Source organism: Camellia sinensis, chromosome 10, assembly GCF_055761805.1.
Source record: "Camellia sinensis isolate YWXY chromosome 10, ASM5576180v1, whole genome shotgun sequence".
Taxonomy (NCBI): domain Eukaryota; kingdom Viridiplantae; phylum Streptophyta; class Magnoliopsida; order Ericales; family Theaceae; genus Camellia; species Camellia sinensis.
Genome location: NC_138970.1, coordinates 174,178,424 through 174,250,512, shown reverse-complemented (window position 1 = coordinate 174,250,512; position 72,089 = coordinate 174,178,424). Strand labels below are relative to the sequence as shown.

The window sequence follows — 72,089 nt, the reverse complement described above, 5'->3', positions numbered from 1 at the left end:
AAGGCAATCCGGCGGAGCTAATCCAAGCACAGGCCTCTAAAGCTCCTGTTTATCAAACCGAAGCTTTGTTTGAATTTGAGGTTGACCCAATTGCACTTAAGGTCAATAAACTGGAGAAATTATTCAAACGAGCACAATGAGTGAACTCTATCCCAGATTTAGAGGATAGGTATACTGAATCTGCAGTTACCTTACCAGAGCGGTATAAAATGCCGCATATCGAATGCTTCGATGGCTCTGGAGACCTAATGGTGCACCTCTGCCTGTTTTCTGATATCCCGAGGCCAATGGGTTTGACCCTAGCCTAGAAGTTGTCTCTCTTTGGCCGAACCATGTCTGGGATAGTCGCAATCTGGTATGCAAAATTGGAGGACTCTGTGAAACAGAACTAGGAAGAGATGGCTAAGGCCTTTATTGCTCAATACTCCTATAACACACAGATTGAGGTCACAACTCATGATCTCGAAGCCACTCGCCAAGAGCCAAAGAAGGATTTTGTAGAGTTCGTGACGAGATGGAGAGCGAAGGCCTCGATGATGACTATAAGGCCTTTCAAAAAAGATCAGATCAGGATGATTGTTCAGAATCTGCATGGCAAGTTGCTATAGAAGACGATCGTTCTACCTCTGTTTGCCTTTCTAGAGCTTCATGAAATGCGGGTTTAAATCGAGGATACCATTAGACAAGGGATCTTTGTGGAAGATAATGAGCCTTTGAAGAAGAATGTTGTTCGCAGTTTTAATGCTACTACTAATGGTAGCACAACTGTGGAATGCTCAGAAGTAAACACTGTCACCACTCATCTCAATGGCCAAAAACCAACCACTTCAACTCGGTCCCAAGCTCGAAATTTCCATCCTCTTTACATGAGTCTCTCTCAAGCTATGAAAATGCTACAAGAAAAGGGGTACCTGCAGACACCCAATTTTTGACCGTCCTCAAGACTTGGTGTAGACACCCCATTTTTGACCGACCTTAAGACTCAGACGTCACCAGTTGAGCGCTCGGTGATACTACATATTATGCTCGTTTAGAAGTCTCAGAGTCGCGGCCGTGAGCCCTGCCTCCGGATTTCCGAACCCTCTTCTGCGCCTTGTCTCGGTTTGCGAACCAGACTCGGTTTTCTCTGTTTCTTTTCCTGAGGGGAGGAAGAGGTCCCGTAGACCACCTCTCGGTGGCCGTGGGCTACATTTTGCGGCTATAGGCCATTTTTCCCATTTCGGAGCCCGATTCCCAGTTTTCGGAGCCGTCAGGCCGTGTGCCTCGGTTCGGGACCGCCTAACCATCTCCATTTGTTCTGATTTTTGGCATACATCTTATTTGCTCCCTTTTGAGGGACACTGAGGTCGGAGAGACCCACTTCGTGGTCAAATACCACTTTCGGTGCTTAACAGGCAGTTTTCGGGGCCCCGAACTGCGCGTTTTGGCCGCCGAGCATTCGTTTTGCATCGGTTTTCGTTTATTTTTGGCAGGTACCTCTGTTTTATCACCAGGAAGGTCCCTGGAGGGTGGGAGGCCAGCAATTATCTTAGCAACCAGTTATATTTCATTTTCGCCCTCCGGCGCCCGTTTTTCTCACTTCCGAGCCAATGTTGAACATCTTGGGGCCACTTTCTTCAACCTCAAACCACATATTTGTGTTGTACACACATGGGAGGATCCTAATATCATATGGCCGGCCAGAAATTCCATTTGACCCTTTTGAACCCCTCTTAAAAATGGCTTATTCTCTCTCCTGTTTTACAGTTTCCAAATTCGAACCACAGGGTTGTGATGAGGGGACCTTGGAGGACACCTTTTTGTGGTGGCCGGCCAGAAAATCAACTTGACCTTTTTGACCCCTAGCCGACCGGCTAGGGGGGGTGGCCGGCCAGCCACCTGCAACTCCAAAAAGTGGCCGGCCATAATCTTTGCACTGTGCACTTTACAGCTGTATAGCTGTTTCTCCCAGAAAATATCTTGATCCGGGGGATATTTTTTGGGGGAAAACTTGCCTCCTTTTCCCCCACCTTTTCCCCACCTTTACTCCCTCTTTTTGGTCTATATAACCAGCAGGCAGCATTGGTCTTAGGGGTTAGAAAAAATTACCTTCAAGCTTGCATGCAAAAATCTCCCTCCATCTATCCCTTTCAAGCAAAAAACTTCCTAAGTTCTACCACCATTTCTTCTACACCACCAACCCCCACCCTTCCATCCTACATTCCAGAAGTTTGAAGGTGTTCTTTAAGGTCTAAGGGTGCTGCAAACTCAAGCCAAGAAGCATCCAAGACTTGTCTTCAAAGGTAAGTCCTATTTCCCCTCTTTTGAGCTTAATTTTGCAACATTTCTTAGCCATACATGCTTATTGTTTTGAGCTCCGGCCAAAGATGAAAGTGGCCTTCTTTTGAGCTATTTTTCACTTTTGTTTGAGGGACTTTTGTCATTTGAGGACCCTATCTTGCACTTGCTTCATTACCCCTCTTGAATGTCATCTTCTTGCATGATATTTTTAGCCTATATGTGATCTGTTTTGGAGCATGATGTAAACTATAAATAAGCTTATTTTGAGCCCCTCTTCAACATTGAAGAAGGGCTCATCACTTTTTGGGACCTCCATGTGCCACTTCATGTTATATCCCTCTTTGGTCCCCTTTTCTTGCATGTCTTGGCAGCCTATTATGCTTCGGTTTTTGGTCATTTTACAGCACTGAAAATAGTCTTATTTTGGCCCATTCTTCATGTTTTATTAAGGGTCTTTGGCTGTTTGATGGATTTTTTGTATACTTTGTGCTTTGGCCATCTTTTGGCCCATTTCTTGCATGAGAGTTTAGCTATACTTGTACTGGTTTTTGTGGTTTTCCATAAACTGTAAAAGATCATATTTTTGGCCCCTATTCAATACTATAGAAGGCCCCTAATCTGTTTGGGGTCAGCAGCTGTGAGTTGCTTTATTATCTCATATTTAGGGCCATTTTTGCATGCTATTTTTGCCCTATTTGTGTTTGCTGTTTGACCATGATTTGAACTGTAAAAATGCTAATTTTGGGGCTGCCTTGCTACTTTCTATTCATTTCATGTCCATATTGTGCATGTTTGGTATAGCTATAGGCCATTTCGGGTGCCAAAATTCGTGTTTCGGGACTATTCCATGCATCGGGTGCACTTTCGCCTCATTTCGGGGCTGTTTTCCCCCACATTTCAGTTCTGAAATTCCATTAGCATGTTTGCATATCATTTTAGCCATATTGCGTTGCATATGCCATTGCCTCGATTTGCGTGCCCGTGTGCACGCATTTCGAGGCACTTCATTTTCATCCATCGGCCTCTTATGTGAATGTGGCTGAGGCTCTCTCATGTTAGTGTAAGCCCATATCATATTTTCATGTCATTTGCATTGCATATGCCATTGCCTCGATTTGCGTGCCCGTGTGCACGCATTTCGAGGCACTTCATTTTCATCCATCGGCCTCTTATGTGAGTGTGGTTGAGGCTCTCTCATGTTAGTGTAAGCCCATATCATATTTCCATGTCATTTGCGTTGCGTATGTCATTTTCTCAGTTTGCGTGCCTGTGTGCATGCATTTCGAGGCATCTCATTTTTACAACATAGTGCATAGTAGGTTGTATCTTAGATCGCATTCAGTCATTTTCCTCGGTTTGCGTGCCCGTGTGCACGCATTTCGAGACATCTCATTTCCATAACATTGTGTATGTTAGGATTGTATCTTAGTTGCATTTCATGCGTATCATGCATATTGCATCGTGTTCGGGGTAGGAGTTAGCCCGGGCACGAGAAACGAGGTGCGTTTCGTACTCCGAATGACGGAACGTGTCTCAATTCCCAGTCACCGACACTCCGGATTATCCATGATGGAGTTAGGTTCTTGTTGTGTTTACACGTGCATTCATTCTATATTAAGTTGCACATTTCGACTCCTCTGCCATCATGCATCGATATGCGTGATTGGTGGCACGAGGATCGAGGCATGCATATATCTGTGAAAATACATTGCCATGCCCCTTTCCTGCTCTCTGTTGCAGCAAAATGAAGAATCAACAACTTTTTGGAGTTTGGCGCGCATTTTGAGAAAAGGTGTAAACAGAGGCTAATTGGGGCATCCCAGTAGATTTCTGCGCAAGGCAGCCCAGACATGCATCATTCATCAGGAGCAAGGCAGTCCCTGGCTTGCACGCCAGTTTTACAGTTTTCTTAGTTAATTTGATTAATTAATTAGGAATTTGTATATTATTCGGACTGTAATATTTGGACTGTAATATTCTTTTATTCGGGACTGTATATTTATTCGGACCCTCTGCGCGAGGGCAATGTTGTAATAAGTGTGCGTGTGTGTGTTGTATGTCTTCCAACCCCATGTCTTTCTCCCTTTTATTTATCCGCTTATGATGGTTAGATTAGGGCATATTTCAATTAGCATACAGTATGATAGCATGTTTGCATTCATTCATCTGTTTTACATGCACCGGGCTCGGCGCATCATACTAACTGCATTGTATTTTCAATTCCAAGATTGAATACATGTTAGCTGTAGCATCCCATATGCCATGTTTAGAATAGCCGAGCCTGCTATAGTTTGCATTTTTGCCTGTGTTGCATTAGGCATCTCTGTATACTTAAGGATCATGCATGATTTCTAATATAGTTTATGTTTTGGCTTGGAGTACTCGGTAAGTTTTATGCTTTAGCATCCTTGCATGCGTGTGAGTGACTGCCATGAATAGCATGTTTACCATGAGGCTATTTGCTTATGTGATATATCTGCCTGAATGCTTGTGGGTGAAGGTTGGGTTACTTAAATTGGAATAAATCATCAAATGTTTTAAGCCCACTAGATAGTGGCAAAACCATCTTTTCTAAACCCGTCTGTGGGTGGCAAAATCTGCATTTTAAGCCTACTTGCGAGTAGCAAACCATCTTTCAAAAATAAACATGAAATGTTTTGTTACAATTTAGGCGACCCGGTCTATACTTATATGCTGTGTGCATCACATAGTAACCTAGGCTAATAACCGGAATAAGGATACACAAAGTTTTTAAAAAATAGATATCATGGTTAGTAGAGGCCGATCTTTGATCGGGCGAGCGGGGGTGCTCACGAAGTGACCTTCCCCAATCGTACCCAAGTTCCCGAGCTGAGGCAACTTTGGTGATGACGGACACGTGGCCTTAGGCAACGAGTCAGGGTTTCCTAAATTTTCCAAAATAAAATATTTAGGTGGCGACTCTGTATCTGGCAAAGCAGTCCATGTTTGGCACTTCTTTCAAAATCTGTTTTCTCAAAACGATTTGCCGGATTTGTACTCTTTGGTTCAGATTTAGAACCGTGACAATTTGAGAGTCCTGAGCTGTAGTGACCCCAAATGAACAGAACGGGAGCTCGTTCCTCCCGGGGCGTTCGGGGACGTCTACACTTGGACGTCATCGTTTGAACACTCGATGATTATCAGTGCTTGTGTTCTTTTTGAGTTCCTGGAGGTCTCAGCCGCGCACCTTGCCTTAAGATCTCTCAACTTGTCTGTTTTGTAACCAAGCACTTGTGTTTTTGCTTCTGAGGGAAGAGGGTGGCTTGTTGGCCATTACCTGAACCCATCGGCTAAGGCATGAAGCCATCGGCCCTATTTTCTTGCCGTCGGCCAAAAGTGTTGGCCAATCGGCACTCTTTTTAGTCGATCGGTCCTTGTGTTGGTTGATCGGCCATATTTTCTGGCTGAACCCTGTTCATCTGCTTTTTGCTGATATTTTATGTCAGCTCAATTCCCCCCTCCATACATGTGTATGGAGGGATTTGTCCCTTGCCTTAGCTTGCTTAGGAAGCTTAGAATTTGGACTTCTATAAGAAGGGAGCCCCTCCTCCCTTCTCAGAGGTTCTAAAAATTTAGGGTTAGAGAGTTGTATCTATCTATCTCTATATCTCCCTCTCTTCACATGTCTGTGTGTGTGTTTGTGTCTTTAAGGTTGTTTTGTTCATACTTTTACACTAGAGCACCTAGTAGAACACCATCCTTGGTTGTTGAGGTCCTAAGTAGTTGGTGTTAGGGTTCTTGAGGTGATTTTGATCAGAGAAACCTGCTGGTGTTGTGTTCTTGGAGGTGTTCTTCAAGGGTGAGCAAACTTGCTTTTAATACCCCATTCTTGCTTAAGCTTTTAGCCTTTCTTGCTTATTGTTTTAAGCTTAGCTATTAATTGATAAAAATTCTGTTTTTACTTGCTTTAGACCTTTGTTTAAGGTCTTTTCTTGGTTTGGGGTTGTTTACCCCCTCCAAGGCCTTGTTAGGCCTTGTTTTAGGCCATCCCTTTTGGCCTTTGTTCTTAGCTTTGCATGACCTTTCTAGCACTAAAATCCAGAGGATTTTCAGTGATGGAAAGGTGGTTTTGAGGTCTTAAATAAGAGAGGGTCATCCCATCTCCTTGTCATATTGAATACTTGCATAAATGGCTTATGTTGGTGGCTTGTATGCTTAGCTTGTTTTAGCTTCATTTCAGTGTGTATTAGGCTTTGTGTTGCCATAATATACCTCTGTTTCAAGTTGGTTTGATGGCCTCTTACATGCTTCATATACTTGTCATGCAATCCTCTTGTTTGCCTCAACATGCATCATGTTGTAACATGTCATTTTAGCATGATTTTGGCTCAACTCCATGAAGCTTTTAGCCTTGTTTTACCATGCTAGAGCTCTATTTTGCCTTGTCTTGGTCATGCTTGCATTGTTTTGTATAGCTACCATGCAATCTAGCTTGTTAGCTTTGAGTGTCCAAGTCACTAGCATGCTTTACTTGGGTCATTTAAGTGATTTGGCATCACTTGTTATGTTATTTCAGTCCATATAGTATTCTCATACACTTGCACTTATCACTCCTTTAATGCTTTAAAGAGTTGATGTCTTATGCCTCATGAATGGACCATTGTGTATGCCCCCATATTTAGTCCTCTAGGATGCCATTTCAATGTGTTTTTGGCCTTGTTCTAACATGCCATAACTCTGATTTTGGTTGCTTAAATCATACCATGTTCGGTTTTGATAGGTGTAGTGTAACACCCCTTTTGTAGCCTTGCATGCTCCTTGTTTTGAGCCCACCTTCCTAGCATGTTTTGGCCTTGGCCATTGCATGTTTTAGGCTCATTTTGACATGATTTAGGACTATTTTTGGTTATACTTGCCATATGCTCTTTGTTTTGTGTAGCTTTGGTTGAAGTCCCTTTACTAGTCTTAGGCTTCAAGCCTTATGCATGCTATGATTATGATTATATGTGTGATTTGGCATCATTTCTAACATCATTTCAGAGCATGTAGTGTTGTCACACTTGCATACTTTTCACTCTTTTAAGTATGCTTAAGAGTTGTGTCTTTATGCCTAGGTAATAGGCCAATTAGTATGCATGTTTGTATATGCTTTTGTCCCTCATTTCTTAGCATTTTGGCCACTGATTTGGGCATGTTTGAGAGTAACCCATTTTGCTTTAAGTCCATCTTACCATGTTGTTGCATGCTTGTTTCATTTTTGCATGTTGTTGCATGCTTTCCTTGCACGTTGTTGCATACTTGGCCTATTGCATGTTGTTACATGCTTGAGTTATATTGCATTTGGCATGCCTTTTGTTAAGTTGCTTTGCATGTTTGCATGCTAGTCCCATTGCATGTTGTTGCGTGCTTATCATTGTTATTGTTGTTGCATGCCTATTACATTGCAATGCTTGCATGATTATGTTACTTTGTTAAGTTCATCGTGTATGTATTACATTGGTCTAAATATACTTGTCCCTTTACATGTTGACACATGTTTGCCTCACATGTTGTTGCATGTTTGTCATTGGCATTGTTGTCACATGCCTTGCATGTTTACTTGTTTAGGTTGTATGCCTGTCGCACATTGCTTGCTTGCATGCCTAGGTTGCATAGCATTATGCATGCATCCCTTGCCTCTTGATCAAGCATGATAGAGGTTGGGGCCCCTTATGTGTTGTGTGCATTTCATTTGATATAAATTGCACACTTGGCACTTTTGGCCATCATGCATTGAAATGCGTGATTGGTGGCCCGAGGGTTGAGAACTACACACCTTTGAGCCTTAAACATGATAAGGGGTGTAGTTGTGCAGACATTGTCTTGTAAATGTATTGCCATGCTCTGTTTGTCCTCTACTGCAGCAACAGGAGCTTTTCACAGGAAGAAATGGTCGATCGACCATATTTAGTGCCGATCGGCAAAAAACACTTGGCCGAGAGCCTCATGTTTGGTCGGTGACTTGTTTTCCATGGCCGATGGCCCTATCTTTTGGTCGATGACCTCCCGCAGTGTACACAAGGTGGTTCTAAAGTGTCACAGAAGTTGGCACAATTTTCAGAGGAACAGAGCAGTGCAAACAGAGGCAACATGAAGCATGGCAAGGGATTTCCGAGCAAAGCCGACCGAGCATGCATTCGTCCCTCTTCCCGAGGCTGTTTTACTATTTTTTATAGCCTAATTAATTTGCTTAATTAGTTAAGTGTTGTGTATTAATTAATTAGCTTGCTAGTTAGTTAATTAGATAATTTGTATTATTCTTTCGGTCCCTCTGTCGAGAGGGCTAATTTTGTAATAAGTGTGCGTGTGTGTGATGCATGTCTTCCAACCCCCACTTCTTTCTTCCTTTTACTTACCTGCTTACGATGGTTAGTTTTAGGGCATGTTTCAATTAGCATACCTTATGCTATGCATGTTTGCATCATTCACCTGTATTGCATGCACCGGGCTCGGTGCATCATACTAACTGCATTGTATTTCAATTCCAATTTGAATACATGTATCAAGTATTGCATCTCACATGATATCTTAGAATAGTCGAGCCTATTTCTAGTTTCATTTTTGCATGCGATGCATTAGCCATTTTAACATGAACTAGGATCATGCATGATTTCTAACTAGTTTCTTGTTTTGGCTCGGAGTACACTGTAAGTGTTACGCTTTAGCATCTCGCATGTGTGTGAATGTTAACATGACAGCATGCTTGCCATGAGGCTAATTGCTTATATGATATAACTGCCTGAATGCCTGTGAGTGAAGGTTGGATTACTTGAATTGGAACAATTCATCAAATCCGCATTTTAGCCTACTTGCGGGTAGCAAACTTCAAATCATTTTTCAAACAAATGGATATGCGATGCTTTGTTCCAAATTAGGTGATCTAGTCTATACTTGTGTGTTGTGCGCATCACATAGTAATTCTAGCTAATAACCGGAATAAGAACGCATGTGTTTTCAAAAACAAGATATCATGCTTAGTACAGGCCGATCTTTGATTGGGTGAGCGGGGGTGCTCATAGATGACCTTCCCCTCTCGTACCCAAGTTCCTGAGCCGAGGCAACTTTGGTGATGACGGACACGTGGCCTTAGGCATGAGTCAGGGTTTCCTAAATTCCCTCAAAATAAAATATTTAGGTGGGGACTCTGTATCTGGCAAAGTAGTCCATGTTTGGCACTTCTTTACAAAAATCAGTTTTCCAAAACGATTTGCCGGATTTGGACTCTTGGTGATTTATCAATCTCACATCGCACATTGTGAGATCAGATTAAGAACCGTGACATTTGAGTCCGAACTGTAGCATGAAGCCCAAGGGCGCGTCTACAGTACCTAGAACTCCTAGAACCCTGCCCTCTTCCAAACCCTCTTCCACCAAGATATGACCTAGCTAAATATTGTGCCTATCATCAATAGCATGGTCATGATACAAACCGTTGCATCCACCTCTATCATAAGATTCAGGATCTTATTGACGAAGAGATGATAGCTCCACCAAAAGGACCTTAGGCCACCCCTAACTTACTACCTACACATCTCAATCTAATCCATACACAGCCATCCACCTACAACCCTAGCATATACATCACCCCGACCCATTTACCCAAGCCTGAGGTGTTCATTCCAGAAAGCACGGACTTGTGCATGATGGATGCACTTGAACCCCAATCATCTCAAACCCATGAACCCACTATTTCTAAGCTGATGAGCATGATTGAAGATCTTCAGAGAACAGTGACAGATTTAGCCTTTGGGGTTTTGGCTCCATCATCGACCACATCACATGCCAGATATTTTACGCCAAAAGGCTCTCCAATCTTGGGGCAAGCTACAATTGAAAATATCCAACCCAAAGCTATCTCAGGTCTGGGTAATGACATGTCGACAATAATGAGGCTCCGCTCTGATATAGCGACCCAATCCCTTGGCAAAGTGGAGACAAGTGGTAAGAACAAGGTCGGGGAAAGTATCGATCCTTACGAACATCTTCAATGGGCTATTGAGGCTTTCATGGTCGAAGGGCTGAACAAACAGCAAGTGCTTGTAGCTGTTGCAAAGACTGTGGATGGCACTTTTGCCACTCAGGTTTAGGGCATTTCGAATCAAGGGGCAAGCCATGAAAAAGGTTGTTGTACTAGAAACATCCCTTTCAGCTCCAATCCTACACTTGGAAGAGATCATTAAACCCAGTCAGCACCTGTCAACCCCTCTGTCATTCCCTCCAGGATTGGTAACCGCACCTATAATCCCCTCTACATGACCTTGTCCAAAGCTCTCCAAATCCTTATAGGACAAGTCCATCTTAAATCCCTTGAGCCTCAGCCACTCTCGGATTCCCTTCTAGCCAGGTATAATGCTGCCAAGTACTATGTCTTCCATCAACAAACCGGCCATGACACTGACGGTTGTTATCGTCTTCGCCATGAAGTTCAAGATTTGATTGACAACGAGGTCATCGTCGCACCAGGTCCTGCAAAGTCTATCGGTACCGAATCAATGAACTGGGGAGATAATGTGACTATGTGATCGAGGGATGAACCACTTGCTGATGGCGTTCATTTTACTTCAGATATGGTGGATGGCACGCACTATTTTGAGCAATTTGAAAATGTTGTTTATTGTACTTTCTGACTTGGGTATTGAGTCAGTTTTGTTGTGTTGTATTGAGTCTGTCTTGTTGTATGAGTCAATCCTGTTGTGTTAAAGTTGGGTGATTTCGAGGGTGTTACCTCGGACATCACTATCTTGTTTTGTGTTTGTCTTATACACTCTTTCTTTTGCGTCTGTTTCTGCCATTGAGCCAGTTACGCCAGAAGATCTGAATGAAACGGCAGAGATTTTCACCTACTTTTCTGTGCCTTGAAATCATTACATTGACCTAAGTTTTTCAAAACTATTCTAACACTATGATGAAAACAAAGAGGAAGGAATTCCTCGGAATTTGCAAAAATTTGATCAACTGAGAGAAAGAAGGCATGCTAAGCCCTTAATGAATGAGATCATGTTTGTTAACGTGAGTACTAAGAAGGGTCATGGCTTGATCCAGATTGGTTTCACATTGTCTTCAGAGGAGCCTAAGCGACTAGTCGCTTTATTAAAAGATTTCAAAAAATGTTTTACGTGGTCCTACGAAGACATGCGTGGAATTGATCTTGAGATTATGTAGCATAGGATCTCTCTCAGCCTCAAGACTCGACCCCTTTGCTTTTAAACCTTGAACCTTGACTCAGAATGTTCAAATGATCAATCACAATATAAGGCTTGTATGTCCGGATCAGAAACAACCCTTGAACTAGGGGAAAGAAGGTCAGATGTCATCAAAAGAAGCTTGCAAAGTTAGATCAGAAGTAGCCCTTGAACTAGGGGCAAAAATGTCAGATGTGCTCAAAGATTCAAAAGATGGGTCATTTCGCAAACCAAGATTGGAAAGAAAGCCAAATCCCAAAATGGAGAAAAGAAAAGTTTTACTAAATTCAGACCCGATTGGATAGGCTCCTATATCATCGGTGAACAGTAGCTATTCTCTTGGATTCAGATGGCTTCGAGATCTCAAAATCGATCAACATGGACAAGTTAAACTTTTCTAACCTTGATAAGCTCGTTGGGCGAAAACCCGGAAGGGTGACCTAGGCAAAAGTTAGAGCAAGAAAAAAAGAAAGAAAAGAAAAGAACAAAAATGAAAAAAAAAAGAAAAAAGAAAAAAAAAGAAGAAAAGAAAAGAAAATGAAGAAAAATGAAAAGAGAAAAATAGCTCACAAGGTTGAAAACTTGAAAGGGCAGCCTTGGCAAAAGTTAGAGCGCAAAAGGAGAGTGTCAACACCTGAGTGAACCTCAACCCGGAACTATGTATGGCCTGATTCCCATATTTGGGATATGTAGGCAACTTCATCCTGAAGTTCGGCCCCAACCATTTTCAACCTGCTTGTCTCATCCTTGTTGATTGGCTTGCCTTTGTTCAAACTCGGCTATTTTATCCATGTGCAAATTGGCTCATCTTCGTGCTCATCTTCATTCAAAATTGATTGTCCTACTCTGTTAGAAGATCCAACTGCAAGACAAATCAAGTGCAGATCTGAGGTGGTGCATCTCATGAGTTATTCCACGTCGGTTGAGCGGTGGCCATTAGCAAAAATAGTTTTTGAGGATTTTTAATGAGGTTGACTAATTCTCTCAAAAATTATTCCATTTTTCCAAAACTGGACCATATCTTGGACCCGAAAAGGAAAATTTTCAGTGCTCGTGACTTGACTTACATGATTTCAAAGCAGAAAGTCGAATAAGCATGTTAATCAAACTCTCATGTTGGTCAAAATTGTTTTAACAGAAAGCCAAAAAACAAAAAATGGTCAAAATAATGAACTAGGGGCACAATCGAGTCAGGGTTTCTGTCTTTTCTCCATCATCAATGTACTTGCCCGAAAGGGCATAGTTGAAGTTAGCAGGAGGGGGTCAAGCGTTTTCTCATCCTCCGAACAGTGAGGTATCAAGCCAAGTGCGAAGCACGAACTGGAAATGGAGCAGGGTATTCGACCCCCTTATCTAGACAGGTTTGATAACACCCAAATTGGTGTCTGACCCAGAATGGGGACGTAGAAAACGCAATGTATGAGACCAATCAATTGTATACCTGGCCGGTGAGACATATTGTAGTTCATCTCAATCAAGTTAAGCCAAAGGCATCGTCAACCGATGTCAGTTGTAGATTTGCTACGCATCTGGTTGCACCATAACCCCTCTGTGGAAGAGCTTACTAGTTGTGAGAGAAATAAGGAGAATCTAGTAGAATACTAGGGGCAAGAGCCCACAACTTCCTGTTTATCCATCAACTACCCATGAGAGGGATAAAAATAAGAGAGATTAAAGAATAGAGAGATGTGCGCTGAGATAAAAAGTGGGAAAAGGGCTTTTCAGATAAAAAGAGATTGAGTGCCAGAGTAATATGAGAATCTCAAATAAGAAAGAGTGGGAAACAATATCCGGAGAAGCTGTGGGCTCCCCGTGAACTGAGAGGTCTCTCGCCATTGTATCACATCCAAGTGTTGTGTTTGTTGTTTTTGTTTGTCTCGATTATTGTTTTGAGTTGTTGTGAGTGTAAAGATTTGTGTTTAAGTTGTTTTGCTTTGTTTTCCTCTGTTGAATCGTTTGACTATATTCATTCGTAGGCTCAATACTCGATTAAGAACTCATTTCTCAATTTCAATTTCAAAAAATAAATCATTTTGTGTTCAGAGTGCTGTGCCATTCTCCACATTTGTACAAAACAAGATTCTTTCTTTCATAAACCGCAGGGTTCTACCCAGGTCATTGTGAGAACAATAGAACAAGGACCTATCTGAAGCTATATAGGTTCCAGACTGCAAAGTAAAAGAAAAGAGGAAAAATTTGGAGCATCTTAGTGTATTTCAACTTTAGAAAATTTCGAGATTGCATTCCAAATGTACCTCCTCAGGCCTTTTCAATGCTCTGAAGTATGAGTGTACCTCTACCTCAAGCTCAAGCTTAAGCTCAAACCTGCTTCAAGCCAGAATGGCGATTAGAAGTCCTCTCCTTGAGTACCATTGCCTGCTAGAGGCATCTTGGCTGTGTTTGCAATGAGTTCCTAGGAGACCAATTACGACAGTGGAAACTACAGTTTGAATGGCGATGCCTAGAAGCCTTGAGTACCATTCATTGCCAGAGGCATCTTGGCTATGTTTACAATGAGTTCCTAGGAGACCAACTGCGACGGTGGAAACTAGAGTTCGAATGGCGATGCCTAGAAGCCCTGAGTATTATTATCTGCCAGAGGCATCTTGGCTATGCTTGCAATGAGTTCTTAGGAGACCAACTGCGATGGTGGAAACTAGAGTTCGAATGGCGATGCCTAGAACACAAAGGTTTAAAATTTTTGAGACTAAAGTCTGGTTTAAATACCCAGGGGTGTATTCTCCGCTTGAAATCTGTATGGCAGCCCCATAGATTGAGATAGCATATGTGCACCTCAATTCTGGATACTGAACTAACCTAGTCTGTCACCTCATTGGAGAATAGGGAAAGTTGTGAATATGATCAGGAAAACAAGTGGCATCCGTGGCTTCTACATGCAGAGGTTACCCCTTGTCAGCATTTGTGAAAACGAAACTTACATCTTTTGTGAAGTCACTTGCATCTTTTGTGAAAAAACTTACATTATTTCTAAAAAGTTACACCTTTTGTGAAATAATATCTTTCATAAAATTTACACCTTTTGCTAATATTTACACATTTTCTGAAAACTTACACCTGTTTGTGGAAATACTTACACATTTTCTAAAAAATTACTCCTTTTGTGAAATAATTTTTTTCATAAAATTTACACCTTTTATTGAAACTTATACCTTTTGTGAAAACGAAGCTTACACCTTTTGTGAAATAATTTACATTTTTTGTGAAACAAGTTACACATTTTTTGAAAAATTATACCTTTTGTAAAAAAATTTCTTTCATAAAATTTAAACATTTTGTTAAAACTTACACATTTTCTGAAAACTTACACCTTTTCGTGAAAATAGTTACACCTTTTGTGAAATATATATATATATATAAATTTTCTAAAATTTACACCTTTTGTTAGAACTTACACCTTTTGTGAAGTTACTTACATCTTTTGTGAAAAACTTACACCATTTTTGAAAAGTTACACCTTTTGTGAAATAATTTCTTTCATAAAATTTACACATTTTGTTAAAACTTACACATTTTCTAAAAGCTTACACCTTTCGTGAAAATACTTAAACCATTTTTGAAAAGTTACACCTTTTGTGAAATAATTTCTTTCATAAAATTTACACTTTTTGGTAAAACTTACACCTTTCTGAAAACTTACACATTTTCGTGGAAATACTTACACATTTTTTGAAAAGTTATTCCTTTTGTGAAATAATTTTTTTTCACAAAATTTAAACCTTTTATTAGAACTTACACTTTTTCTGAAAACGAAACTTCCATCTTTTGTAAAATAATTTACATCTTTTGTGAAACAAGTTATATCTTTTCTGAAAAGTTACACCTTATGTGAAAATTTTTCTTTCATAAAATTTGCACCTTTTGTTAAAACTTACACCTTTTAGTAAAATTACTTACACCTTTTGTCAAAAGTTATACATTTTTTAAAATATATATATATTTTTCTAAAATTTACACTTTTTGTTAGAACTTACACATTTTGTGAAAATGAAACTTATACCCTTTGTGAAGTTATTTATATCTGTTGTGAAAAAACTTACACTATTTCTGAAAAGTTACACCTTTTGTGAAATAATTTCTTTCATAAAATTTACACCTTTTGCTAAAACTTATACATTTTCTGAAAATTTACACATTTTCGTGGAAATACTTACACCTTTTCTGAAAAGTTATTCCTTTTGTGAAATAATTTTTTTCATAAAATTTACACATTTTATTGGAACTTACACCTTTGTGAAAACGAAACTTACATCTTTTGTCAAATAACTTACATATTTTGTGAAATAAGTTACACATTTTCTGAAAAATTTTGTTTCATAAATTTACACATTTTTTTAAAACTTACACTTTTTCTGAAAACTTATACATTTTCGTGAAAATACTTACACCTTTTGTTAAAAGTTACACCTTTTGTGAAATTTTTTTCCCATAAAATTTACACATTTTCTTGGAACTTACACCTTTTGTTGTAAGTTTCAGAAAATGTGTAAGTTTTAACAAAATGTGTAAATTTTATAAAAGAAATTATTTCAAAAAAAGTGTAACTTTTCAGAAATGGTGTATGTTTTTTCACAAAAGGTGTAAGTAACTTCAAAAAAGGTGTAAGTTTTATTTTCACAAAAGGTGTAAGTTCCAACAAAAGGTGTAAATTTTATAGAAAATAGTATTTCACAAAAGGAGTCACTTTTGAGAAAATGTGTAAGTATTTTCACGAAAAGGTGTAGGTTTTAAGAAAAGGTGTAAGTTTTAACAAAAAGTGCAAATTTTATAAAAGAAATTATTTCACAAAATGTATAACTTTTCAAGAAATGTGTATGTTTTTTCACAAAAGGTGTAAGTGACTTCACAAAACGTGTAAGTTTTGTTTTTACAAAAGGTGTAAGTTCCAACAAAAAGTGTAAATTTTATGGAAAAAATTATTTCACAAAAGGAATAACTTTTGAGAAAAGGTGTAAGTATTTGCACGAAAAGGTGTAAGTTTTAAGCAAAGGTGTAAGTTTTAACAAAATGTGTAAATTTTGTGAAAGAAATTATTTCACAAAAGGTGTATGTTTTTTCAAAAAAGGTGTAAGTGACTTCACAAAACGTGTAAGTCTTGTTTTCACAAAAGGTATAAGTTCCAACAAAAGATGTAAATTTTATGAAAAAAATATTTCACAAAAGAAGTAACTTTTGAGAAAATGTGTAAGTATTTTCACGAAAAGGTATAAGTTTTATGAAAGAAATTATTTCACAAAAGGTGTAACTTTTTAGAAAAAGGTGTAGGTTTTTCACAAAAGATGTAAGTGACTTCACAAAACGTGTAAGTCTTGTTTTCACAAAAGGTGTAAGTTCCAACAAACGGTGTAAATTTTGTGAAAAAAAATTATTTCACAAAAAAAGTAACTTTTGAGAAAAAGTGTAAGTATTTCCACAAAAATGTTTAAGTTTTAAGAAAAGGTGTAAATTTTATGAAAGAAATTATTTCACAAAAGGTGTAACTTTTCAGAAAAGGTGTAAGTGACTTCACAAAACGTGTAAGTCATGTTTTCACAAAAGGTGTAAATTTTATGAAAAAAAAATTATTTCACAAAAGGAGTAACTTTTGAGAAAAGGTGTACGTATTTCCACGAAAAGGTGTAAGTTTTCAGAAAAGGTGTAAGTTTTCAGAAAATGTGTAAATTTTATAAAAGAAATTGTTTCACAAAAGGTGTAATTTTTCAGAAAAGGTGTAACTAATTTCACAAAACATGTAAGTCTTGTTTTCAAAAAAGGTGTAAGTTTCAACAAAAGGTGTAAATTTTATGAAAAAAATTATTTCACAAAAGGAGTAACTTTTGAGAAAATGTGTAAATTTGATAAAAGAAATTATTTCACAAAATGTGTAACTTTTCAGAAAAAGGTGTATGTTTTTTCAGAAAAGGTGTAAGTGACTTCACAAAATGTGTAAGTCTTGTTTTCACAAAAGGTGTAAGTTCTAACAAAAAGTGTAAATTTCATGAAAAAGATTATTTTATAAAGGGTGTAACTTTTTACAAAAGGTGTAAGTAATTTCACAAAATGGTGTAAGGTGTCACAAAAGGTATAATTTTTTCAAAAAAGGCATAAGTGTTCACAATAGGTGTAAGTTCCCTTGGTCCATCTCTGTTTGTCCATCTTGAAGCCTCTTTCTCTATTTGTTTGTCTATCTCTCACTCTATCTCTCCCTTCCTTTATTTCCCCGTAGCTCTAGGGCTTTACAGAGAAAAATATTTAAGGGCAAAAATCATATTGAAAGAACAAGCTGATTTATTTATGTTTTGCGAACAAAAATCATTCACAAACATTGATTCACAAGTGCATTCATTAATTCATTTTTTAAGAAAAAATTTGTCACTAGAGCACAACTGCAAGAGTTAAACGGGCACCACCGTGAGGTTTAGCACCACCATCGCTTTGTCTCCTTCGGTAGGTATGTCTTCTATTTCGCGCTCTTTTTTTTTTCTGTCTTTGTGTCTCTCTGTCTCCCTATTTGTCTTCTTTCATTCACATATACCTTCACACCCAACCCCAAATCGGCCCAATAGGAACTGTTCTCTACTTCATTTTTGTATTTTCTCCTATTCGAATAGGAATTCTTCCCTCTGCTACCCCAAATCGACCCAATAGGAACTGTTTTGTACGTATTTTCTCCCTTTCGAATAGGAACTCTTCCCTCTGCTACCAGTGCTGCAACTTGAACATAAGTTTCATAGTAGTCAGCAACAAGCATCACTGTGTCCTGCATTTACATGGCCAACTGTTGTTAGGTTATATATAACAAAAAAAAAAAAAAAAAATATTTGTGTAATCTTGGTACGAGAAAAACAATTCTTTTTTTAGAGTACTCAAAAAAAAAAAAAAAAAAACCACAAAAAACAAACAATGAGTAATCTTGATTCAGCAATGGCTAGCACACTCGGTTGAATTCTGTTTTCAATTTTGTAGTACTCAGTGACTTTATGTTGTTGGAACTTATGTTTAGAAACAATTGTTTCTTTTAGTGCTGAAGTTCATGCATAGTTGACGGTATTGAACTTAAAACATAGGAAACCCAATTGAAAGAGTTGAAATGATTATGATTTTCAAATTTTCCCCACACGCTTTTACTAATCCAAAGAGGAGTCGACCAACTTTGGAGTGTTAAAACAATCGATGGACGAATCTCTTATCTTAGAACTGGAATCACCGGTGATTACAAATAATTCTTTTCCTAGAGTCAAACCCTTTACTTTCATGGCTAGCCTTTCCAAGAACTTAAGTGGCTGGAGATAATGGCTGAAAACCAATACCTTCTCACCACCTGATTCGCTCCAGCCTAACAGATTAACGAAGAACTTTGCCTTCAGTCCTTCTCTAATAACCAACTTCTCTAAGATGTGGTTCATTCAGGCATTGCCATGCCCCTCTCTTTCCTTGGTTGACGTGTCTGTAGGTGAACTCTTTAGGAGAGATCTCAACTGTGCGTACATATAAAGTGTTCTCCCATCCCAGCTGATTTTGAACTTCTTAACTAAGTTCTTCAATTCTTCAACTTCACAGTTATGTGTAGGGCTGAGGTGAAGAAATACAGTAAAGTCAACAGGCCCAGGCAACTCATGAAGAAAATCTCATTTGTAAAAATGGAGAACCTTGCCTGTCATTGCACGCAACTCTTGAATGACAGCTACCTTTCTCTTGAAATTATCGTCTTTCTGTTGAATAACAATTACATTTCAAGAGAAAGGTAACTGTTATTCCGGAGTTGCGGGCTGTTTGGACTTTCTTGAGCGAGTTCAGGACATCTGTATTTTCATTTCTGGGAGTATGACCTTCATCCAGAATGAGAATGGATGGGTAAATTAGCAGTATTTGTTGGCAGGCATCGGCAGTCTTGTTTGTTTCATTGTCACATACAATTGAAGAAATTTGCTTGCATGCCAGGAGAAGTATTCTTCTCTGATCTACCCACTCTTTGAGCACCTGAAGGTCCTGTGCTTGATTATCCGCTTTTACAGAGTGGAAGTCATATAGCGGATTGTCCTCAACTTGCCATGTAAAGAACTCTTTCTTTCATGTAGCTAGAATGCCTCTTTGCAACACCACCAGTGGTCTAGCATGGGGATACTTGGCCAGAAAACTCTGCATAAAAGTAATTATCATGAAAGTTTTTCCAGAGCCTAGAGTGTGGGCTAGGATGCAGCCACTTGGATTCTCTACAACCAAGTTATTCAGTAGGAAATTAAAGCCCTCAACTTAATGGGGTTTCATCTGCTTTTTTTGCCTGGGATGAGCACCAATTTCAGTGATAGTAGAATCCTGTCTAGATAGTTTAACCCCGTCATGAAATATTTCAGTTGCTTCTTTGTCTTTTGTAGTTCAGCCTTCATAAAAGTATGTGCGTGTAGTCCTTGTGCCCTAAATCAAAAAGAAAATGGAGCATCTTAGTCAAACAAATAAAAAAAGTTACAAAGAAAATTGAGAAAGTGAAGAAAATATCTGACATGAACATTAACCCTTTTAAAGCCGTTGGAAATGGTGGTGTTGCTAGTTGAAGGTGTAAGTAATTTGACAAGGACGGATAAGTTTTGACAATAAGGGGTAAGGTTTCACAGAAGATGTAAGTTTTCATAAAAGGTTCCTCTTCAATTTTTGGGAAACTATGCATTTATTGCTTGCACAAATAATTATTTCAATTGTAAGGTGTTTGAACTAAATGCAAAATTTTGATGTATGTCCTTTCTTTTGACCGTTTCAGAATCTATATATGTGTTGGGACATTATGCGTTTTATTGTCTGTGTTTTGGCAAAATTTTCAGGTTAACAACAACATGTTGAAGCCGTTTCTTTGTGTTCTTGTAAATATTGATTGGAATACTTTGCAAGAATTGTCATCATTGCATTTGACGGATATTGATCACATTGCACCAACAATGTTAGTTTTCTCCTTGAAGACTTGCTACCGGTTGATTTTGTACATATGTTTGTTAACAAATGAAATCCATCACCAAGGAATACCCTGAATTTTTTTAAGGATAAATTGTTACAGTAGCCCCCATACTTTTGTGTTTGTGTCATTTATTTTGCACAAATTTTGAATGGCCTCGCTTTGCATCGTCAATTGTAAACTTTTCTTTCAATTACATCCATTTGATTACAACTCTTTACCATTTTTTATCAAAAAATATGCATATATGTGGCATGTGTCATTTTTTTTTAGTGAACTTATAACTTTGCTGAACTTAGTTAATCTCGATCAATTGACATTACAATATTTGTTGTGAAAATCACAAACGACATTAGCAATTTGACCAAAATTGTCCACGAAATTTAAAATGAAGTGTTAGAATTAAGGGAGTTTAAAGTGCATCGAATCAAATGAGACAACGGAGAAAATGTGTACACCACCCCTATAATTTTTCCTTCAATCTAATTTGTATGATTTTCTCTTTTTTAAAGGGGAAGGAAAAGATTGAAGACAATTGGCGAACAACATATCCAAATGTCTGACACTATCGATGGCTCTTCTCGAAAGCGGCCAGTTGCACCATTCATTTGTTATGGGTACTACTTGTTCATTTTCACAATCCAGAATTACATTTTTTATAGTCCAAGTATGCGCCTTGTCGAAGTTCAGTTTGTAATGTTTGAAATTGGTTTGGTTCCACATGTGTAAAAATGTTTAAATGGTGTCAATTTAGTCTCGGATGTACGAAGGGTGTTTTACACAGATTTCGGGGCCAGATTGACATAAATACTTACATATATTTATATATATATATATATATATTCATATTTAAGATTTAGTGATGATAAGCTTGATGGTGCTTGCATGCAGCTAGCAACAATTGAAAGAAATGCAAGGGGCAGACAACACTTGACCAAAAATGGTGAGTGTAGAAATTTGTATTCTCTATAATACGCTATGATGGAAACACATGATTGGGTTGCTATCCACACGTTGTATTGAATGGTCGTACTGGGCTTTTGATTCTTTCATGTTTGTTGGATTGTAGCATGTAATAATGTCAACTTCCTACTGTTTTTGTAAATTTTGAGTCTTTCTAAAATTCCATCTACGTTTTGTCTATGATTTTTTCTTGCAATTGTTATTTATATTTGCAATCTTATTTAATTACCAACAATGCACACGGATTGCATTTGGAAAAAGTTGTAGTTATAGTTGTTTCAGACTTATAGTTGTTACTTGTCTTGTATGTGTGTCACTTTTGTGCTTAAAGAGTAGAAAAGAGTTTGGGGAAAGGTGGAAGACACTCCCCTCTGATGAGAAGAAGTGGTTTGAGGACATGGCTAAGGCTAGCGCCGAGGAACATGCCAAAGTAGTTCCATGTGCACTGAAATCTGAAAAGGTAATTACGTACTTCATGTTTTCATAGATGCCTTTGGCTAGGTCCAGCTTTGCTGACATTGTTGGTTGTATTTTTTTATTAATTTAAGCATAAAAAATGTGCAGACTAAAAGGCAACTCCGCATATCATTGAAGTCAATTGTTGAGCTAGTTAACCGGTTTGACAAAGCACAAAAGTAGGCAGTCATTGATATTGGGTTTGGTGGCCTCCTAGGGATGAAGTGTACACGTATAGATCAGGACTTCTGCATATGGTTGTAGACACCCCATTTTTGACCGTCCTCAAGACTTGGACGTCACTGTTTGAACACTCGGTGATTATCCTTGTTTGTGTTCGTTTGGAGTTCCCGGAAGCCTCGGCTCGCGCGCCTTGTCTCAGGATCTCCGAACTCGACCGCTTAGTGTCTGGTTTTGCACCAAACACTTGCATCTTGCCCTTGAGAGGCAAGGTGGGGCTTGTAGACCATCCCCACCCATCACCGGCAGTGGCTAGATGCCACCGGCTGGTTTTTGCTGCCACCGGCAATATAGTTTGCCGGCCGGCACTATTTGTTGCCGGTCAGCACTATTTTGTGCCGGTCGGCACTTTGTTTGGCCAAGATGGCATTTTTTGCCGGCCGATTGCTGTTCATCTGCTTTTGCAGATATTTTTGGACAGCTGTATTGCTTTTGCTCCCCTCCATACACGTGTATGGAGGGATCTCCCTCTTGCAAAGCTTGTCTTGTAAGCTTTACAAGAGGCATATAGGGAGAAGCTCTCTCTAAGGCAAAGAGAGGAGCCTTTAGACATTTTTGAGGAGAGAAGACAGAGGAGAGCTCTGGTTTTTCCTAGGGTTAGGGTTAGATACACTCACCTATCTCTCTTTTCCTCTCATTTTGTACACTAGGTGTTTTGTGTCTCACTATTGCACACAAACACCTAGTGTTTCACCTTCCTCTTGGAGCTGAGGTTCTAAAGAGTGTGTTTTGAAGTTTTGGTCTTGGATTCAAGCTCAAGGAGGCCATTGGAGCATCTTTGTTGAAGAAGGCATCAAGGGTGAGAAACTAGTCCATTTTTCCCCCTTTTTTGCATCAATTTTCTACTAGTCTTAGAGCTGTTTTTGTGATTATTGTATAACATAAAAAAGTTCTATTTTTAAGCCCTCTTTATTGTTTATTAAGAGTGTTTTGTTGTTTGAGGGTTGTTGACCACCCTTAGGCCTCAAAAGGCCTCATTTTGAGCCATTTTGTGCTAGCTCCGGGATTTTGGTGTTGAGGTCTCTTCACCACTGAAATCTTGAGGGATTTCAGTGGTGAAGATGATGCTTTGAAGTCCCAAGAAGGAGAGGGCCACCCCCTCTCCTTGTTGTCCTTGAAAAGGGCATATTTTGGCCTCTTAAGGAAGCCTATGCTTGAGTGTGTGTTGAGCATGTTTGGTTTGTTTTTCATGCTTATATATCTATAATATAACATGATTTCAAGTTGGTTTTGGAGCTTCATGCATGTTTAGCATAGTTGCCATGTAATGCCTTATTTGTGCCTTAACATGTTCTAGGTTGTTAGCCTTGTTGGAGCATGTTTTAGGCTTGCATTTGTGAAGATTTTGTGCATATCTTGCCATGTTTTAGCTCTGTCCATAGTCATTTGGGTTGATTTTGGCATGCTTGATATAGCTCCTTTGTATTTGGGCTTGTTGGCCTTGAGTATGTGCATGTGTAGCATGCCATCTTTGCATTGTTTTGGTGATTTGGGATCATTCTACATGCCATTTCAGTCCCATTTCCATGCTTGTTTGATTGCCTCGCATGCCTCTTTAATGCTTTGAAAGCATGTGTTGCAATGCTCCATGTTTTGGTCATGGTGTATGCCTTTGTATTTGGGCCACTTAGATGCCATCTAAGGAGTCCTTTGGCCTTGTTTTAACATGCTAAAAATCTGTTTTTAGTTGTTTAATGCACGCCATGTTTGGTCATGATAAGTGTAGTTCAATGCCTTATTGATTTGCCTTGAACACTTGGACTTTTTGTTGCATGCTTGACTTGATTTATAACTTGATTTGGCATCATTTTATAACATGATTTTAGGGCTCATGTTGCATGCTAATTTGTCCATGTTTCCTTCTTTCAAGTGTGCTTGAATGTTGTTTGATTTATGCTTAAGTGTTGGTCCTTATGTGCATATGTGTGTGCATGCCATTTAGCCCTCACTTTTTAGCACTTTGGCCACTGTTTTAGGCCTATTTTAGAGCTGCCTAATTCATGTATAAATCCATCTTGCCACCCATTTGCATTGCCATATGCATGCTTGTATGCTTGCATGAGTTAATTGCCATGCCATGTTGCATTCCTAGCTTGTATGCCTAGGTTGCATTGCATTTTGCATGCATGCCTTGTTCCTTGAATTGGTGATAGGAATTGGGCCTAATTTGTTTGATTGGTTTGCATTGCATTTGAAACCAAAGTTGCATACTTGGTTATTTGGGCCATCATGCATGGAAATGCGTGATTGGTGGTCCGAGAACCGAGGCACATGTCCCTTCGAGTCATTACAATGATAAGAGACATGGTTGGTGCATACATGCCTTGAAATATGCTGCCATGCCTTGTTTTGCCCTCTGTTGCTGTGAGTTGCAGGTTCTGCAGGAATACTCTGCCGACCGGCAGTGTAATGTGCCGACCGGCACCATTTTCTCTGCCGACAGGTTCAATTTTGTGCCGATGGCCATACAACACTGCCGGTGGAAATTTCATCTAGCCGGTGATGATCCCCTCTGTCCAAGGATGTAGTCCTGAGGTTTTGACAACCTCCAGAGGAGGAAAGGGAGGAAAACAGAGGCAGCTTGTGCATGGCGGCGCGCTTCTCGAGACGTTTTACTGTTTTCCTAAATTAGTTAATTTGTTAATTAATTAATTTGTAATATTTAATTAGCTTGCGTAGTTAATTAATTTGTAATATTTATTTGGTCCCTCCGAGCGAGGGCAAATCTGTAATAAGTGTGTGTGGGTGGTGTGTATGTCTTCCAACCTCACTTCTTTCTTCCCTTTTACTTACCCGCTTTAATGGTTAGTATTAGGGCACGTTTAATTTAGCATACCTTATGCTATGCATGTGTGCATCCATGCATTTGTATTACATGCATTAGGCTCGGTACATCACGCTAATTGCATCAGTACTTCAATTCCGAATTGAATATGTGTTAATTGTGCATTTTCACATAACATGTTTAGGATAGCCGAGCCTATTCTAGTAACATTTTGTATGCGATGCATTAGGCACTTCACATGGACTTGGATCATGCATGTTTGCTAACAAGTTCTTTGTTTTGGCACGGAGTACTATGTAAGTATTTCCGCTTTAGCATATCGCATGAGTGTGAATGTTACCATGACAGCATGCTTAACATGTGGCTAGATGCTTATGTGTTATAACTGCTTGAATGCCTGTGGGTGAAGGTTGGATTGCTTGAGTTGGAAAAACTCGTTGAAATCCGTATTTTAGCCTACTTGCGAGTAGCAAATTCCAAAGCATTTTCAAACCAAACGGATATGCAATGTTTATTTCCAAATTAGGCAATCTAGTCTATACTTGTTTGCCGCGCGCATAACATAGTAATTCTAGGCTAACAATTGGTTTAAGAACACATAAAGTTTTCAAAAACGGATATCACGGTTAGTAGAGGCCGGTCTTCGGACCGGGCGAAAGGGGGTGCTCATAGCTGACCTTCCCCGATCGTACCCAAGCTCCCGAGCCGAGACAACTCCGGTGATGACGGACATGTGGCCTTCGGCACCGAGTCAGGGTTTCCTAAATTCCCCCATTTTAAAATATTTAGGTGGCGACTCTGTATCTGGCAAAGCAGTCCATGTTTGGCACTACTTTTTTCAATAAAATCTGTTTTCTCAAACGATTTGCCAGATTTGGACTCTTTGGTTCAGATTAAGAACCGTGACACAAAAATCGGGAGTCCGAACTGTAGCATGAGGTCCCACGCGGGCGCTGTTACAATGGTTGGTATAGAACTTCGATCCTGACAGTAGTTCATTGAATGTTCATGGTCGTCAGCTCACCTGTAAGGCAGTTAATGTTTTATTGGGAATACGGTGTGATGGTGATGACGTGCAATTGGCTGGTTTATTAGAAGCATATCCCAATATCTACGAAGAGGCTGGAGTTGTTAAGGGAGTCATTCCTTTGAACAAGTTGAGGCTTTACCTAACCAAGACTGATGGTGCGGAGGATGAGTTTTGGAGAAAATTTGCGCTGTACGTATTGGGGGACCATGTTGTGTCCTACCACAATGACCGCCTTGAGTCCATCATTCATTTATGCTGTGAAGGACGTCAATGGTATGCGAGCTTGTAATTGGGCAAAGTTGACACTGCAATTCCTTTAGAACGGTGTTCATAAGTATAAGACCAAAGGTCATCGCGCTGCAATTAGATGTGTTTTCCTGCTAATGGTATACCAATAACTCGATTGTTTTTTCCATTCCCTCGTTCATATGTTTCATGCATTGTTCTGTCATGGTTCAACAAATTGGGTTTCATTAGGAAATAAATGTTACTCGGTGTGTCAGTACGACAAATTACACTCTTCCTGACCAAGTATGCTAGTCGTAGAAAGAGTTTTTTTGCAATCACCGTCATGAATTTAAGAATAAAGAGTATAGGGAAAAAAAAATCCCCGACCTCAATGGAGAAACCAATTTTACTACGTTGTGAAGAGGGGAACATAATTGATTGATCTTCATCCATTTTGAATATTCAATCAGACACAGAACTGATACAGGAAACTTTATACACATTTGTAGGTAGAGTTGAAGAAGAATATACAGAAGAAACCATGATAAGACCATTACCAAAGCAAACGTATTCATTATGGGAAAGATCTTTGGGGTTTCAGCCATTCATATACACAAACATGTACATAATTTTTTTTTTGTTTCATCAATAAAGTCCTTGTTTTGCTGTACAATTCCCCCCCCCCCAAAAAAAAAACATTGCATCATATGTGCCTATAAAGTTCACAGCATCGTAAACAAAATCGATATTCTATGTATGTTCAACTGCAAAATTGACAAGAATCAATGTCATTGGTACTAAATATAGTTGATTTTTGTGGGAAGAAAAAATTAATTATGTTGTGCCTCTTATTGTCCACAGCTATTGTACATCAATTGTGGTTGCCTGAGCTCCACAAGTACGTCGGCTACAACGTGGTCCATGCCTTGGCTTTATGATTGGGGTGATGCCCAGATATGGGAGACGCTGCGACGTATCAGAATGAAGCAAAATTTCCCAACATATGCAGTAAGCACTCCAACTAGTATGCACATTTGACACCATTGACCCACTTGTCTTGAACATACAATGTTAGACTTCATTTATGAGTTTCTATGATTAGGTGGAGTTTGATTGCACTGACGACGAAAGTGACGCCGATGATGATGAAATGGATGCACACCATGTCGATAACCAATAAAAAGCACAGTACGATAAAATTCGTATGACCAAAGTACAGTCGGACATTCGTGAACTGAAAGAAATGATGAAGCAAGTTCTTTAGAACCAAATAGATTAAATGGAGATGTTACGACATTTCCGAGGCAAGCAAGTTGTTGACAATGAGAAGGTAATCTATCCAATCATTATGCAAATCTGACATAGTTGAGCCACATCATTTGAAGATGATTTATAAGACTAAGTTCACGTATGTGTTTGTATGATTAGGAGGAAGGCAATGATGTGTGTATCATTAACCTCTCCTCCAATGTTGCTGAACTGAAGGAAATACTAAAGCAACTGCTTCAACATTTCAGTTTGGGCTGTAACCAACTGTTGACAGAACAAACCATTTTAGCTGAACTGAAGCAAATGCTACAGCACGACATGGAAGGTATATTCTCTAGACCACAACTAGCAGGCATGGACAAATATGGTGTGGACCTTTCTGTTGGAGTGGAGGTGCATGACGATGCTGTGGTCAAACCAACTGACGAAGTTAACCCAATGGAGTGTAATATTCCAAATGTACAAGAGGTGGATCACCAAGAACAGAATGTCAAGGGAACCTTGGCAAGGGATAAAAGTGATTTCCATAATGGACATAAGCTAAACATCGAAAAAGGTGGGGACAACCAGAAGAAGAGAGGCCTTCACTTGGGGGAAAGATATGAAACTAAAGATAAATACACTCTTGAGCTTCAGTTAGTGGGCGTGAAGAAAGTGGCATGCGATATGCATACTTCTCCTACTAAGATTGGCCAACCATTGGGAGCAACTGGAATCGTTAGAGGAAGAGAGAGAGAAAAAGGAAAAGGAAAAATGTGCGGAAGAGGAGTTCAAGCCATGAGGTCGGGGATATGCATTTGTGCATTGATGGCAAAACAAATAGTTGACTTGTAGAAGAAAAATTGTGAATTCACGACATTAATTCACCTTTGGATGTTGATGGTCTGAATAAGGCGAATAAGGTACAAATACTGCCTTTAATTCCCCACAAGTTCTGAATAACCAATTCATTCCCACATCAATAATGTGAATCACTAATTTTACAATGATTTGTGCCGTATTGTACTAGTTGTCAAACAATTGCATGTTTGCACTTATGACTGCTGGCATATGTTTTTACACATTTCTAACAAACTCCGCACCAAACTTCAGAAGTTGGAAAAACTTTGAGGTTCAGAGGTTATACATCATTTCACATTCTTTCTTATGATTAACAACCTTGTTGTGTACACTTCAATTCTTTTTTTTTTTTTTTTTTTTTTTTTTTTTTTTTTTTAATGAAATGTGTTCTGTTACTTGATTGTTTTTTTTTGTAGTACTCATTGAGGATGTTGGACAGCGAAGGGTTCTTATCGGCTTAGGAACAAAAACTTGTCGACTATGTATTTGACGATAGCAAAAATGAAATGTATTGTTTCATTTAGTACTTGCAAATTTTAAATGACAGTCCATTGTGAAATAACTATCGTTCTAAGGATCATTATTGCTTGTAGGGACATTGTTGTTTCCATGAATCTTCATGGAAGGGCATTGTAGACACTCCATTTTTGGCCATCCTCAAGACTTAGACGTCATCGCTTGTGCACTCGATGATTATGATTGCATGCGCTCGTTTTAGTGCTCAAAGTCCTTGGTGGAATGCCCTGTCTTTAAGCCTTAAAACCCTATCCATTCTATGCCTTGTTTTGGACCAAAACCTTAGTGTTTCAAACCCAAAACCTTAGTGCTTCAAACCTCAAGACCCTGGGACCTGCAGGCCTCCTCTGGTGGGCTGCCGGCCACCAATTGTGCCTTGCCAGCCAATGGTGTGGCCTGCCGGCCATCAGTGTCTTTTTTTAGATATTTTGTTGACAGCTATTCCAACTGTTACCACAATTGGCTGCATCTCCCTACACGTGCATGGAGGGATATATCTCAGCCAAATGCATGTTTTTCTGTATATAGGGGGTCTCTTTCCCCAGTCTTGTTTGCAGATTTATTAAACTTGTACACATTGGTTCTTTAGCCATTATGGAATGAAATTGCTTGGTTGATGGTCTTTGAACCATGTGTATCACTCCTTTGAGCTTGTTTTGATGATAAAGAGGGATACACAGTACAAACAACCTGTGAGAATATCCACTTTTTGCTCTATTTGCTCTCTCTTGCAGCAAGAAATGGTGCATCATCAGTGGCCGGTCGGCCACTGTTTTTGGCCGGCAGATCATTGTTGGATGGTAACCCCCTGCTGGTGGCCAGCCGGCCACCACTTCTGGCCTGCTGGCCTCCAGTGAATTTTGAGCAGCGTGTTTGTGAAGCATAGCAGAGTTGATCTGAAAGAGGAAAACAGTAAAAGGGTTGTGCAACAGAAGCTTTTAGGAGCAAACAGTGGACGTTCTTCGGGTGGAAACCGAGCATGCATGGGCCTTCCTCGCTTCCCGGGACTAGTTAATTAGTTTAATTAGCAATTAATCATTTATTTGTTGTAATTAATTAGTTGTGGCTAATTAGTTTGTTTTGTACTTATTTAATTAGTTTAGATTGATTAATTAAATTAGTTTGTGTTGTAATATTTAATTAGCATAGCCTAGTTAAATTCTTAATTAATTAGCTTAGAAGTTACTTAATTTATTTATTCAAGTTTTGTAATAATTAGTTAAGTAGTTTAGCTTAGCTAGTTTATTCATTTAGACACTCCTTTGTGAGAACGTAATGTGATAATGTGTATGTCTTCCAATCCCACGTCTTTCTCCCTTTTATTTATTCGCTTTTGATGATTAGATTAGGGGCATCATGTTTCAATTATCATATCGTATGTTTGCATCCATTTATTTGTCTTGCATGCACCGAGGCTCGGTTCATCATTCTAACTGCATTGTCCTTTTAATACTTTGTTGAATACGTGTTTAAACGCATGCTATGAAATTGTTGCAAATAACATGTTAAGTAGCCGAGCCTATTTAGTTGCATTATTGCATGTGTTGCATTAGACATCTTGTATAGTTAGGAGTCATGCATATTTTTCTAACTCTTTTGTTTTATCTTAGCTCAGAGTACTAGGTGAGTTTTAGTGCTTTAGCATACTTGCATGAGTGTGAGTGATTGCCATGACTAGTATGCTTGCCATGAGGTTAAGTGCTTACTTGTTAAACTGTTTGAATGTGTATGGATGAAGGCTTGTTGCTTACATTGGAATAATTCAATAGATGTACGTTTAAGCCCACTTTGTTAAGTGGCAAATTCATGAGGTTTAAGCCCACTTTGTTAGGTGGAAAAATCAAACTCTTTTTGAAAAACAAACATGAAAATTGAATTGTTCCAATTTGGGCCAACTAGTCTATACCTTGTGTGTGCGCATCATGTAGTAAATGCTAGTCTAATAACCTGAACAAGAGCATATAATGTTATAATAATCATATCATGATTAGTAGAGGCCGATCTTTGATCAGGCGAGGGGTGCTCAAATGCATTCATGACTTTCCCCTCTCATACCTAAGTTCTCGAGCCAAGACAATCTTGGTGATGACGAATACGTGGCCTTTGGCACGAGTCATGGGTTTCCTAAATTTTCCAAAATATTTAGGTGGCGACTCTATATCTGGCAAAGCAGTCCATTTTTGGCAATTTGATTCAAAATTGATTTTTCAAAAGATTTGTCGGATTTGGACTCTTTGGTGTTTATCAATTTCACATTGCACTTGTGAGATTAGATTCAGAACCGCGGGAGTCCGAACGTTAGGGCTTTCTTTCAAACTTTTGAAAGGGGGCACCGTAGACACCCCATTTTTTGACTGTCCTCAAGACTTGGACGTCATCGCTTGTGCACTCGATGATTATGATTGCATGTGCTCGTTTTAGTGCCCAAAGTCCTCGGTGGAATGCCCCGTCTTTGAGCCTTTAAACCCCTATCCATTCTGTGCCCTGTTGTGGACCAAAACCTTCAAGCTTACAACCCTTGGTGGCTTCCGGCCACCAATTGATGCTACTGGCCACCCAAGTGGCCTGCCGGCCAACAATGACTTTTTTCAGATATTTTGTTGACAACTGTTCCAGCGGTTGGCACAATTGTTCTCATCTCCATACACGTGTATGGATGGATTTTTCTCAGCCAAATGATTGTTTATCTATATATATGGGGTCTTCTCCCCCATTTTTGAGGGATAGCAATTTTGGAACAAAATTCTCTCTCTCTCTCTCTCTCTACATTTTTCTCTCTCTCTTGAAATTTTGTGCTTAGTTACTTAGATACATTATACTTTTTCATATCACCCCTTAACCAAAGTGGTTTGTCTTGGAGCTGAGGTTGCTTGAGGCTATCTTGGAGCTTCTTATGTGGGTTTTGGCTTGGTTTGTTGCCTAGAATTACTCTTCCCTTCAAGAGGTATAGCACTTGTCTTGTACACTTTGTTTTGCATACTCATTTTGCTATCTTTTCCCATTGTTTTGGGGCTGTTTTTGAACTGTAAAAAAACCTATTTTGGTGGACTAAAAGTGATGGTTTGAGACCATTTTAAGTTAGGGGGTGCTTCACCCTTATTTCTTTCTTGTTTAGAAGGCTTTTTTCAACAAACCAACTTATTTTGGGCCTTTAACCACTAAATTTCAAAGTATTTTTAGTGGCAAAAAACATGTTTGGAAGTCCAAAATTAGAGGGGTTAGCCTCCCCTCCTTGTGTCTTGTTTGCTAGCCTAGTTAGTTCTATATGTTAGCATGATTTTCTAGCTTCTTGTAGCTATATTCCAACATATTTTTGCCTTTGTTTTAGACTGCTTTAGCTCTGTTTTGGGCTATTTGGGCCAGTTAAGTCCTGTTTTGCATGGTTATAGTGTAAAGGTCCTTACATGCTTAGTGTTTTAGGCCATTAGACACCCCTTGTTTGAGTTGATTGCATGTTTTGGTGTTGTTTTGCACTTCATGTCAGCACCTAAAGCTCTACAACCTCCCTCATTTCTTTATTTGTTTTGAAGGTTGTTTCAAACTTGGGATTCTTTAAGCTTGAGATTGAGGTCCATGCTTAATGGTTTAATCCTCTTTTGAGGGTTCATTACCAACGGCATGAAACTTCACTCATGCCTTAAACCACCCCTTGGTTAAAATTTTTTTCACTTTAGAAAACTCTCACCAATGGACTTAATTGACTAAGTAATGGTTGGTAATTAAAATGAGTAAATAAAAGTGGCAAGTAAAGTTGTGCAAGGTAAACATTTGTTTTTGTTGCATGTGGTCAATCGGACATTAATTTAACACAAGGAAAATTGGGGCATTTCATACTTAAAGTGATGAAATGTGCCAAGTTTCCAAGGTCTCCATTGCCCTTGATCATACATGATAGGGTGATGGTCTTGAGTCTTGTTTATGCATTTATTAACTTGTACACCTTGGTTCTTTGGCCATCATGCAATGAAATTGCTTGGTTGATGGTTTTGGAACCAAGTGTATCACTCATTTGAGATGTTTTGATTATAATGAGGGATACACAATATATATAACCTGTGAGAATGCTCTCTTTTTGCCTTGTTTTCTCTCTGTTGCAGCAAGGAAAAGTGGACCATCAGTGGCCGGCTGGCCACTGTTACTAGCCGGCAGGCCATCAGTGTTGGACGACAACCCCTCAGTGGTGGCTGGTCGGCCACCACTTATGGGTTGCTGGCCACTAGTGAATTTTGAGCAGTGTGTTTGTATGGAATGGCAAAGTTGATCTGGAGAAGGAAATAGTGCAAGGGTTGTGCAAACAGAGGCTTTTGAGGGCAGCCATCAAATAGTCTTCGGGTGGAAACCGAGCATGCATGGGCCCCCTTCGCTTCCCGGGACTACTTGGCTTGTTAATTAGCATTTAATTAAGCGTTTATTGTAAATTAATTAGTTGTAGCTAATTAGTCTGTGTTGTAATATTTAAATTAGATTAATTAGTTGTAGCTAATTAGTTTGTGTTGTAATATTTAATTAGCTTAGATAGTTAGTTAATTATTTATTCAAGTTTTGTAATAATTATCTTAATTAGCTTAGTTTAGTTAGCTAGCTAGCTTATACATTCGGACTCTCCTTCGTGAGAGCGTAATGTAATAATGTGTATGTCTTCCAACCCTACGTCTTTTTCTCTTTTATTTAACCGCTTTTGATGGTTAGATTAGGGACATGTTTCAATTAGTATACTCCATGTTTGCATCTATTCATTTTGTATTGCATGCACCGAGGCTCGACGTATAATTCAAATGGCATTGTCATTTCAATACTTCTTTGAATACGTGCTTAGACCGCATGTTATTAAATTGAATCATATGTCATATTAGTAGTCGAGCCTATTAAATGCATATTGCATGTGTTGCACTAGACATTTAACATAGTTAGGAATCATGCATATTTTTCTAACTTATATCTTCTTAGCTAGGAGTACTAGGTGAGTTTTTAGTGCTTTAGCATACTTGCATGAGTGTAAGTGATTGCCATGAGGCTAAATGCTTAAGTGATGAACTGTTGAATGCTTGTGGATGAAGGATTCTTACTTGAATTGGAACGATTCAATGAATGCATGTTTAAGCCCACTATGTCTAGTGGCAAATTCACGGCCTTTAAGCCCACTTTGTTGAGTGGCAAATTCGTAAACTTTAAGCCCACCTGAGGTGGCAAAATCAAATCCTTTTCAAAAAATAAACATGAACTTGAATTGTTCCAATTTTTGTAAGTTAGTCTATACTTGTATGCGCGCATCACATAGTAAATGCTAGCCTAATAAATCGGAATAAGAGCATATAATGTTGATAAAAATCATATCATGATTAGTAGAGGCCGATCTTTGATCGGGCAAGCAGGGTTGCTCAATTCATGACCTTCCTCTCTCGTACCCAAGTTCCCGAGCTGAGGTAACTTTGATGATGATGGACACGTGGCTTGTGGCACGAGTCATGGGTTTCCTAAATTTTCTCAAAATAAAATATTTAGGTGGCGACTTTGTATTTGGCAAAGTAGTCTAATTTTGGTATTTTGATTCAAAACTGATTTTCCAAAAGATTTGTCAAATTTGGACTCTTTGGTATTTATCAATTTCATATTGCACTTGTGGGACTAGATTCAGAATTGCGGGAGTCCGAACTATAAGGTTTCTTTCAAGCTTCTGAAAGGGCGCGAAAAAGTCAAGCTACAAGCGTAAAAAAACCGAGCTATAGGCTTATGAAGTTGGTACCCGGTGTGACATGCGCACCCTAAAACTAGGGTTGTGGTTATCCGACACTGTAAGTGTTGGCTGCGCACATATGAATCTGCGTTTTTCATTTGAAGAACTTGGAAACCTTTCTAATCAACTAGCCTCGTGTCTTACATACAATGTTCCAGCCAATCAACCTGGTGGTGGTGCAATTGACTAATCGACAGAGGGATTTACACAATGATGGGAGGCATACTGAATGGTTCTTTCCCGTATATCTGTTGGTAAGTAAGTGCTTAAAGCTAGGTTGTGTTTTGTATATGACATATTTTGACAAATGTTTGCCTCAATGACCTTTATGCATTACACATGTAGACTTTGATTCTAAATAAATATACACAACCTCTACACCATGAAAATATTGTCACATCATTTTTTGGACATGACAAATACACTGGTGCGATTGATACATGTCAGAGGATAATATCAATGTTCACCCCATTCTATTAAAACGAAAATATGAAAGCCAGTACATGTTTACATGCCCTCTAAACAATGTCTGCACTTGTGTTTGCGTGTAGATTTACATGCTTTTCAATTACAGAGGAGTGCATTGGTTGTGCGTTAAAATTGATATGGTGGATAGTGTAGCCTACCTATTTGACTCGTTCCCATCTAGCAGACTGAATAAAAGGAAGCTAAATGCGACAAAAATTTTGGTATGTCCTTGTGGTGGATTTCTCAACACTACAACAAACTTGAACATCCTTTACATAAACCAACTTCAACCTTCTGGAATAGGTTCAAACTATGCACGACTTGCTGCAACTACACTTTGGAAATGAATATGTTACATACGTGCGTAGCTTCCAACTCCACATGTTAGAGGAAAGGCCATTACAATAACTGGACGAATAATCCACAATCCCTCTCTCATATTTATGTGTCTCCTGAATGACTGATTTAACAAACCTACTGACATTGATGACAAATTTAATGTTAAATTATTTTTGTAGCACATTTGACTGTGGGATGTTCATCATCAAATACATGCAACGACCTGATTTATGCCCTGGTCCACACAAGGTACATTCTACTGCTTTATTTCCATTTATCAATCAAATCCTTCATTGTATTTCCTGCAATTGTAACTGATTTGTCTTATGATCTTTCTGTACAAAGTTCCATCCCTCTGTGCATCATAAGTTGTTGGTTGACATCGTTATGGATGTCAATAATTCAAAGATTGTAGAGTATCGGAAGTGCCTTGATATCAGCAATACCACAAACTAGGGTAGTGATGGGAATGGGTTGGCAGTGCGCCACTAATTTGGGTGGCAACAGGACTTCACTAATTTTTTATTCATTGATTCCAATATGGATGTCAAATATGGTTCCCCAGTATTGTTTTTACTGAAGGATGTAAAGATGGACGAACTGCAAAGTGAAAGTCATATGTAAACATGGATTAAACATTTCGTTGTGGTTGTTGTGTTATTACCATTTTGTTTACGCATGTTTGTTGTACGCATAATTTAGATGAATGCGATTGAAACAAATATAATTTACGGTGGTTTTTTTTACTCATATTTTGAGGAATGTACTTACTGGCCAATGTCTGAGCATAACTTTGATGTCGCAACTGTAATGTTAGTTATAACATATCTATCTTTCGTTGGAGTGAGGTACACTATCTTCATGATGTTGTTACTCAACAAATTATGATGTCATACATAATGCCAGATTGATTCGACACATCTCTTAAGTATTCAATATTGATTTACAGAGATGCTCTGCAGCTCTCTTTTTAGAGTTGTCATTAAATCAATCTGTTGTGGTTGCTGTCCGCTGACTTGGCAGCTTCAATTACTTATTTCAATGTTGCACTATCAACAAACAAGTACAACCAAACTTCTGATTTCATTAATAACAGTTAAACATGTCACTTCATAACAATATTATATTACAAGCTTCATACCATTACAATCGACAGGTCCAATCTTACCAATGTAACACCAAACTTACTATTACTATGCGAAAGTACAACTAGTCGTACGATAAGTTCAGCTACTCCCAATCTTCAAGAATTAAGGAAGTATGCACACCAACTGAACAAACAGATCAACTGACTCTTGACAATTTGGTTCAAATTTAGTTGAACGTACGACCACTTGTTTCGAACAAATTACAAACGAGAAGAGGGCTGGAGTAAACAAAGTATACACTGTAATTTCATAATACAACCAATTTCATGAAGTTACGTAGCACAATTTACAGAGGAAGTACTCCTAAATTACAGAACAACTCCTCAAACCAAAACTGATTGAAATGTTCAGTTGTTCATGTCCCTCCTTCCAAAATCCATAGGTTTTATATCTTCTCCCTTGTTTTGTGGCCCACTATCACATGACATAAATCTGCAACTCCCCTTACCTCAAATGCTTCTATAACTGCATCCTTACTCAAAGGATTGGGAACTCCAAATATTTTACTCTACCTGTTGAGATACTTTGTCATATCATGGCATGTGTCCCTCAACCCCTTTGAACGTCTGATCGACAAAGATTAGCCCTTACTCTGTACTTCATCACTTCTGTAAGAACCCACTAAGCCCATGATGAAGCGTGGTAAGTGCTCCATCACTTGGAACAATTGTTGCATTGAATGCCATTCTTATGATGCTATTTGTCCATTTCACTAATGAAATACTCTCAGTTAAGTCAAAGTGGCACATGTCACCATTTGTATCATCCACCTATCCACATGAATAATCCATAATTTGGTGTAACCAATGCCCAACTTGTATAATTTTAATGTAACTAGCGGATGGCACACGCGATGCGTGTGCAATTCAGATAAGTAAACATACATACAAATATTAAACAAATGAAGAGTGTTTTGAATGAAACCCATCGTCTTGGGTTCAAATCTTGCTTCCTGTGATGAATATTTTTTACTTTAAGGATAGAAAATTTGGCACATCATACAAGGAGAACCTACCACACTTTTCGACACCAATTCAGTGTGCGCATATATAATAGTACTAGCGGTTGGCACACGCGATGCGTGCACAATTCAAATAAGTACAAATAAAAGAAAATATTTATTATATATAGAACCAATAGTGAACTGGTAAAAGTCTTCCTCATTTCACATAAGTCTAAGGTTCAAGTCCCCTCTTGTCATTTATTAAATATGTTTTTATTTTTTAAAAAATAAAAGGTGGACACATGGTAGCATAAGAAACCAAGGGTTGAGGACACCATAATGAGTGTTCACTTTATGTATTGTACAGATGGATACATAAAATTATTTTCACTTCAACAAACCCCCTTCTTCGGCCCAGCTAAAAATTTACATAATTAAATCAGACAAGGAATGGGCCCAACAATAGTTGTAAAAGCTTCATGTCTTCAATGTCAACTTACTTCAGACTACCTTTCTTTGCTTCATAAGCTTTGTAGTAGCTCTTACACAACTTATAACCCTAAATGGCTACCAACAATAATATTGCCTACTAAATAAGATGAATCCATTGAAAAACTTCTTCTATTTCCAAATGCCATTACGTAGCTGTTTGTAGCCATTTTATATGGGGTTCCCATCGACAAGTAGATCATTTGGATGGTGACTCGTGGTATGGTGAAAGTGAGATTGTACGCTCAACTAAGAGGGCAGGTGGCCTTCAAAGATAGAGCATCTGCATCAAAAGGCTCCAAGCGGTTATGAACTCAGGTCATGAACTTGATGGGTGCATTGCAATAAGACTTGTGTGTAGGATCAAGGGTTTTCTCTATCAATATGAAGGCCAAAGTATTGAGGGGCAGGTGGCATCATGATACAGGAATAGCTTGATAGATGGAAGTGCAACTTTATTGGGGCTTAAGATCTTTCAAGTGTATGAGCAGTTCAAACATCGAACCATTGGCAGTTGCAGGATTGTGTCGGCAGGGGCCACAGAAAGAGGGAGACTAAGAAGTTAACAATTGCGAGGACCAATATAGACATCAGTAGCACAACATGTACGGTGTACACTTAGTAGTAGTTCTGTTATTTATGAGTCGATTCTATGGAGAGTGTGTGTTGTAACTCTGTCGACATTGGTAGTGTTATTATGAAATTGCCTTCCCACATAGAACGAACATGAATGAAATGTAGTTGGACAAAATTTTCAAATGATGTGGGAAAACGTAAACAAGTAATAAACTAGACTTTATAACATAAAGCATTGACATTCATTAAAATTATTACAATAGCTTGGAGTTTGGTTAAAGTCTTTACAAGTGGTGGAACACAACCAAAATTCAAGTGTTAGGGAACAGGATGGCAAGAATACCCCAATCTGACTGGGCATCTGCAACCATAGCTTGGGCTTCGTCAAGTTTTGCTTTGATAGCTTCGATGGATGAAGGACCACTTCCAATTTGTGAGAGCATGCTCCTTGCTTCTTTGCCAAGCTGGTCTTTTTGTTGTTCTAGTAAGAGCCTTCTTTGCTTGACAGTAGCTAATTCTGCCTCCAGCCTTGATTGTTCATGTGCCAACACTTTGTCTTGGTTAGAGATGTTGGAGGAGTTCTACTGAGTGAGCTTTAGGGAGTTCAAGAAGGTTTGGGCATTAGCTAGGAAATTTTTATTCGCTTCGATATCTGTTGAGCACTTCTGAATCATTTTCACCATGGTTGGCCATCCATTCACAATTCTGCCCAGTTGTTTAAGTTGACTGGGATTGAAAGGATTGGAAGAAAGGTGTTGGATGGTTGTGAGGTAGGCCAAGGTTTCATGAGATTGGTTAAGGGCAATCTCATCAAGAGGAGTGTTGATGAGTTTCAGAAAGTTCATCAAAAGTTGTTGGACTTCCTCTATGAAATTATGCAGCCTTTTGGGGAGGGGTGAAACGTGTTGTAACCTTTGCTCAAATACAACAATTTCATCCCATATGTTTTCACTTTATGTGGTTTCCTGCCGACATTTGAAAGTTAAGTAAGCATTGGAAAGTACGAACAATACAAACTCAGAATGTAGAAGGAATAAAGATATTACCTGCACATCAGTACATGTTGGAATGGGTGTACGTTCACTTGTGGGTGCTATAGTTTGAGTTCCCTCAGTTGCTGATGCCTCGGTTTGTTGAGGATTGGTTGAAGTGGGAGGTTCATGTATGGAGGAGATAGCCAACTCTTGGGTCACTTATACAACTGCCTTTGTGTTTGCAGTTGTGTGGGTTAGCTCATTCAAAGGCTTGGGGTTGGTAAATGACGTTCTTCCAATTGTTGTCCCTGCCTCTATCAGAAAAAGTTAGTCAATTGATCATTTTATAAAGAATGTGACAGGTTGCAGTGTGCTTACCATGAGTGATTTGAGTGTTCGGTAGGAGAGGCTCACTTGTTTGGTCCTTGGGAGAAGTATGAGGACTAGGGGGAGATGATTGACCATTTTTGCATGGAGCAATGTCAATTGTCTTTGCTTGCATGGTAGAAGGTGGGGACCTACTGGAGTTAGGTATTGATGGATGAGAGGAAATATTGCTGGACAAATGATTGGTTCAGTTTCACCAGGGCAGTTATCTTTCACTAGGAAGGCTCCAAGTGTTACCTCAATTGTCTTGGGGGGGTTCACAGTGAATAGGTAGAATGGATTGGTTTGGAGTTGGTATATTCTGCTCACTTGCAGTGATATGAGGGGGAGATTCAGTGGTTTGTTTGGGAGATGGCATGGGGCTTTCTTTTTCGTCAGAACTAGTTGACATAAGAAGCCTCCTCCTTTTCGTCTACAAGGAAAAGATATGAGATTAGAGTTCAGATGTCATTGAATTTACTGCATGTACAAGAATAAGTGAGATACCTTAGGTGTGTGCTTTGAAGGATGTTGAGTGGTTTGGGCAACTAGTTAGCTGAGTGGAATATCCCATTCACTGGAATTTGGAGATGGATTGAATTCTCTTTTCATGGTTCGCATCTCTTCAGATGGTGATTGGGCGGCTATTGTCTTTGTTTGTTCCTTTTTGTGGAGAGCTGTTATTGAGTCTTCCAAAAGCTTATGTATAGACGAAGGGGCTTTAGGATTTGCAGTATGGTTCATCGGTGCTTTGCCTTTGGTCTGGTCTCTAACAAGAGTTTCAGTGGGAGCAGGCTTCGCTGTAACAACGTAAAGGAGTTAACAGAAAGCAGGACAGACATGTAAAAAAATGTGAAGTACAAGTGGGTTGGTAGCTACAATAAACTTACTTGAAGTCTTGAGGCTTGAAGTGGGTGGTTCCGACCCTTGATTGTCAGCAAACACATCTCTCAGACAAGTCTGAAGAGGTTTGGAGAAAATTACTGCTGCCATAAGGGTCCACTAGTGTTGAAAGCCCAACATAAGGTCAGGATCGGGCTTGAAGTAGAAGTGGCTAAAGCCTTGTAGAAGTTTTTCATTCTCCACTCCAATTAGTTTGGCTTCAGAAGAAGCTTTGATGTTGATCCTTGTCCATATTTGTTCTTTAATGGTGGAGTGGATGTAAGGGCAAGATGTGGCTTGCGTAAGTCCAAATTGTTTGGCCCATAGATTAGGGCAATAGTTTTCAACACTACAGCTAGACAATTTGTTGGAGGAGAGAACATCCCACTAGGATATGCCTGGATGTTAGAATGTAGTTCCATGTTTGAGCTTGACAAATCTTTTCGTCATCTGTTAGGTCCGACGAATCCGTGACGAGATGTTCTACTCCAGAAGATGGCAATCGAGATGGCTAAAATGGCATGAACAGTAGGGGGTCTCTGTGAGATGGAAGGTTGAAGAGTGTAGTAACGCATTGAGAGAAGTTAAGTGTGGGCTTATCAACAAAGGTTAACAAACATTCTGCATAAGAGTAGTGTTTGGGGATCATAGTGTTTGGTTTGGCAGGTTGTATTTCAGGAAAATATGCATACAACCATGCTTAGAAAAGCTAGAATGGCCCACCATAATTGCCAGATATTTTCTTATCAACGAAGGAAAACATGCCTTTGTAAAGTGTGGAGAACAAGTAAGGAGCAAGGGCCATGGCTTGGCCATCTTGAAGGCGCAAAGCTAGAGGGAGGTATTCTTTAGTAATCTTATACCTAGGAACACAGAAAAGGAATTGGCATAGCCATATGAGGTAAAAGGCAGCCCTTTCTTGGTCAGTCACAGCACTACTTGGTTTGCCTTTGTATTTTTTGGTAAATTCAGTGTAACTCAAGTCAATCTGAAGGGTGAAGGGTACTTTAATGGGTTCTAGCAAGGCACTAATTTCTAGCCCTAGAATGGGAAGTCCAGTGAGGTGGGCAACATCATAGACAGTTGGAGATATCATTCCAAATGTTAAAAGCATAGAATTATAGGATGCGGATTAGAAGCATGTAATAACGACCATCAACCATTTATTCATATCGAATTTGAGGATGGACAGACGAATTACTTAAGCGAGGCCAAGATGTTTCCACACATTGGAGTCATGACCTCCAATTTGTTTGACCCAGCTCTGCCAAGTGGAGTCTGGTTGCCTCCATGCTCGAAGGAGAGTTTTGCTGCTCTCCCAACTTGTCTAGTTTAGTCTGGGTTGGTTAATAAGCAAGGTTTCACCATTGGCAAGTGGGTAGTATGGAGTCAATTCGTCGGGGAAGTGTTGTATGAAGGTAGGGCCTAGTGTTGCTTTCATGACAATGCTGCTGCTTGGCATAAGAATGTAGTCAAGTTTGAATGAGTTCATAAGGTCTCTGATGCGTTTGGGAAATCGAAATTGGTCTACATTGGTTTCATCTTCTTCGGTGGACTGTGATTTCTTCGGTGCCATGGGTTAGGGTTTTAAGATGGGAAATTTTGTGAGGGAGCAGCACAGTTCAAAAGTTTTGACCGAAGTCTTTCCGATATAACCAAATATAAAGGTTTGAGAGACGAAGAGGCCAGGTGAAGTAAGACGAAGTTGAAACCAAGTTCCGTCTTTTATAGTTTCTGTCGGGCCCAGTCGTTGGGTGGGTTGAAATTGGAAAATATTTACTTAAGTGGGCCCAAAAAGGAAGGTTTGTCATCCTATATATGATTACGATTAAAAAATGGGGGACTTACATGTACATCCTAATAAATGTCACTAATTCACAACTTTTAGCGACAACTTTAAAAATTCGTTACAGAAAAACGTCACTAATTGTAAGTTTTAACGATAATTTATAAATACCACGACAAAAATAAGTCACTAATTGATAATTTTTAGCGACATCTGTAAAAAATCGTCACAAAAAAATTATTTTTTGCAACGCTTTTACCAGGACTTGTTTTCAATAGGACTTAATGAGAATGAAGTCCAAATATTAGGACGTATTGGTAGTTTACCCTTACAATTTCTGTTTTTGCTTTGCTCAGCTCAGTGGATTGTTTCAGATGATATAAATAAGTGCATTTTTTTTATTTATTACAAAAATCTTTGACAAAAAATAGAGACATAATGTCACCCCAAAAAAGATAAAAACTTTACTTAAGCTCTTTCAAGTGCCACAACCTTGGCGGCGGACATGCAAGGTAGGCCGCAACCTTGGCAAAGGGGGCAGCCCAGGCCACACAGATGCAAGTGAGGCCGCGACCTTGCCAAGTGCCATAGCCTTTGCTGTGAGCATCCAAGCTAGGTTGCATGCTTGCATATCGGGCAGCGGCGTTGGCAAGTGTTGCAGCCTTGGCCGCAACCCAGGTCGCGTGCATGTAAACTAGGCCGCGACCTTCGCAAGTACCGCAGCCCAAGCCACTGCATGTATGCAAGTGAGACTGCGGCCTTGCCAAGTGCCATAGCCTTGGCTACGTGCATGCATGTTTAGCCACAGCCTTGCCAAGTGCTGCCGCCTAGGCTGCATACATGTAAGTGAGGCCGCAACCTCGCCAAGTGCTACAGCCATGGCTGCAAGCATGCAAGCTTGGCCATGGCCCATACAAGCTAGGCCGTAGCCATACAGGCCAGGCCGCGACCTTGCAAATGGCTACAACCTTGGCCACAGCCCAGGCCATGTGCATACAAGCTAGGCCATGCGCATGCAAATGGGGCGGTGACCTTTTCAAGTCTTACAGCCTTGGATGCAGGCGTGCAAGCCAGGATGCGGCCCATGCAGCGCGCTGCCTTGGACACGGCTCTAGCTGCACACTTAATAGCCAGGCCATGGCCTTGCCAAGTGCCGTAGCCCAGGCTGTCGTATGAAATAAAGCCTTTGCTCGGCACATGCTGCTGACACCTAACTCATCGTAAAGTGTTAACAATCTCCTTAGGCCTTAGGAATTTCATTTCGGCATGCACGCAAATCATTTTTGTGTGTCGAGGCACGCATTTGGGCTATGTTATGTGTTCCAAACCCCGTGGGATTGTTCACAAGAGGGACAAGGAGGGGGTAGGGACGAACCGTAGCGACGCAGGGCAGAATCTTAGTAAATCGTGGCAGGAAGGCCACTTTGCCACTTACAATACCCCGTCACGTATTTAAGTCATTTGCAAAGGATTCTACCCATTGCTCTAGATAGGAATTGTACTTCAAGGTGGCCCGCATAGCTCATCTGCCGCGCAGGCCTCACCAACGACATATGCCTTTGAGGGCCGAACGACCCCTACTGCGGGTTGACAAGTGGACGATGGGCTTATGTGTCGCTTCGAGCCCAGATTTTGACTTATAGGCCTTCAGTCGTAATCTAGTGCATGGTAGCTTCACCCTCTAGCTTTTCAACCAAGTGCGATGACTAGTTATGCGAATCAACGGTTCCTTTCGTACAAGGTTGAATTACTATTGAGAGACTATCATCAGTAGGGTAAAACTAACTTGTCTCACGATGGTCTAAACCTAGCTCACGTTCCTTATTAGTGGGTGAACAATCCAACACTTGGTGAATTCTGCTTCACAGTGAGAGAAAGAGTCGACATCGAAGGATCAAAAAGCAACATCGCTATGAACACTTGGTTGCCACAAGCCAATTATCCCTATGGTAACTTTTCTGACACCTCTAGCTTCAAATTCTGAAGGTCTAAAGCATCATTAGGTCACGCTTTCACGGTTCGTATTCATACTGGAAATCAAAATCCTACAAGCTTTTACCTTTTTGTTCCACACGAGATTTCTATTCTCGTTGAGCTCATCTTAGGACACTTGTGTTATCTTTTAACAGATGTGCTGCCCCAGCCAAACTACCCACCTCACAATGTCTTCTGCCCAAATCGGCCCACCTTCGATTCACAGAATAAGCAAAATAACGTTAAAAGTAGTGGTATTTCACTTTTGCCATTTCTGGCTCCCACTTATCCTACATCTCTCAAGTCATTTCACAAAGTCGAACTAGAGTCAAGCTCAACAGGGTCTTCTTTCCCCACTGATTTTGCCAAGCTCGTTCCGTTGGTTGTGGTTTCATTGGATAGTAGACAAGGACAGTGAGAATCTCGTTAATCCATTCATGTGTGTCACTTTAGATGATGAGGCATTTGGCTACCTTAAGAGAGTCATAGTTACTCCCACCATTTACCCACGCTTGGTTGAATTTCTTTACTTTGACATTTAGAGCACTGGGCAGAAAATCACATTGCGTGAGCATCCATAGGGACCATCGCAATGCTATGTTTTAATTAAATAGTCATATTCCCCTTGTCCATACCAGTTGTGAGTCGACTATTCGCTGCTAGGGGAAGGCCCCACGAGGAATCATTCCCAGTCTGTCCCCTAGCCGGTATGCAGCAACCCGCTTTCACCGCAAGAGCAACTTGAGCAATTAGTTGACGGGTTTGAGACTAGGACCCTCGTGCCCAATCCTCAAAGCCAATCCTTTTCTCGAGGTTACGAATCCTGTGGAGAAGTAGTTTGGAAATACTCTTCAGATCTTGGGGGACGCTCGTGATCCTCAGCTAGTCACCTGGAAAGGAATGAACACTCCAGTCGGGGGTGCCAGAATTAGCATTCTGACGGATAAGTCAGTGTATACTTTCTTGATTGCTTGTATCTTAAGTTAAGCATACTAGTTCTCACATTCCTTTTGCTGGCTGATGTTCTTTTATTTATATCTTTTCTTTCTTGGGCCTTGGGGCTGGGCCCACTTTCAATTCGTTGTATAACTATTTATTCGGCTTCTTTTGTAGCAAATTGCTTTTCACTCGGCCCCATGCTCAACCAGCTATTTGGCCGAATAGGGTAGGATTTGAATGTGCGAGACGGGGCCGAATGTGATATATATATTTTGACTCTCCAGGTCCAACTATTCGGCCTCTTTACGACTTCCAATATTTGGCCCCCACAATTTCCCCCCAAGCACTTCACTTACGACAGTTAGCTGGAGTGTTTGGTTTCGAACTCGAAAAGTCAGAGCCGAAAGTCGGCGGCTAACCTTATTCCAACGCGAATGTCAAAGCACACGCCTCTCAGTTATCATGCCAACTTCCCGCCCCTTCGTAAGCTTTCATTTATTATGATTTAAAATCTTGTTGTCTTTTCGAACACACATTTTTGGATGCTTGGAGTTTTTGGACTGCCTTCCGACTCACCTCTGCAACTTCCATTCATCCTTCATTGTCCTCTCCATCTCTTGTAAGTCTTCTTCCTCTCTGCCTCCTCTCTGCTTTAAATCCTTTTTCCTGGTTTGCCTTTAATTCAGCACACTCCTATAGGCTAATTGAAATGGCAAAGCATCTGAAAGACCTCCTTTCTGCGGATCGAATCTCTGGCTTTCGACGCCATTTTTCTATCCCTGATGATGTCCGTTTGTCGCTTATGACAGATGGCACTCGCGATATGGAGAGGGATGATGAAAGCACAATCGTTTTCCCTCTCTTATCAATTACAGAGGGCGGAATCCGTTTCCCGCTTCATCCATTTCTTAGGGCTGTCCTTCGCCATTGGGGTCTAATCCCCTCTCAACCCAATGTCAATTTTTTTAGAATCATAATGGGGATCATAGAGCTAAACCGTCACCTTAGGATTAACTTAGCATTGTTACGCCTTGGCGAAGTCTTCTGGTCGGCATGGATGCTATTTCCTTAGGGCTAAGGACACCGACCATCAACTAGTGTCTATGTCACGACCCAAACTCGTCCCTAAAAGTTTGGTTCATGACCAGCCCGTACATAGGCCTCAAACAGAATTTAGAATAATATTTAAACACATATGGGGCCTTAAGCGGAAGCAATATCAACAAATGACAACATCCATTGAGCTTGTGCATACATGATGGTTTAATTAGATTCAAGCATTTAAATACATTCCCAGTGTTACACATACAATCACAGAATTTATATAGATCTCACACACACTTACATAAGACTTAATAATTTATATGACTCCCAACACAAATTAAGGCCTCAACACGGAGGCATACCCCAGGCGGCTTAGCAGACAGGTAGACCTCAATACCATTCTAGTGTCAATCTCTAATGGCTCACCTACATAAATATACATAAAAATGAAGTGAGCATGGCTCAGTGAATAATAGCAATGTAAAGAAGTGAGTTAAACGGGTATAGGCTTAAAAAATGTAAACATGCATATCAAACCATATACAGATTTTATTCATAATCATATTTTAAAACGGCCTCAGACCCACGTGTAACACAGAACGGCCTCAGGCCCATATATAATACAGAGCGGCTGTAAGCCCAGATATGATACAGGACGACTGTAAGCCCATATATAAGACAGAATGGCTGTGAGCCCAGATATAGTACAGATCGGCTGTAAGCCCAGATATAATACAGATCGGCTGTAAGCCCAGATATAATACAGAACGACTTTATAAGCCCAGATGTGATACAGAACGACTTTAAGCCCACAGAAAATACAGAACGACTTTATAAGCCCAGATATGATGCAGAACGACGTTAAGCCCACAGATAATACAGAACGGCTTTAAGCCCAGATATCAACAGATTGGCCTCGGGCCCATCATTAGCAAAATAGAATGATTCCAGATACACAAAGATATCATTGTTCCATAATACACATATGTTCCATTTGTTCATCATGAATTCAGATAGTTAACTTGTAGATAACAGAATGTCAGTATTAACTATTAACAGTAAGCAAAACGTACTGCTACAGTACTATTACTCAATAGTGCACAAAGATTTTCCCATGGTTTATTACAAGTTGACATAGTTGTCTTGCTAATAACAGAACATTAATAATAACTATTACCAGAAGGCAAATGTATCACCACATTAATAGGGACAGAACAATTCACATCATAACGGCCTCAGGCCCACTTCTATTAATAGGGACAGAACGGCCTTAGGTCCAATGCCATTATTCAATCATATCCATTAATTTAAGCAAATCACAATATTAATGGAATAGACCATTCACAAATGACAATACATAAATCATAATCACAGGAAGTAAGTGAAACGTATCGTTACACTACTATTACTCACAGTGATCGGCTCCCGGTAGTAATGGGACGGTGTCCTCGTCTTGACCTACAAGTACAGTACACAACACATAATATGAGATTATAATTGATCCTTTACTTATTCTCTTTGATCATTCAATCAATTAGCCATGGTGGTACCAAGCTCATTATTCCTTAATAAGTTATAATCCATGTCTCAGAAAACATGAGGAATTGATGGGAAATGGTTTAGGTGAAGAAATGGTATAAAACTGGTTAACAGAAAGTGAACAGTCGTCACTAATTTGGGCATAACTATTTCTGTATTTAGAATTTGGAAGTGATACCACCACCATTGTAAACTAGACTTCCGGGGCTTGATTTTAGGCTCAATAATAACTCAAAACGGAGTTCGGAGGCAAAAGATATGCTTATTCAAAGTTGGCTGAACAAAGCTGTCTCCCGCACGTGCGGGAATGGGGCCGCACGTGCGGGATGACATGCCTTTTTAGTAGATTCAACTTTGGTTTTGGGATAGGACCGCCGTACGTGCAGGAAGACCCACTGCACGTGTGGCTTTAGGCAGTTTGCAGTCCGAAAATGGCTGTATAATTTGGAACTTCTCATTTTCAAAATCAAACCTCAATTTCATGTAAATCAAAGCCCAAAACTCTTTAATACATGATAAATTTCGCATTATTAACTTCCATTAAGCATCATAATCTCAAAATACTACTCAATTCCCAAGCACAAAAACAAGGGTAAGAATTAGAACACCAAAAGCATAAAATAGCCATGGTTTGGGATTCAAGCTCACTTCTTTCATATTTACATATATCTTCATTCACATATATGGCTAACTATGCAAAACCTCAAGATGGGAGCTCAACTTCCCATAATCAGCCTCAAGATAAACCAATATAAAGAATTTAACTCTTCAATTAAACAACTCTTAAGGAATCAAGATTCAATACATGAAAAGAGTTCATTTAAACTTATATTTCTCAACCCCAACTCAATTAGGTGTTTACTCTTCATTTTAGATCATGAATTTAAAATAATAATAGATCAATCTTAAGGGGTTAAGTTGATTTCACATACCTTGAGCCACTTCCATCAATTTCCCCATCTTTCGTCTTCATTCTCAAGCCCTTCCTTCCTTCTTCTCTTTGAGTTCTCTCTCTCTCCCTCTCTCACGTGGCTCCCCCTTTTTTTCTAGATATTTTTGGTTCTAAGAGATGAGTCCATCAACTCATAAGGCATCCATTTATATAAATATACACACACACAAGCTTAACACAATAAGGAGAGCCAAACGTGGCCTTACGAATCGTACGAAATCAAATTTCAATTAAACCTTCCAGATGACTCTAAAAATTGTGCTGATCATAAATATGTCCTCTATTCTGGTTTCTGAAGCCTCTAAAGCCTTCAATTTGCAGTACAAAATTAACCACCCAAATGTGCATTAACGAATTAGACAAATTAGATTTCTAATTAATTTTCCCAAACAGTTCTAAAAATTCACATTAACATACCGAAGTACTCAATTTTGATTTCTGAACCCGTAAAGGTCGGTAATTTAAATTTTAAAGTCGTGACTCAACAGATAATTCCTCAATTCGAACAGATATCATTAAATTAAAGTGCATTAACCCACAAGGGCATAAGGGTAATCTCTGATACGAATTTTGGGGTCGTTACAGACTATGCTTTCCAGCTCTGGAAAGCAAGTTAATGATGTTATGGTCGTTGTCCGAGGTAATTTGGAATTCGACGAAGGTGAGGATCGCCTTGATCCTATTCCTAGACGGAGGGCCGAATCAGATGGCCATATAGTTTTTTGCAGTTATTTTTCTTATATTAATAAAGCTTCATTTTTGAGATCTCATGGTTTTGCTTGTACAGGGAACAATTTGAAGAAAGTCTTGACTTCAACCGACGACGCCGTTCTTTCAGAAATTAAAGTCGCGCTCAAATATTTCGGCTGTTCGAGTCTTCAGAAACAAGGGAGGGCGGCCCACATTCTCCTTCGCTACGAGCCAACATATACGACATTTTCGGCGGCAGAAAACATCCCAATTCCGAGGGGTGAAGAGTTTCTCACGGCTCTTATTTTGACCGACTTCAAAAATTTGCGACAAGTTGGTTTCGAGGGGTCCGATTCGGAGCGGGTGAAGTAGCTGAGGTAGACGAAGCTGAAGTTGACGAGGCTCTAATTTTGGTCTTCGAGGAGGCTAGCCTCAATTCCGACAAACCTCCCTCCACTTTGGGCCGAGGGGATCTTCCGTTTGACGATACTTTTACCGGTTTAGAAGACCTTCCCGGCGCATACCCCGTAGAGATGGCTGGGTTAAACCTCACACAACTCACCAAGAAGAAAAACGCAGAAAGAATGGCCGCGCGGCGAAGAGCAGATGCCATTCGATCTGAAGTGCCACCTGCCGCCGAAGCTCAACCCTCCCCGCTTGTTATCGAGGAGGAAACGGCCCAAAGCCGAAGTGTGAAGTCCGAGGTGGTTGTGCAGGCCGATCAAGAAGCTAAGCAAAGGGCAGAGAAGCGTCCTGCCGAGGTCGAGGCTGGCTCAGAAGAAAACCGTGCTGACAAACGGCCTCGTTTAGAGGAATCGGATGTGATTATGCCTTTTGTCATTCAACCGAAGATAAAAAAACACGCTAATCTCCTCTGATGCTTCTACAATTAAAGACCCAGCCGTCGCGCTCAGTATGGCTACGTCCGTCTCATTGCCGGCTTACAAGGCGGCTTTTCGAGCGGAGCCGGATCTGCTGGCAATAGCACTAGCCGCTCAGTCAGCTCTCCTGGTATATACCTTGACCCTGTCTTTCCCTTTTATGCAAATATTGTTTTGGTTTTAATTTCCTATTTCACAGACGGTCAGGAGAATAGCCGAGATAGGCCATCGCCAGCATGACGCCGTCGAATGACTTGGCCGTTTACAAACGGATATAGAAGGCCAAAGGAGCAGGGCTGATTTTGAAGTGGCGAGGGTGAAGATGGAAAGCGCCAGGGCTAAGGTTGAGATGGAGAGGGTGAGAAATGCGGATCAGCTGAGATTGGCTGCCGAGAAGAGGGCAGACGCGAGCGAAGACGTGCTCAAGTTAGCCCAAGAGGTGATCGCCAAACTGGAGGCAGAATTGGAAGAATTAAAGAAGGCGAAGGAAGTAGCCGACTCGGAGGCTTCCAAGGCGTTCGAGGCTGGGCAAAGCGTTGATCTCGTCAACTATATGGAAGAAGTCCCCAAATTTGAAAATCAGAGATTCAAATACGGCTGGCTCAAAGCCCTTGCTGTTGCTGATGTGACATTGGCTATGTCGATTCCATACGAGCAAGTGGATGTTGAGCCGCTGGAGTCTGACTCCGAGGATTAATTAGGGCGACACTTGTTTTTGTTTAAGGATTTTGAATGTATTCTTACAGCTTTTCATTTAGCAGTTTTTATGTATTGCTACAGTTTAAGTTTTTTCTAGGCATTTTCATGCGAACTTGTAGCTTTTTGTTTAGTAGTTTTTACATGTAAAATGGCTACAATTTATGCTCAATTTACTAATGAAAATTTCCTTTGTACTTTGCTATTATTTGTGCTAAATTTTGTTATTGATGAATGGTATTGCTTTTTGCTACTTTGGATAAAACATTCGTGTATACTCGTCGATTAGATAGCTAGGCAGTTTAGTAATTTATCCTCGTCGAATAGCCGATCAGATAAATAATTCGGCCCTTACCCCGGCCGATGAACGAACTCCAGAAGCCAAATATTGTTAGTTCATGGAGTGGCTGCGGCATAAATCGATCGGTATTGGGTTTAGATGCTTGGCTGATCAGATTAATAAATCTGCCCTTGCCCCAGCCAGTGCATGAGCTTTAGAAGCCGAATATTACTAGTTCATGGAATGGCTGCGGCATAAATCGATCGGCATTGGGTTTAGATACTTGGCCGATCAGATTAATAAATCTGCCCTTGCCCCAGCCAGTGCATGAGCTTCAGGAGCCGAATATTGTTAGTTCATGGGGCAATCCGATCGCCATCAGGCTTTTGGAGTTTAGTAATAATGAAGTCGCCTCGGGGGCGCTGCATGCATTAAGAATAAATGGGGTGGGTTCTTCGCGCCAGTGATTCCACTTATCGTGTTCAAACTCAATTGAAACTAGCTTGTTTCGGAAGGTTAGGTAGGTGCGAATGTCAAATAGACTGTTCTTTAATAGCAGAGGAGAAGGGCCAACATTGGCTGAGCTCGATACTAAAATGAATCACAGCAGCGAGCCCATACGCGCGGGAGGTAGGACGTCTAGGGAACGGGAAAAACGTCAGCCTCTAATTCGTCGAAACAGATCACCCCGAAAAGAAAAATAACAACGGGGAAACTCCCCGTGACCGCGATTGAGAAATGAGCTCGAAGCGACGCCGTGACCATTGAGTTTTACGATTTTTGTGGGGAATAAACCAATGACAGAGGCAGACTCCATTGTTAACGACCCAGGTGTAGCGGTCGAGTTCGCTCGATAGATTTTTCCATCGAAAGTCCAACAGTCGATGGTTGGTCGACAGGATTTCAAAGTATTTCAAGAGGGCATCCATGGGGTGGTGAAAGGGCTGTATACCACTTATGAAGTCGGCATGTGCCTGCGCGCCGCCCGACGAGAAATAGAGAAGAAAGACGAACAAATTTGAAGTTTGGAGGCTCGCGTGGAGAAGGCCGAGCGTGAGCTTAGGGAGCTCAGGAAGGCTCAAACCACCAAGCCACGTGCGGCTGGTCAGTCTAACCCAGTCGGGGAGGAGACAGTGACCCAACGGCTGTTAAGTCACGCTAGTGCCGATCGAGATATGGTAAGCATGTTTGCCGTAGAAAATGCAAGGACCATTGGTTATGAAAAAGGCTTCCACGATGGCCGGAAAGTCGGGATAGACAAGACCAAAGAGAAACTCGCGGAGGTGGTCTGTCGGTGCGAGAACCGGGGCTTTAGGCACTGGTGGATTAAGGCTTTTCAAGCCGTAGAGGCTCTCCAAGAAGCAGGAGTTGAATCGGCGTTGCCATTATTCCAACGCCATCATTTTCCTTATGGCGCTTTCAAAATTGAAAAGAACGATGACGAGGGCGACGCTGAATAGAACTAAACGTACTGTAAGCACTCCAATGTACTGAACTGAATGTATTTTTTGGTTAATTTAATAAAATATTTTGTTTTAAATGTCTGCGTGTCATTTTGAATGTTTGTATATTTTAATTTGCTTATGTCGTTTTAATTCAGAGACTTAATTAAGCATTTCACTTTAACGTGTATACGGTTTTTGCCGGCTCAAGTTGATTAAGCATTTAATTTGTTTATGCTTTAACGTGTACACGGTTTTTGCAGCTCAACTTAACGAAGCATTTCACTTTGGCGTGTATACGGTTTTTGCTGGCTCAAGTTGATTAAGCATTTAATTTGTTTATGCTTTAACGTGTACACGATTTTTTGCCGGCTCAATTTAACGAAGCATTTCACTTTGAATATTTGAATATTTAAGGCTCCGACTTCTGGTAGGGCATTCCGAATCCGTCTTATTCGGCCGAATACGTGTTATGCACGGCTGTGGCTCTGAGTTCGGAGGCTTAAATATTGGTCAATCGTGATTTCCGCGAAGGGTGCTCTGAATCTGGAGGCTTAATCGGCCCAAAGGTGTCTTGCATCGATGGGGCTCTGAATTCGAAGACTTCCAATCGTCATATCCATGAAGGGCGCTCCGAATCCGGAGGCTTAATGGGCCCAATGGTGTCTTGCACCGATGGGGCTCCGAATCCAGAGACTTGTATTGGCCAATCATGATAACCACGAAGGGTGCTCCGAATCCGGAGGCTTAATCGGCCCAAAGGTGTCACGCACTAATGGCGCTCCGAATCTGGAGACTTGTATTGGCCAATTGTGATATCTATGAAGGGCGCTTCGAATCCGGAGGCTTAATCGGCCCAAAGGTGTCATGCACCGATGGGGCTTCAAATCTGGAGACTTATATTGGCCAATCGTGATATCCACGAAGGGCGCTCCAAATCTGGAGGCTTAATCGGCCCAAAGGTGTCTTGCACCGATGGGGCTCTGAATCCGGAGACTTGTATTGGCCAATCGTGATATCCACGAAGGTCGCTCCGAATCCGGATGCTTAATCGGCCCAAAGGTGTCATGCACCGATGGGGCTCCGAATCTGGAGACTTGTATTGGCCAATCATGATATCCACGAAGGGCGCTCTAAATCCGAAGGGTTAATCGGCCCAAAGGTGTCATGCACCGATAGGGCTCCGAATCCGGAGACTTGTATTGGCCAATCGTGATATCCACGAAGGGCGCTCCGAATCCGGAGGCTTAATCGGCCCAAAGGTGTTATGCATCGATGGGGCTCTGAATCCAGAGACTTGTGAACTGAATTGCGCGAAGAAGAAATGAGAAACTTTGCTTTGCAAAAGTGAAATATGTACAAGTATCAAGCCCCACAAGTCGGGTCAATGATAGAATTTACGTAATGCATTGAATTCCAAGGTCGTGGCAGACTCCTCCCAGACATGTCTTTGAGTCGATAGGCCCCTACTCCCGCGACTGAGTCAATCTGATAAGGGTCATCTCAGTTAGGTCCCAATTTTTTGTCAGCCAAATTCTTGGCAGCTGGAAGCATTCTCTTCAAGACCAACTCTCCTGGTGTGTAGCAGCAAAATTGAACGCGCTGATTATATGACTTAGCCAGCTGCTGCTGGTACCGTGCCATGGATGCAAGGGCGTGGTCTCTCCGCTCTTCAATCAGAATCAAGTCCAAAGCTAACATCATGTCGTTTCGGCCCAAATAAAAAACTGTTGATTTCAAAGTTAGGAAACCGATCTCCAATGGGATGATTGCCTGTGTTCCGAAGCACAAAGCGAATGGTGTTTCCCCACTGGACCGTCTCGGTGTTGTGCGATGAGCCCATAACACACTCAGTAGTTCTTCAACCCATCGGCCTTTCGCTTTCTCCAGCCTCTTTTTGATGCCATCTAAAATGATTTTATTGGAGGCCTCAGCTTGGCCATTACTCTGTGGATAAGCCAGGGTGGAGAAGTAGGGTCGAATACCATACTTGCCGCAAAGTTCCCGGTAGACTCCGCAATTAAACTGGGTGCCATTGTCTGATATAAGTGCTCTGGAAATGCTGAACCGTGTTATGATATTTCTCCATACAAAACGCTTTACGTTGGTATCTCGGATGTGCGTTAATGCCTCCGCTTCTACCCATTTCGTGAAATAATCAGTCGCGATGATCAGAAATCGCTTGTTACCTGAAGCACGAGGCAGCGGTCCGACGACGTCAAGTCCTCATTGAGCGAACGACCAAGGGCTGGATATGGAGCTTAACTCTTCAGCAGGCTAGTGTGTCAGAGGAGAGAACTTCTGGCACTGTTCGCACTTCTTCACATAATACTTGGCATCGGCTCTCATTGTCGGCCAGTAATACCCTTGTGTCATGGCTCGATGAGCCAAAGAGCGCCTGCCAGAATGTGCGCCACAACTGCCTTCATGTATTTTAGTCAGAAGCTCTTTGACTTTGTTCAGATGCACGCATTCTAGATATGGACTAGAAAAGGATTTTTTATAAAGCTTTCCTTGCGGATCCAAGTAGTATCGCAGGGCTTTGTTTCACAACTTGTGCACTTCTTTCTTGTCCGTTGGGAGCTGTTCGGAAGACAGGAATGCAACAATAGGGTCCATCCAACTCGGTCCTGACTCTATGACATTGACCTAGACTTCCTCCGAGGGGCCAATGCTCGGCTCCGAGATGAAACCTACTTCGATGGTCCGTTTAATCTCTGAGTTAATGGCGGAGGCTAGGCAAGCCAAGGCATCTGCATGTGTGTTCTGATCACCTGTTATTTGATTCAATTCATGATGGCCAAATTTTGCCAGCAAGGAATTAGCCGTTTTCATGTAAGCCACCATACGGTCATTTTTGGCCTCATACTCCCCCTTTAGTTGATTGATCACTAGTTTTGAATCGTAAAATACAAGCAAACGCCGAGCACCCAGAAGATGTGCATTCCGCAAACTGGTTAGAAGGGCTTCGTATTCGGCCTCGTTATTTGATGCTTCGAAGCTGAGTTTGACGACCTGCTCAATTGTTGCACCGTCGGGAGCCATGATTACTACTCCGGCTCCACTGCCCTGTTGATTGGATGACCCGTCACAATACAGCTGCCAAATGTCCCCAACGTAAATTCTCCAATTCGGCATGGGTTGAGTTTGGTTGGTCTTGAAGTCGGCAACACCCCTCGTGAATTCGGCTACAAAATCAGCAAGCACTTGCCCCTTGATCGAGGTTCTAGGCAGAAATTGAATATCGTACTGACCGAGTTCTAGGGCCCATTTCGAAACGCTCCCTGATGCTTCTGCACTACGTAGTACTAATTAGAGGGGGTAATATGTTAGTGCCCCGATGCTATGCCCCTGGAAGTAATGCATCAAGCTAGGATAAGTTTTTCTAGTGGAAGGTAGCGGGTTTCGGTGTCAACCATTGCCTTGCTCACATAATACACTAGTCGCTGCTCTCTGAGCTCTTCCTTCAACAAGACGGCGCTGACAGCCCAGTCAGAGACGGCTAGATATAAAATGAGTGGGTCGCCTACTGATGGCGTCGTCAAAAGTGTAATAGATCGGATATAAGCCTTCAAACCGTTAAAAGCGGCTTCGCACTCGGAGGTCCATTCAAAAGCTTTACCCTGCCGTAGTGTTTGAAAGAATTATCGGCAGCGGTCTGTGGAACGACTAATGAACCTGTTGAGTGCGGCAGCCATCCCTATCAGCTTCTGAACCTCCTTGACAGATCGAGGAGAGCCGAGTTCCAGGATTGCGGTGATTTGCCTCGGATTGGCTTCGATTCCTCGGTGGTTGACAATGTAACCCAAGCATTTGTCAGAGCCGATCCCAAAGGCACATTTGGAGGCGTTCAGCTTCATTCCGTATTTGCGTAGAATGCCGAATGTCTCTTCCAAATCGGCTAGATGAGTTTGTTCTTCTTTGGACTTTACCACCATATCATCAATGTAAACTTCCATAGTGTGGCCGAGTTACTTCTTGAACATGGTAGTGACTAGCCTTTAGTAAGTTGCCCCAGCATTTTTTAGCCCAAAAGGCATAACCTTATAGCAATAGGTTCCTCTTGGGGTGAGGAATGTAGTTTTTTCTTGGTCCTCCGGATGCATGGCAATTTGATGGTAGCCTCTGTAGGCATCAAGGAAGCTTATACGCTGATGACGTGTTGTAGCATCTACAAGTTGGTCTATTCTGGGTAAGGGAAAACAATCCTTGGGGCAAGCCTTGTTTAGGTCGGTAAAATCAACGCAGACACGCCAAGTCCCATTCTTTTTCTTCACAACCACAGTATTCGAGAGCCATGTGGGGTAGGTCACTTCCCTGATAGCTCCGGCGTCAAGCAACTGGTCAACCTCTTCAACAACGGCGGCAATGTCCTCTGTAGCTGATCCCCGACTTTTCTGAATAATCGGCTTGTATTTAGGGTCAACATTTAAACGGTGCTGCGAAACTGACGGATCTACACCTGGCATCTCATATGGAGTCCACGCAAATACATCAAGGTTGCCGAGTAGGAAGGAAATTAGCTACTGCCTGTCGACTTGATTCAAGGAGGCGCCGACCATGAAGAATCTGTCTGGGTTGCCTTCAATCTCAACTCGATCTAGGGCTTCTGTGGCCTTTTCACTTGGGAGCCGCCTAACATCGTCGAGGCTCTCTCGATCCGGCACCTCAATTGAATTCACTTGAAACTCTTTTGGCGTCTTTCCAGCAAGGAGATAACATGCTTGTGCCGATTTTTGGGAGCCACGGATTTGCTCAATGCTGCATTCTGTCAGGAAGCATAGCAGCTGATGATAGGTACTTGGCATGGCCTGCATAGTATGTAACCAAGTTCGCTCCATGACGAGATTGTACGGCGATGGCAGCTTGACGACCAAGAATTCCACATCCACTGTTCAGGAGCCCGCTCAAACGGGTAGTGTGATCTTCCCCAATGGGTATTCTGGATTCGCGTTGAAGCCGAATAATGGGTAAGGAGTTGGAGAAAGATCCGATTCGGAGAAGCCGAGTTTGGTGAAAGTCTTGTAATACATAACTTCCGATGTGCTCCTCGGGTCAATGAGTATGCGCTCAACGGTGAATCGGTTTACGCGTAACTTGATTACCAAGGGATCGATGTGTGGAAGTGTCACTCTGGCCAAATCTGAATCATCAAAAGCAATGCTCGCAGCTTCATGGGGCTGTTTAGCTAGAGTGAGTTGATTTTGAGGGACGGAATTCTACTAAATCGTATGCACTGTGGATGACATTGGTAGGCTATAAATCATGTGGATCACGCCGAGTGAAGGTGAATCCTGTCGTAAGGCTATTGCTTTGGTTAAGTTGCCTTTTCGAACGTACTATTGTAGCTGACCATCTTGTACCAGTTCCTCCAGGTGATCCTTCGATGCGTAACAACTCTCAGTATCATGGCCGTGATCCTTGTTATATTCGCACCGCCTATCCCGTCTTCTCATTTCGGGAGGTCCCATCATTTTGGACGGCCATTTGAAGAACAAAAGGTGTTGAACTTTGGACATGATCGCGCTGATCGGCTCTGACAAATCCATGTATTTCTTGTCGGTGCGCCTTGTGCACCTGTCATCGACTTGCAGTTGTTCATTTGCTCGATGGGGGCATGGTCGTTTGATTGGCCAAAATCCCGTCTCTTGTCTCGTTTAGCCTGGTGCCGTGGTTCTGGACTCTGAGGTGGTACAAAATTTATCGGCTCAGCAATTTCAGAAGGGGCCGTCTTGTTGGCCACGTTTTCGGCTTTAACCCGCAAGGCGTCATCCTCCACTTTGTAGTATTCCTCAACCTTCTTCATCAACGACCAAACTGTTTTGGGGGGCCGTCTAGTCAAAGAGCTGCGGAGGGCACTATTGGGATGTAATCCCATCTTGAAGGCGGTAATGGCCATGGAGTCATTGCAAGCATCATCCACCAGATTAAAACACTCCCAATATCGCGTCGAATACGCACGAAGGGTTTCCCCCGATTGAATCTGCATTGCCCAGAGGGAATTGGCTTGCTTTGGCTGGACCTCATTAGTGATAAACCTTGCCCTGAAGGATTTTTGGAGTTGGTGGAAGCTCTTGATCGAAGTCAGCTCCAGTTTATAATAGCACCTGACAGCCAGTGGTCCCAAACTGTTTGGAAATATTCTGCACATGAGTGCCTTGTCGTCTGCATGCAGTGTCATGGCTTGCTTGTAATGGCGAATGTGATCGGTGGGGTCTGATTTACCGTCGTACAAGGTGAATGACGGTGCTTTGAATTTCTTGGGTAGCACTGCCCTTGCAATCCGTCGTACAAATGGATCGTGCTGGTCTTCTTCGTCTGAACTGTTTCTTCTTCGCTTATGCCTTATACGTGGACTCTCTTCAGAGGAACTGGCAGTTTCGGGTCATCCCTTCTTCTTGGGCTCAGGGGATAATGAGTTGGAGTCGCTATCAATGTCGTGTTGTCGGGCTAGAGGTCGTCGACCACCTGCCATCAGAGGTCATTTCGGATCTTGGCATACAACTTGTTTGGACTTCGCCACTTCGAAGGCCAAATCTTGACGAAGACGTTCGTTCTCAACGATCATGTTTTCCAACCTTTGTTCGTTTTGCTTTGCTTGTTGCATGATCATTTGCATTGTCTCATATGCTGAAGTCAAGGGTGAGGCGAAGTTCAAGGCGCATCTTGCGGCGATAGTCTTTGGTCCAAGCATGTTTGTTGGAGTGAGGTCGTCTCTCTGTGTGGTTTCGTCAGTGACTATCGGAGGGTCTTCCATTACGCCCACCATGGATGTTTTTGAGTATTCTCACAGATGGCGTCAATTGTGGAGAAGTGGTTTGGAAATACTCTTCAGATCTTGGGGGACGCTCGTGATCCTCAGCTAGTCACTTGAAAAGGAATGAACACTCCGGTCGGGAGTGCCAGAATTAGCACTCCGACGGATAAGTCAGTGTATACTCTCTTGATTGCTTGTATCTTAAGTTAAGCATACTAGTTCTCACATACCTCTTTCTGGCTGATGTTCTTCTATTTATATCTTTTATTTCTTGGGCCTTGGGACTGGGCCCACTTTCAATTTGCCGTATAATTATTTTTTTGGCTTTTTTTGTAGCAAATTGCTTTTCACTTGGTCCCTTGCTCAACCGGCTATTTGGCCGAATAGGGTAGGATTTGAATGTGCGAGACGGGGCCGGATGCAATATATATATTTCGACTCTCCAGGTCCAACTATTCGGCCTCTTTACGACTCCTAATATTTGGCCCCCACAAATCCATTTTGCCGACTTTCCTTGCCTATATTGTTTCATCGACCAGAGGTTGTTCACCTTGGAGACCTGATGCAATTATGAGTACGACCGGGCATGGGAGGCACTCAGTCTTTTGAATTTTCAAGGGCCGCCAGAGGCGCACCGGACACCATGCGATGTACGGCGTTCTTTCAACCGCTAAACCCTACCTCCGACTGAGCGGTTTCTATTGTGGGCAGGCTATTAAACAGAAAAGATAACTGTTCCCATTGCCGTCAATTGCCACATCCCAATTCAGGAATTTTAACCCGATTCCCTTTCGAAGCTCGTGCTGAATGCGATTTTTGTCGAGCTTCCCCCGACTCTTAGGATCGACTAACCCATGTGTAAGTGTCGTTCACATGGAACCTTTCCCCTCTTTGGCCTTCAAAGTTCTTACTTGAATATTTGCTACAACTACCAAGATCTGTACCAACGGACGTTCGCCCTAGCGTGCGCCCAAGGTTTTGCAACGACCGCTATGCCTCATCTGGGGCTGGCACTTACCCTGACGACTGGGTATAGGTTGTGCACTTAAGCTCCATCCATTTTCAGGGCTAGTTAATTTAACGGGTGAGTTGTTACACACTCTTTAGCGGATTTTGATTTCCATGACCACCGTGCTATTGTCTTAATCGACCAACACCCTTTGTGGGTTCTAGGTTAGCGCGTCGTTGGGCACCGTAACCCGGCTTCCGATTCATCGCGCATCGCCAATTCTACTTACCAAAAATGCCCCACTTGGAGCCCGACTCAACGGAGCAGTCGTGCCGTCCTACGTATTTAAAGTTGAGAATAGGTCGAGGGCATTATTTTCCCGATGCCTCTAATCATTGGCTTTACCTAATAGAACTCGTGATCGGGCTCGGGCTCTAGCTATCATGAGGGAAACTTTAGAGGGAACCAGCTACTAGATGATTTGATTAGTATTTCGCCCCCATACCCAAATCAAATAAACGATTTACATGTCAGTATCGCTGTGGACCTCTACTAGAGTTTCCTCTGGCTTTGCCCTGCTCAGGCATAGTTCACCATCTTTCGGGTCCTGACAAGCATGCTCACACCCGAACCATTCTCGAAAGATCAAGGTCGGTCGACAATGCAACCCGCGAGGGAATCCCATCAATTAACTTCTTTGTACCTTACGAGTTTACTCACCCATTGACTGGCATAAATGTCAGACTCCTTGGTCCGTGTTTCAAGACAAGCCGAATAGAGAGCTCGTAGGCCAGTGCCTGGAGCGTGCAGATGCCAAAGCATACCGAAGGCATGCGCTACCAGCCACGATCGAGGCGAAGGCATCTCCGTAGGCTTTTCGACTGCCCAAGCTTTGGCCTCCGCCCCAATCTACACCGGTCCACGCCCTGAGTCGATCGGTGGACCAGCTAGTCGCCGTTCCACATCCGACCGGGGCACATCGCTAGCCCCCATCCATTTCTCTCCCGACAATGTCAAGTACTCTTAACTCTCTATTCAAAGTCCTTTTTATCTTTCCCTCGCGGTACTTGTTTGCAATAAGTCTCTTGCCAATATTTAGCCTTGGACGAAATTTACTGGCCAATTAGGGCTATATTCCTAAACAACTCGACTTGCAAACAACACCTTGTGGTCCGACAGGGTCTAGACACGATGGGGCTCTCACCCTCTCTAGCACCCCTTTCCAGGGGACTTAGGCCCGGTCTGCCACTGAGGACGATTCTCCAAACTATAATTAGAAGAACAAGGTTGCTCGCTTTTCAAGCTGGGTACTTCTTGGTTCGCTCGCCGTTACTAGGGGAATCCTTGTAAGTTTCTCTTCCTCTGCTTATTGATATGCTTAAACTCAGCGGGTAATCCCACCTGACCTAGGGTTGTGATCGGAGCGCCTTGGTAGTTGCGCAATAAAGTCACAACTAGCCTCTCGTGATGATTAGGACGCGCATGACACTACGCAACAGTTTGTCAAGCATCACTCGTTATGACACATCATCCACTGTGGGGGAATCATTTTTAGGCCGACTGCAGGTGGGAGAGTGCAGGGGCTAACATCCGTCCACAACCCTTCGGGGGTAGGGGTGACGCAACATGAGATGCCCAAGCAGACGTGCCATCAACCTAATGGCTTCAGGCATAACTTGCTTTCAAAGAATCAATGGTTCACGGGATTGTGCAATTCACACCAAGTATCGCATTTCGCTACGTTTTTCATCGATACGAGAGTCAAGATATCCATTGCCGAGATTTGTTTAGTTTTTTCGTGAGATACACCTAGCGTGCTCCCTTTGTTCAAGTTCCCTGGTGCAATTCGTGCCAAGGTTAGTTGTTTTGCTGAGGAATGGCACTCGTCGCCCCCGAAGGGGCTCCAAGCACAGTCCAGATGAGAGGTAACAAGAGGGGGCCGATGACTCGCCTCCTGCTTCCCCAGCAATAATGACAAGTTCGCGGGTCATTCTGTTACGCAGGCATCAATAATGATCCTTCCATAGGTTCACCTACGGAAACCTTGTTATGACTTTGCCTTCCTCTAAATGATAAGGTTCAGTGGACTTCTCATGATGTCGCTGGCAGCGAACCGCCCACGTCGCCACGATCCAAACACTTCACCATTTAATCGGTAGGAGCAATGGGTGGTGTGTACAAAGGGCAGGGACGTAGTCAACGCGAACTAATGACTCGCGCTTACTAGGAATTCCTCGTTGAAGACCAACAATTGCAATGATCTATCCCCATCATGATGAAATTTCAAAGATTACTCGGGCCTGTCGGCTAAGGATATAGACTCGTTGAATACATCAGTGTAGCGTGCATGCAACCCATAACATCTAAGGGCATCACAGACCTGTTATTACCTCAAATTTCCCTGGCCTGAAGAGCCATAGGCCCTCCAAGAAGCTAGTTGTGGAGGGTCCCCTCCACATAGCCAGTTAGCAGGCTGAGGTCTTGTTTGTTAATAGAATTAACCAAACAAATTGCTCCACCAACTAAGAACGGTCATGCACTACCACCCATAGAATCAAGAATGAGCTCCCAGTCAGTCAATCCTTACTATGTCTAGACCTAGTAAGTTTTCCCGTGTTGTGTCAAATTAAGCCGCAGGCTCCACTCCTAGTGGTGCCTTTCTGTCAATTCCTTTAAGTTTCAGCCTTGTGACCATACTCCCCCCCGGAACCCAAAAACTTTGATTTCTCATAAGGTGCTAGCGGAATCCTAAAAGTAACATCCGTTGATCCCTAGTCGACATCGTTTATGGTTGCGACTAGGACGGTATCTGATCATCTTCAAGCCCCTAACTTTCATTCTAGATTAATGAAAACATCCTTGGCAAATGCTTTCGAAGTTGTTCATCTTTGATAAATCCAAGAATTCCACCTTTGACTATGAAATATGAATGCCCCTAGCTGTCCCTGTTAATCATTACTCCGATCCCGAAGGCCAACGTAATAGGATCGAAATCCTATGATGTTCTTCCATGCTAATGTATCCAGAGTGTAGGCTTGCTTTGAGCAATCTAATTTCTTCGAAGTAACAGCGCTAGAGGCACGACTCGGCCAATTAAGACCAGGAGCGCATCACCGACAGAAGGGACGAGACGACCGGTGCACACTTAAGGCGGATGGGTTGACCCAACCCAAAATCCAATTGCAAGCTTTTTAACTACAACAACTTAAATATACACTATTGGAGCTAGAATACTGTGGCTGCTGGCACTAGACTTGCCCTCCAATGGATCCTCGTTAAGGAATTTAGATTGTATTCATTCCAATTACCAAACTCAAAGAGCCCGGTATTGTTATTTATTGTCATTACCTCCCCATGTCAGGATTGGGTAATTTCAGCGCCTACTGCCTTCCTTGGATATGGTAGCCATTTCTTAGGCTCTCTCTCCAAAATCAAACCCTTTTTCTCTGTCACCCGTCACCACCATGGTAGGCCATTATCCTATCATCGAAAGTTGATAGGGAAGAAATTTGAATGATACGTCACTAGCACAAAGGCCGTGTGATCCGTCGAGTTATCATGAATCATCAGAGCAACAGTCATAGCATGCGTCGACTTTTTATCTAATAAATGCATCCATTTTAGAAGATCACGTGTACCCGCACAAGACGCTAAATCTGAGAGCACGAGTATAATTGCGCACAGGCCGTGCTACCGATACAGTAACTTGAAGACAGCATGGAACGCAAGAGATACTTTGGGGTTCACCTAGTGCCATGAGGTGCCGAGACGAATATAGGCAAATGATTCAGACCGAATTCCCTTTCCTTAGGTAGACAACACACGAATGAAAAGGAATGCACCAAAGGAGTTTGCTGCACAAGCATGGATCCATCTAACTTGCACAAACCAATCATAACTCACGTGCCACGACATATACTATGCACCTGCCCCACAAAAAGACATCACACCCGAAGGACTAAGAAACCTGACGAATGTGAAAAAAATATTTAGAGAAGCCGAGCAAGCACCAGTTAGCACGACTACAAATAACAAAGGCAACAAGCAACTTCTGAGGGACATGCTTTTCGCAACAAGCTTCCACTAGGAAAGCACAGGGAACTTGTTCGTAAGTCAAACCCAACCAAATGGCAATTACTCGAGGGACATGCTTTTCGCAAAGTAGCTTTCACTAGGGAAGCGTAGGCAACTTGTAGGCAAGTCAAAGCCAACCTAATGGAAATTACCCGAGGGATATAACTTTTCGCAAGGTGCTTCTACTAGGAAAGCGCAGGCAACTTGTAAGAATCCCACGTATGATGAAGAGGAATGTACTAGTGGAGTTCGCTGCACAAGTAGGAAGCTATCCAACTCTCACAATCCAATCACAACTCATGCAACCATGACGTACACTATGCACCAGCCCCCCAAAATGAAACACATCATGAAGGACTAAGAAGTGCAACGAACGTGTAAAAACATTTAGAGAAGTCGAGCAAGCAATCATTGTTGCGACTGCAAATAACAAAGGCAACAAGTAACTTTCGACAGACATACTTTTTGCAACAAGGTTCCACTAGGAAAACAAAGGCAACTTGTACGTAAGTCAAAGCCAAGCTAATGGCAACTATCAGAGGGACAAGCTTTTCGCAAGGCAACTTCCACAAGGGAAGCCCATGGAACTTGTAGGCAAAAGCCAATTACCCGCGGGACATACTTTTCGAAAGGAGCAGGGCAAGCCAGGCTGTATAGGTCATCCGCAGGCTGGGCTGGCATGCTGACAAGGCCGCAAGCAGGCCGAGCTGCCAAGGCCACCTGTAAGTAGGCCAGAATACCAAGATTGCCCACGGGCTAGCCTACTATACTGTTAAGGCCGTATGCATGCCATGCTATAATGGTCGTGCGCATGCCATACTACAATGGTTGTACCATGCTGTCAAGGTCACGAGCATACGAGGCTATCATACTGCCTAGGTCATGCACATGACAAGCAGCCAAGGTTGTGTGCAGGTCAGGCTGCGATGCTGCCAAGGCCGCGCACATGCTTGGCAACCATACTGCCTTGGCCAAGTGCATGCCATGTTGCCATGGCTGCGCACATGCCAAGCTACCATGTTACTTAGGCCATGGGTAGGCCATGCTACAAAGGTCGTACACATGCTAGATAGCCATGCTAGCTAGGCCGCAGGCATGCCATGCTGTCTAGGCCTAAGGCCTGACATGCAGCTAAGGCCCTGAGCAGGCTAGGCTGCCAAGCTGCCGAGGCCGCGGGCATGCCAACCTGCAAAGGCCGTGCGCACGCCAGACAACTATACTGGCTAGGCTGTGGGCATGCCACACTACCTAGGCCGCACGCAAGCTAGGTAGCCATACTGCTAAGGCTGCACGCTTGACATGTTGCAAAGGTCGCGCGTGGGCCAAGCTGCCATGCTACAAGGCCACGCGCAAACGAGGTGGCCATACTGGCTAGCCTGTGGGCATTCTCTGCTGCCTAGACTACACGTAGGCTAGGCTAGCATGCTGCAAATGCCGCGTGCTTCACATGCTGCCAAGGCCACATACAGGCCAGGCTGCTATGCTGCCTAGGCTGCGGGAATGCCATGTTGCCAAGGCCGTGCACAAGCCAGGCCGCGGGTATGCCATGCTGTCTAGGATGCGCGCAGGCTAGGCTAGCATGCTATCAATCCCACGGTCATGCCATGCTGCCAAGTTGGCCAGGTCACAACCCTGGCCATGTGTATGCTAGGCTGCTAGGCCGCTAAGACCGTAGCACTGCTGGCAGACATGCTAGGCAACCGAGGGCGCGACCATGGAATGCTGTAACATCATGGCTGCGGCCCTGTATGTGTGCACGCCAAGCTGGAATGCTAACCAAGCCGTAGCTAAGGCTACATACGGGCCATTCTGCGCTACCGGCCAAGGTCGTAGTGCTACTACCACCGCCACCACCGCGGACCGCCACTCGACACATCTCATGCTTGGCTATGGAGTTTCAATGCCATAAGCCAAGCAACGGCATATGCCAAGCGCGTGCCCTAGCATGGGCGTGGCCTGTGGCCTGGCCACGCTGGCCAGCCTTAAGGGAGGTGCCCCTCTTTATAGTAGCTTGTTAAGCCTTTTTCCATCTGGCAAGAGGAAACATCACCTATGCTTGAGGAGTCATAATGGGGTATTTTTAAAAAGTAACATTTTCTTTCACAAATTTTCAATGATAACTTGAAGAAAAAAAAAATCAAACATCATAAAAAAATTAAAAAAAAAAACGTTTTGGCTACCAAAATATTCTAGTTTAATTTATTTCTATTTTAATATTTAAAAAATAATAAAAATTAGCAAAAATAGTGAGAAAATTGTAGAAATGATTTCAATAATTAAAGGATGAGGCACTTGTAATTATAGTAATTTCTAAAATATTTTTTAAAAGTTAATTTATTTTATATTAATTTTTATAAATAAATAAATATCTAAAAAATTCAAGAAATTCAAGAAAATAGAAAAAGATTGGAAATGACATTTAAAATTAATACCAGTGCATTATTTAATTATATGACATGGTTTAGGTAAGGATATAAAAGAATCATGTCTAAAACAAGCAGTAAAAATGTACAAAATACGACACATTGTCGGACAAAGCGAAAAAATACACAATAAGTGATACAAAACAACCAATGCAATGCGACAGGTAATAATTTGCATTTGGATAAGATGATGATGCCACACAAAGTAATTGCGACTCAATGTGCAGTGGCCTGGGCTGCTGCTTGTGCCGCTGCCTGTGCTACTACCTTGGTTGTGGCCTAGGCTGCGACCAGTGCTGATGTCTTGGTTATGGCATGGACTGCGACCTGTGCTGCTGCCTAGCTATGGCATTGGATGCGGCCTGTGTTGCGGCTTGGGTTGCTGCCTGGGCTGCAGCGTGTGCTGCTGCCTAGTTGCGACCTTAGCTACAGCCTAGGTTGTTACCTCGGATGCGACATGTACTGCTGCCTGGCTCCAGCCTAGGCAGCAGCCTGGCCTTTGTTATGGCGTAGGCTACAGCATGTGCTACTACCTAGCTGCAGCCTGTGCTGCTGCCATGACTTCAGTATGTTCTGCTACCTAACTGCAGCTTGTGCTGTGGCCTGGACTGTGGCTTAGGCAACAGTCTGTGTTGTTGCCTTGGCTGTGGCATGTGCTGCTGCCAAGCTGCAGCCTATGCAGTGGGCTGGGCTACAGCCTTTGCTGCGGCTATGGCTGTGGCATGTGTTGCTGCTTGGCTGTGGCCTGTGTTGCGACCGGTGCTGCTACTTTTCTGCGGCATGGGCTACGGCCTGGTTACGGCCTTTGTTGCTGCTTTGGCAACGGCATAGGTTGCAGCCTTGGCTTAGGCCTATGCTGCGACCTATGCTGCTGCCTAGGCTGCGGTATGTGTTGTTACTTGGCTGTAGCCTGGGATGCTGTCTTTGCTGCCGCATGCGTTGCTACCTCTATTACGGTCTGGGCTGCTCCTTGCACTGTGGTCATTGTTGCTACCTGGGCTGCGGCATGTACTGTTGCCTGTGCTATGGCCTGGCTGCAGCTTGTGCTGTAGCTTGGGTAGCTGTCTGTGCTACTACCTTGGATACGACATGTGCTGCTGCTTGGTTGTGGCCTGGCATGCGACCTTTGCTGCTGTGGTAGCTGTGGCATGTGCTGTAGCCTGGGCTGCTGACTAGATGCAGCCTTGGTTGGTGCCTAGGCTGTGGCCTGGGCTGCGGCTTGGGTTGGCAACTGGGCCCCGGCTTGCTCTGTTGCCAAATCATAGATATTGCCAAATCATATACGTGCATTGCGTGTAGAGGCGTTTTGAGGCGTGTGTGAACTTGCTTGCAACTTGCGCACCGCGGTCAAGATTATGGCTCGGGCCGCGCACAGGCCAGGCTTCTATGTCACCCTAGCGATACTCATACCATACTGCCGTGTGCATGGCAGGCTGCTATGCTACCAAGGTCGCTGGCTGTGACCTCAACAGCGGTCTGTGCTGCGTCTTGGATGCGTGCACGCCAAGCTGTCATGATGACCAGGACACGGCCCCCGCCGCGCACGGGCCATGTCGCACTGGTGGAGAAAGTAGTCATGCCACCATGGCCCGCCACTCGACACATCCCATGCTTGCCTGTGGACTTTTAAGGCCATAAGCCAAGCAATGGTATATGACCAGCGCATGGCTAGGCATGGGCATGGCCTGTGGCCTGGCCTTGCTTAGCAACCTAAAGGGAGGTATCCCCCCGTTATAGTAGCTTGGTAAGCCTTTTTGGCCCTGGCAGGAGGAAACATCATCTATGCTCGAGGAGTCATAATAGGTTTTTTTTAAAAAGTAACGTTTTCTGTCACAAATTTTAGATCATAACTTTAACAAATAAATCAAGACACCATAAAAAAATTTAAAAAAAATAAAAATAAAAATTTGGCCATTGGATTATTTTATTTAATTTATTTCTATTTTTATATTTAAAAGATAATAAAACTAGTAAAAATAATGAAAAAATTGTAGAAATGATTCCAATAATTAAAGGATGAGGCACTAGTAATTATAGTAATTTTTAAATTATTTTTTTATTTTTTATTATAATTTTTATAAATAAATAAATATTTAAAAAATTCAAAAAATTCAAGAAATATAGCCCAAAAAAAAAAAAAAACAAAAAACAAAAAAAAACTAGGAAATGACATTTCAAATTAATACTAGTGCATTATTAATTATATGGCATGGTTTAGGTAAGAACATAAAAGAATCACGTTCAAAACCATCTTTAGTAAAGCGGTAAAAATGTACGAAATATGACACATTGTCGGCCAAAGCGATAAAATACACAATAAGTGATACAAAACAACCAATGCAATGCGATATGCAATAATTTTCATTTTGATAAGGTGATGATGCCATGAAAAGTAATTGCGGCTCGATGTGCGATGGCCTGGTCTAAGGCCTATGCTGCGGCCAAGGCGGGAGGCTAGGCCCCAGCCTGGGCTACGGCCTGAACGGTGGCCTGGACGGTGGCTTGTGCTACTACCTGGGCTGCGACATGTGCTGCTGCCTAAACTGCGATGTTGGTTGTATCCTGTGCAAGTGCCTTGGCTGCGGCATGTGCTACAACCTGTGTTGATGCGTTGGCTACGGTATGTGCTGCTGCTTGGGCTGGTGTCCTGGCTACGGCATTGGCTGTGGATTGTGTTGCGTCCTGGGCTGCTGCATATGTAGCTGCCTAGCTGTGGCCTATGCTGCGGCCTGGCCTGCTGACAAGGTTACGGCAAGGGCTACTGCTGGCTGTTCCTGGTCGTAGTTTAGGCTACTGCTGAGCCACGGCCTGGTCTGCCATTGATTGCGGCCTGTACTACTACTAGTTGTTGCTGGCTGCAGCCTAGCATGTGTTGCCTCTTAGCATGCCGTGGGTTGTTCTTGCACTATGCCTTGGGTTTGTGCTTGCACTTGCACCAACAACTTCTTGGGCATGTCTTTGGCTCTCCAAAGGGCACAAATGTGTGTGGCATCAAGGTGTTGACCCTTGGATGGGCGTACCTTGACACCTTGCCAAGTGTCGCAGCCTAGGTCGAGGGCACGGAAGCCAAGTCATGGCCTTGTCAAGTGCCTCCACCTTGGCTGCGGCCTTGCCAAGTGCAACAACCTTGTCAAGTGAGATTGCCTTGGAGGTGGGCATGCAAGCTAGGCCATGCGCATGCAAGCCAGGCCACTGACTAGGCCATGCGCGTGCAAGCTAAGTCATTGCCCAGGTGTAGACGTCCCCGAACGCCCCGGGAGGGTTAGGTCCCGTTCTGTTCATTTGGGGTCACTACAGCTCGGACTCTTAAAATGTTACGGTTCTAAGTCTGAACCAAAGAGTCCAAATCCGGCAAATCGTTTTTGAGAAAACTGATTTTTGAAAGAAGTGCCAAACATGGACTGCTTTGCCAGATACAGAGTCGCCACCTAAATATTTTATTTTGGGAAATTTAGGAAACCCTGACTCGGTGCCAAAAGGCCACGTGTCCGTCATCACCAAAGTTGCCTCGGCTCGGGAACTTGGGTACGATTGGGGAAGGTCACTTCGTGAGCACCCCCGCTCGCCCGGTCATAGACCGGCCTCTACTAACCATGATATCAATTTTTGAAAACATTGTGAGTTCTTATACCGGTTATTAGCCTAGGTTACTATGTGATGTGCACAGCATATAAGTATAGACCGGGTCGCCCGAATTGGAACAAAACATTTCATGCTTGTTTTTGAAAAGGGTTTGCTACCCGCAAGTAGGCTTGAAACATTTTGATGATTCATTCCAATTCAGATAACCCAACCTTCACCCACAGGCATTCAGGCAGATATATCAGATAAGCACATAGCCTCATGGTAAGCATGCTATCATGGCATTCATTCACACGCATGCAAGGATGCTAAAGCATAAAGCTTACCGAGTACTCCAAGCCAAAAACAGAAACTATATTAGAAATCATGCATGAATCCTAAGTATACAGAAATGCCTAATGCAACACATGCAAAAATACAACTATGGCAGGCTCGGCTATTCTAAGATGGTATATGAAATGCTACAACTACCATGTATTCAACTTTGAAATTGAAAGTACAATGCAGTTAGTATGATGCGCCGAGCCTGGTGCATGCAATACAGATGAATGAATGCAAACATGCTGTTATACTGTATGCTAATTTAAACATGCCCTAATCTAACCATCAAAAGCGGATAAATAAAAGGGAGAAAGACGTGGGGTTGGAAGACATACATCACACTCACCCACACTTATTACAGTTGTGCCCTCACTCGGAGGGTCTAAATAAATATACAGTCCATATGTTACAGTCCCGAATAAAAGAATATTACAGTCCGAAATATTACAAAATTCTAATTAATTAATGAATTAACTAGAAAGCAAATAAACTGGCGTGCAAGCCAGGGACTGTCTTGCTTCTGGTGGATGATACATGTCCGGATTGTCTTGCGCGGAAATCCACCGGAATGCCCCAATTAGCCTCTGTTTACACCTATCCTTGAAATGCGCGCCAAGTCCCAAAAAGTTGCTGATTCCTGATTTTGCTGCAACAGAGAGCAGGAAAGGGGCATAGCAATGTATTTGCACAAATATATGCATGTCTCGATCCTCGTGCCACCAATCACGCATACCGAGGCATGATGGTCGAGGAGTCGAAATGCACAACTCAATATAGGATGAATGCACATGAAACTACAGCTAAAACCTAATTCCATCATGGATAATCCGGAGTGTCGGTGACTGGGGGAATTGGGACACATTCCGTCACTCGGAGTACGAAATGTACCTCGTTTCCCGTGCCCGGGCTAACTCCTATTCCGGACATGATGCAATATGCATGATATGCATGAAATGCAACTAAGATATAATCCTAACATACAGGATGCTATGAAAATGAGATGCCTCGAAATGCGTGCACACAGGCACGCAAACCGAGAAAGTGACGGGATGTTGAAAATGAGATGCCTCGAAGTGCGTGCACACGGGCACGCAAACCGAGGCGGTGACAG

General features: G+C 42.0%; 1 protein-coding gene, 1 non-coding gene and 4 pseudogenes across 2 annotated transcripts; all 6 read right to left on the bottom strand.

The window, feature by feature from the left end:
* Positions 1–18,515: 18,515 nt before the first annotated feature.
* LOC114295757 (protein CHROMATIN REMODELING 35 pseudogene) lies at positions 18,516–20,124 on the bottom strand (annotated as a pseudogene).
* A 23,682-nt stretch (positions 20,125–43,806) lies between these two features.
* LOC145801800 (25S ribosomal RNA) lies at positions 43,807–45,264 on the bottom strand (annotated as a pseudogene).
* Positions 45,265–54,375: 9,111 nt separating this feature from the next.
* LOC145800880 (uncharacterized) lies at positions 54,376–56,732 on the bottom strand. Its single transcript, XM_082890633.1, has 2 exons — positions 56,551–56,732; positions 54,376–54,934 (listed from the first exon to the last, which is right to left on the bottom strand). The coding sequence occupies exons 1-2, from the start codon at positions 56,730–56,732 to the stop codon at positions 54,376–54,378; spliced, it is 741 nt and encodes a 246-aa protein (XP_082746759.1).
* Positions 56,733–60,162: 3,430 nt separating this feature from the next.
* On the bottom strand, positions 60,163–61,970 carry LOC145801799 (25S ribosomal RNA; annotated as a pseudogene).
* Positions 61,971–62,207: 237 nt separating this feature from the next.
* Positions 62,208–62,363, bottom strand: LOC114295764 (5.8S ribosomal RNA). The gene has a single exon (XR_003640997.2). It is a non-coding gene; the product is annotated as a 5.8S ribosomal RNA (ribosomal RNA).
* Positions 62,364–62,596: 233 nt separating this feature from the next.
* LOC145801812 (18S ribosomal RNA) lies at positions 62,597–63,281 on the bottom strand (annotated as a pseudogene).
* Positions 63,282–72,089: the final 8,808 nt, after the last annotated feature.

Bases quoted from the DNA above. Each gene is read 5' to 3' on its own strand.
- LOC145800880 (XM_082890633.1), bottom strand. From the start codon at position 56,732: ATGAAGCTGAACGCCTCCAAATGTGCCTTTGGGATCGGCTCTGACAAA. The intron at 54,935-56,550 runs GTTCATTAGTCG...AACACGGTTCAG, and splicing joins ATGGCTGCCGCACTCAACAG to CATTTCCAGAGCACTTATAT.